Source organism: Xenopus laevis, chromosome 3L (genome assembly GCF_017654675.1).
Source record: "Xenopus laevis strain J_2021 chromosome 3L, Xenopus_laevis_v10.1, whole genome shotgun sequence".
Classification (NCBI taxonomy): domain Eukaryota; kingdom Metazoa; phylum Chordata; class Amphibia; order Anura; family Pipidae; genus Xenopus; species Xenopus laevis.
Genome location: NC_054375.1, coordinates 138,792,034 through 138,864,122, shown reverse-complemented (window position 1 = coordinate 138,864,122; position 72,089 = coordinate 138,792,034). Strand labels below are relative to the sequence as shown.

General features: G+C 38.2%; 3 protein-coding genes and 1 long non-coding RNA gene across 4 annotated transcripts; all 4 read left to right on the top strand.

The window, feature by feature from the left end:
* Nucleotides 1-1,658: 1,658 nt before the first annotated feature.
* On the top strand, nucleotides 1,659-12,543 carry LOC108711613 (tubulin monoglycylase TTLL3-like). Its single transcript, XM_041585605.1, has 13 exons — nucleotides 1,659-1,676; nucleotides 3,481-3,513; nucleotides 4,379-4,751; nucleotides 5,229-5,317; nucleotides 6,020-6,116; nucleotides 7,183-7,253; nucleotides 7,931-8,045; nucleotides 8,982-9,110; nucleotides 9,361-9,538; nucleotides 9,926-10,074; nucleotides 10,569-10,785; nucleotides 11,358-11,793; nucleotides 12,432-12,543. The coding sequence occupies exons 1-13, from the start codon at nucleotides 1,659-1,661 to the stop codon at nucleotides 12,519-12,521; spliced, it is 1,995 nt and encodes a 664-aa protein (XP_041441539.1). The 3' UTR covers nucleotides 12,522-12,543.
* A 10,431-nt stretch (nucleotides 12,544-22,974) lies between these two features.
* On the top strand, nucleotides 22,975-63,927 carry LOC121401262. The gene is made up of 11 exons (XM_041585604.1): nucleotides 22,975-23,285; nucleotides 23,381-23,479; nucleotides 25,937-26,071; nucleotides 30,334-30,386; nucleotides 37,606-37,731; nucleotides 38,650-38,682; nucleotides 39,480-39,852; nucleotides 40,340-40,428; nucleotides 41,131-41,227; nucleotides 41,705-41,754; nucleotides 63,859-63,927. The coding sequence occupies exons 5-11, from the start codon at nucleotides 37,669-37,671 to the stop codon at nucleotides 63,925-63,927; spliced, it is 774 nt and encodes a 257-aa protein (XP_041441538.1). The 5' UTR covers nucleotides 22,975-23,285; nucleotides 23,381-23,479; nucleotides 25,937-26,071; nucleotides 30,334-30,386; nucleotides 37,606-37,668.
* Nucleotides 58,784-61,208, top strand: LOC121401590. Its single transcript, XR_005966382.1, has 3 exons — nucleotides 58,784-58,870; nucleotides 60,141-60,173; nucleotides 61,094-61,208. It is a non-coding gene; the product is annotated as an uncharacterized LOC121401590 (long non-coding RNA).
* Nucleotides 63,928-64,635: 708 nt separating the features above from the next.
* LOC108711612 (tubulin monoglycylase TTLL3-like) lies at nucleotides 64,636-67,346 on the top strand. Its single transcript, XM_041585603.1, has 5 exons — nucleotides 64,636-64,770; nucleotides 65,706-65,834; nucleotides 66,084-66,261; nucleotides 66,645-66,793; nucleotides 67,288-67,346. The coding sequence occupies exons 1-5, from the start codon at nucleotides 64,734-64,736 to the stop codon at nucleotides 67,344-67,346; spliced, it is 552 nt and encodes a 183-aa protein (XP_041441537.1). The 5' UTR covers nucleotides 64,636-64,733.
* The last annotated feature ends 4,743 nt before the right edge of the window (nucleotides 67,347-72,089 follow it).

Sequence of the window (72,089 nt, the reverse complement as noted above, 5' to 3'; positions counted from 1 at the left end):
CAATGACTATTTCTCCTAGAAAGCTCCCTTCAACTATACAATCAATATGAACAAATCAGAAGTGCTTCCAGCGTTTCTTCCCCCCTCACTTGAAGTTAATTGGAGATAACTCAGATATCTGGAAGTCTACATTCCAACTGACCCTTTAGATATTTACACATATAACTGCAAAACAATGCTGGCTTCCATTGGAATTGTTAATGTCCCTGCACCTCTTGCACACAAACTGGACTATAAATGATTTGAACTCAATGGGCAAATTTGCACCTGGGCTGTAACTAGGGTTGGCACCTGGCTGGTATTTCAGTAGCCTAACTAAAAAGGGGCTTGAATTTCAAATTTAACAACAATGTACTTGTTAATACATTTCTATACATTTTACCCTTGCCTGCCTACCTAATCCCTGATCCACCCCAAATATATATTCTCATTTTACCGCATGTCTGCTGTGAATGTTTGCCCCATTACATCATCGATCTGCTGAATTCTATGTCATTACCCACCTCCAGCATCCCAGTGCCTCCTGACTGGTAAAAGGTGGAATCCCTAGCAGTAACCCATGGCAACCATTAAAGTTTTGTTTTCATGTTCTACCTGTAGTTGGCTAGAAAAATCTAATCACTAATTTGTTGATATATTTAATTCCCATGTGCTCCATTGAGCATGAGTAATTTACAGTATGTGTATATTAGAACAAAGATAATGCTATCTATAGATTTCATTGGGTTTAAAAATGTTACAAAGCGACGATTCCGTGAAATACAGTACAGGCGGTGTTATATGTATTTCTTAGTAATCTCTTAAATCAGGATCTTATTTCATGGAAAAGCTAGTAACATACAATGGAGAATCTTTGACACCTCATCAAAGACTATATTTCTGGACCTTAAGGTTCTATTGGGTTTATTCACAAAAGTGCATAATCTGTTTCATTCAAAACAACTGCAAAAAATAACAACAAAATAGATTTAAGACTTTGTGAGGTCATCACAATGGTTGCATTGGTTACCACCATTAGGTCATCACAATGGTTGCCATGGGTTACCATTGTGAGGTCATCATAATGGTTGCCATGGGTTACCATTGTGAGGTCATCACAATGGTTGCCATGGGTTACCATTGTGAGGTCATCACAATGGTTGCCATGGGTTACCATTGTGAGGTCATCACAATGTAATGACCTCACAATGGTTGCCATTGTGATGTCATCATATGACATTGTGATGTCATAATGGACCCTAAGCTTTCTGTACATGTAGCACAGGAAACAGGATCCAAGTTGTCATTTGATTTTCCAGCCAGCTGAGGTAAGCATCAGAGGCAGAGGGTGTGGTATATTAAAACTACTAAAACTTATATTAAGGATAGAAATATATAAATAAATAAGAGAGAGAGGTGTATATATATAGTGAATAAAGTACCCCTTGTATAGTGAATAAAGTACCCCTTGTAAAATATAAGGATATTATAAGTTAGCGAGGCATTCAGGCCATGGAACTCTGAAGTGAGTTCTAATAGCTTCATATTTTGCAACAGGGGATACTTTATTTATTACGAGTCATGACAGAAATAACATCACTAAGCTCTGATTACAACAATGAAATCAATTCAATGACCATATAAGGTCAAAGGCTGAGTGCTTCCATAGTGATGTCATAATGGACCCTAAGCTTTCTGTACATGTAGTACAGGAAACAGGATCCAAGTTGTCATTTGATTTTCCAGCCAACTGAGGCAGAGAGTGAGGTATATTAAAATTACTAACACTGATATTAAGGATAGAAATATATAAATAAATACATAAGAGAAACAGAGTTGTATATATAGTGAGTATATATAGTGAATAAAGTACCCCTTGTAAAATATAAGGATATTATAAGTTAGCGAGGAGTTCAGGCCATGGAACTCTGAAGTGAGTTCTAATATCTTCATATTTTGCAACAGGGGATACTTTATTTATCATAATATATACAGTAATAATACAGTTTGTGTGAGTCATGACAGAAATAACATCACTAAACGCTGATTACAACAATGACATCACTAAGCTCTGATTGCAACAATAACATCAATTCAATGACCATATAAGGTCGAAGGCCAAGTGCTTTTATACAGTTCATGGAACTCAGTGGTAACTTCTAATATCCTCATATTTTCCAACAAGAGGTAATTTATTTATTATAATACACAAGTTTTAGTGAGTTGTGTGACAAAAATGACATCACTACTCACCGTTTATAACTGATATTTATAAGGATATAATTTACAGGATATTTATGGCTCTTGTATATTATTATATATATATAGTATAACATATATATATTTTTTTCTTCCTTTATAGAAAATCAAATAACAAAATCAAATAACAAAATCAAATAACATCTACATTCTACAATGAACACTTTAACGAAAAGACTTTGGAAATGTATTTCTTATTGCTTTCCATTTCGTAAAAAGGTAAGATTTCAAATAATATATATAATATAGATATAATGTATTTAATATAATTAAATGCAATATGTTGTCAAGTTATAAGAATCAGCTCACCAATAAAAAGTCTCAAAAGTTGTAAAATCTGCAGTAACAATTTATCAGAATTTCACAAATATTTGCCTGGCCGTATCCAATAGAGTTTTTGCTTCATTGTTGTACTTGTAGCTGGCAGAACAAATATAGTCACTGACTGGCTGCTATTTTTTGTGGCCACAGGTGCAGATTTCCCTAGTGTTAGTAAATAAGTCATATTGTTTATTCACGAATAATTAAAAATAAAAGTCCATATAAAATTTGGATTCAGGTATTTGTCAGTTGGCACCCACTCCATATTGGGCCACATATTGTGGAGAATGTAGGTACATGAACATACTTTAATATGCTACAGTTGATATGTATGTTCAGTGTATACCAATGTGTAGCATTTCAGGTCTGAATCAGTGATACCTCTCCTTTGACTTGTGCTGCCAGATGTATACAGTACATGTTGGGTATATGGAAATCATGGGCTGTAAAGGGTCCTACAAATAGGTTTTTCTGGACTGGGGAGGTCTAGTCCTGCCTCTGACTGTTATTAATTCAATTTTTCTACACTCCATTTTTCTACACCTGGCTAGTGATGGGCGAATTTGCGACGTTTCGCTTCGCCGAAAAATTTGCGAAATTCGCGAAACGGTGAAAAATTCGCGAAACGACGCCGGCGTCTCGTTTTTGGCGCCGGCGTCCGTTTTTTGGAAAAAAAAATTGCTGACGCCGGCGAATATTTGCCCCAAATTTTCACGGGCGTTTCGCGAATTTATTCGCTGGCGGCGAATTGCGCAAATTCACCGCGAATTTGCGCCTGCCGAATAAATTCGCCCATCACTACACCTGGCCCATATTAATAGGGATAATTTGGCAAAGAGCTATGTTTAAATACCCAGTATTAGCATATTCTTTACTGTCAAATGAAGCGTTTAACTATAAACTGATAATATATATTTTCAGAAACCTAATGACAATGCTGTTGAAGAAATTGAGGTAGGCAGGAGATATTTGTAGATTAAAACAGAACATTCTTTTATTCTTCTGACTGCCTTTCCTTTCATAGTACAGATTTACTTTAGCAACTTTCCTACATACTGACCTAATATATAATGGACGTTTAAGGTGCATGTGGAGTTTTTAACGTATCTTCAGTGCAGACTGAATCCCTTTTCCTCCTTGTTACCTCTTCTTGTTTAAAAATAAAAAAGTGTGTGTATATATATATTAAACTTCTACACTGCTGCTTTATGAAAAGGCACATGTAGTATTGCTGCCAAAAATACCTTATTTACATATATATATACATATATATATACATATATATATACATATATATATATATATATATATATATATATATATATATATATATATATATATATATATATATATATTATCCGGAAAGTTCCAAATTATAGAGAGGCCATCTCCCTAAACTACATTTTATCCAAATAATTCCAAATTTTTAAAAAATGTTTCCTTTTCTTCTGCAATAATAAATTAGTTCCATGTACTTGATCCCAACTAAGAAGAAATACCAGCCTATTGGGTTCATTTAATGTTTACACAATTTTCTAGTAGAATAAAGGTATGAAGATCCAAATTACAGTAAGATCTGTTATCCAGAAAACTCAAGGTCCCGAGCATTGTGGATAACCAGTCCCATACCTGTATATACACAGTTATACAAGAGTGGACATTGGCTGCTCATGAATCTTTGGGTTTTCCTATAAAATTAGACACATTTCCACATTGCACCAGTGGGTTATGGGCCTAACGTGTGGAACTGTAGCATTTACTTTACACTTTTACCTTACTTTTGTGAATCTCTTATTCTTGCAATATTTTATCTTAACAGATCAAACAGGAATCACTAGAAAAACAACCTATTGAAGCTAATAGTGAAAGAGAAACGAGTTATGAAGTAAATAGTGAAAGAGAAACAACTATTGAAGCTAATAGTGAAAGAGAAACGAGTTATGAAGTTAATAGCGAAAGAGAAACAACTATTGAAGCTAATAGTGAAATAGAAACGAGTTATGAAGTTAATAGCGAAAGAGAAACAACTGTTGAAGCTAATAGTGAAATAGAAACGAGTAATGAAGTTAATAGCGAAAGAGAAACAACTGTTGAAGCTAAGAGGAAAAGAGAAACTACTACTAAAGCTCATAGGAAAAGAAAGGCGGCTAACAAATCTAAGAGTACAAGAAAAACTGCTAAGAAGCCTAATGGTAATTAGTTAAATGCTTAAATGCTATCTTCTGATTGGCTGAACACTTTCTACCTGTTACTAGAAATGAACTAGTTGGTACTTGTTACTACTCCATGTCCCATCTTTAACCTTATAGTCCAACACTTCTTTCATATTAGTGGCAGAACATGATTTAGATGAATAAATGTGTTCATCTTCTAATCTTCACCTTTATCAACTGTGAAAATTTGTTGTTATTTGTTAACACTTTCCTAAATAGATTTGCCCCTGTATATGTCCTAGTACATGATGTTCTACAAGATTATTTCAAAGAACTGTCTTGTGTTATCATGTGGCTTCATAAAATAGGTTTTATCTGAATTTCTCCAGTCCTGGGAATTTGTAGTAAATTGCCATCTTCATTTTGTACTCTTTGTGGTTTGTTAAAATATTATATCATTATTCATCACTCCTGATAATATAATATATGTATGTTATATCTCTTTTGCACATGCAGTTTCACCTGAACGGGATAAATTGTACTGTGACGAATGTGTATCCAGACAGAAGAGATGCTTCGAAGACCAGGTTAAAACATCAATTGCGGTAAGTAATTTACCAGCACCAGGAATTCTTTTAGCCTATGTTGTGAATATAAGTATATTAGGAGAAAAAAACCTAAAAATGACATTGCACAGAGAGTCCATCTCCTACAATGTAAATGATCTTAGTTTGGTGCCTGACTTCCCCAAGGCTATAATGACTTTACATAGAAAAGTTAAAGAACACTAGGAGTGAATAACAGATAAGCCACATTCTGCTCTTCATGTGTCCTGTTGTGAGAGCCATGATTGGCTGGAAGGAGGCACCTGGGTCTAAGATAGACACAATCCACTAAAGTAACATAGAAATTCTGAATATACCTGTAATGGCCATTTTTACAAATGACAATATTAAAAAATATTTTACATTGGTACCAGTGTATTGCTGTGAGTAGATATGCTGATAGCCAACTCATAAGGAAATAGGTAGATGGGAAGAGCATTGTTACATTTATCCCTGATATCTGCCCAATATGCAACAAGTACACAGTTAGTATTGGTTGTATAACAAACTATTATGTTCTTCCACTACAGCTATTTCCAAACCCCAAGACTTATGAATTTGTTTCTTTTATATACCTTAAGGTCCCTTAATATCACACAGAAGAAACATGATCCCATGCAAGCAATTTATTCTGTATAAGCCACCTTTAAGAAATTACTGTATTTGGAATCTCTAATGCGTTTCTCTTTAAATATCCCACAGAAAAAGAAAGTTTTCTGGACTGACTTTAAAAGATCCAATGACTTCGAGAGAGGCCTATTAAGTAGAGGATGGGTGAAGAAAATTGCCCCCACCTTCAGTAAGTCTGCTTAAAAAAAACATCTCTTCAAGGATTTTAGAGATATTGAATTGTTAATGATAAAAATGAACCTAGTGCTCCCCACATGCTAGCATATAAATGTCTGCCCTGGGGTTTCATGAGCACAAAGTTGATGAAGTAGAAGTAGAGGATAAAACCTCATGGAATAGGGCGACAATTGCATGAAAGTTGCATCCAACTTTATCTTCCAGTGACTTTCTGATCTGAAAATATTCCACGTAAACATATCCGTAGGCCAGAATTTATAAGGAATACTTTTTCTGTAGGCACCTGACACCAAAAAACATGGTTTTGTTACACAGTTGAGTACTCTAGTCTTAAGCCTTAATATTATAGAGATAATATTATATTCCCTAATGTGCCTGGGAAATATGGGCAGAATCTGCTACTAGTGGAACCTTTCTGAGCAATCTAATAAACTGCGATAATGATACTAATGCAATGTTTTTACTTGATAGATGCTGGTCCCAAGAAAACTGTATTTCGTGACCCAGCATATGGACATAAGGTAAATTCATATTTATGTTTGTACAATACAAAGATCTATGTAAGAAATGTGTGGGTAATCTTAATCTAACCACTCATGGATATGGCCAATTTAATTGAGCATTAAGATAAATATTGTTAATGTTTAATATTATATGCTTTCTTTTATCACACCATTGTCATTGTTCAACCCAGAACAGTGTACAATGACTTGCCCTTTCCTATAGCTAAACATATTTCTTTCTATGAACATAAATATAAATGCACTACATTTACTATTCAGTTAAAGTGCATGATGTGACTGGTGGAGAGGAGCCAAGCAAGTTAGCAAGCTACAGTACTTAGTGCAACTTAATTACAGAGTATGGTAGCAGCATAACTAGCAGTTACTAGGCCAGTTGTTATTTCTTCTGTGGTAAAAGAAGTAATATAATGCTCCAGAAGTTTACTAATCATTTGAGTGTACTTGCCTTCCATGAATAAACTTTGTATTTATTTTTCTTTTTTAGATTATAAGTCGTTATGACATACAACCCAACCTCATCCTGACACGCCAAAGAATTGAAACTCCATCTTCTGAAAGAGGATCAGATAACCAATCACTTTTGCAGAGTGCACGCCACAAGCAAGGTGAGCCAACTGCAGTGACTTACAATGACCCATAGCAACCAATTAGATCTTTCATTTCTATCTCGCAGTAGACTGATCAAAATGAATTGCTTATTAAATACTATTTGTGAATATATTCACATTCTCAGTGAAATTTGCCGTTTTATTATAATAGCACAACAAAAAATAAAAAGCAACTTGTTTTAGATGATTTGATCCATGTCTGAACTGGAGGCCCCAGTATTTAACCAGTGTAAAGACCCAAATAGCTCCACATTGGCCCATTAATAAATACTGGTGCATTGCATTTTGATATTTGCATGTTTACAGTCTGCCTGTGCAGGACTGCTTCTTTCATCTGAATCATATGGCTTCCAGTTAACATGATTGGAACCCATTATTTCCAAGTCAAAGACGGTTTCCAGTAAATGGAAGTGGAAATTATTTTACATAGGGTTTCCAAGAGAAAACAAGGCTATGATATGATGCCTCTTGTCACTGGTCATACTCACAATGTAACTTCTTCGGACACAGGTGACCTGGTGGGAATATAGAAGCCAGAAATGTGGCCAATCAGTGGCTCTCTAGATGTTGTTGCATTCTAATTCCTAGAATTTTTTGTATATTTATTTGCTATAATCTTTTTTGACTTTTTATATTTATAAAATGCATAACTAAATATGTTCTTTGTATTCTAGAGTGGTCTGTGCAAAGTATTAAGGCAATGGTGTTTGTCGTGTGATGCGAATCCACACACTTTCTTCCCTCGTTGCTACATGTTTAGTAAGATAAATGAAAAACAAGCATTCATTGGTAAGTGTGCATAAAATACTGTATCATGTCATTATGTCTTGGGTATAGTATCTTAAATCTGGGCTTTATATCCTTCAAAACCAAAGTATTATTTAACTTAGTGATCTACAACCAGTGGCTTATGAGCAACCAGTTGCTCACCAACTCTTTGGATGTTTCTCTCGTTGGCCTAGAAACAGGCACTTATTTTTAAATTCCAGGCTTGGAGGCAAATTTAAATTGCATATAAACTAGGTGTACTGCCATGTAGAGGATCCTGTATGTTGTCAGGCCACGTAGGGGCTACTAAATCACATCACTTATTTGGCACCTCCAGGGACTTTTATCATTTTTGCATTGCTCCAAAACTCTTGTTTTATGTGAATGTGGTTCATGGGTAAAAAATGGATGGGGCCCCTTGTTTAACACTAAGGTTATTTTATATATTGCATTTTTTTCATGGAATAGTTATTTTGGTTTAGCTTTTACACAAATGTATTTATATAACATTTGAAAAGGCAACAGAGCACACATTCCAATATAGAACACTGACCAGGCCATGACTAGTCCCTCCCCTCTCCTTGATGTCTCTCACTTATCACCTAGTCATTAGAATGTTTAAGAGGGATTCTGAAATCACTGGTTCTATATAGCTGTCCATATGAAATAATGTTCCACCCTAAATAAAATGTGCTCTAATGTAACAGCTATTAGAAGTTCCCATAAGTATATTATAGTGCATATTAACGACAACTCTCTGTATCTCTTATAAATTGTGTCTATATACATTAATATGTAAAGGAAAATAAATCCATAGTATCACCTGCTTAGAAATATAATTCAAAGTTCCATCTTTCTTTAGAAACTAAATATTTGCCCTGTTTGTTCTCACAGTTATTGTTAGTGTCATCTTTTGGTTAAATAGAGTATTCTAACAAAAAATATACCTTTATTTAGATGACTTTACCATGACTGCGGCTTGTGGTATCCTAAAATGGGTTTTGAGAACCAATGGGAAGTCTTTGCAAGATGAAGTTATTCCCAGCCGGAAACAAAAGGAAGAAAAAACGGCTATTTGCATGTCAGGTAAGGGAAAAGCAGCGGCACCTGGTATAGCTACAGCTACTCTGATAACAGAAAATGAGTTACTTGTAGTATTTAAACAAGACCCCTTCTTTGCAGTGACTATAATTGGACAGTAACACCTTGTTCATTTTTACACTGTAAGATTAGACTTGAAATGGAGTCACTGGCATCTCATGGTTTTCCAACCAACTATATTTGTTTATTGTTCTCACTTCTTATTAATCTCCTCCTGTTATGTTCTTTTCTGTAGATGCTAAAATAAACAATCATGGCCCTGCAAGAATTGTTCCAGAAGATATTATAGTAACAGCCCTTGTGGCTTGCCAGTTTCATCTGTACGACTTGACACATGAGGATGAAGACGACATAATATGTGCCGGGATAGTTGATAGAAAACATTTCATAAGTGACTACTATCAGGTTATGCAGTAAGTAATGTCAGATGAAACCATTCATAACAATTTAGATTTAGAAAGAAATTGTCCTGATTATAGGAAAACAATGACAGTGAACACTCTATGGGGTGATTTATGAATGTTCATAGAATGTTTGTTTCTTCGAATCATAGTTTTTGCGCAAATTCATGAATTTTTCTTATAGTTACTTAATCCATGATTTTTTAGTTATTTAGCAAGTGTAAAAACCATAAAATCTACGAATACAAGGGCCTAAAACAAATCACATAGAACAGATATTTATCGTAAATAATAAACTTATTGGTATACATTATAATATTCTCCATAAACATTGTATTGCAATAGTGTGATGTGTATTATGTATAACTGTCTCTCATCCCTGCCCTTGTATTGTTACAGTCTTGGTGCGCACATACAGAATTCAGACAAGTATGTTGATTACTGCCACCAATTGTTATGTAAGCTGAGAAGAGTGAACCCACAACTAGATATAGATGGAGAAAAAAACATCTGGATTTCAAAACCAAGAAATTTATCTAGAGGAAGAGGTAAGAGAATCTGTGAAATGGGTACTCAATTGTTGTTTAGGGGGAAACAAAAGTTCAGGTTACTGGTGGGTGCCCCCACAGGACATTAAATGACTCACATACAGTAACTAATGCAGAAAATCATGCAAGGGCTTATATAGTAATAGCTATTTCTATATGATCCATAGAAGGGTGAGGAACCTCACCGCCAGTGAGGTTTTGGGAGGATCCATGAGGGTTTTCATCTCATCTCATACATTTTGGCACATAATAAATTCCCATTCTTCATGGCCAATTCACAGTTATGATTATGGTTATTTCTGTGCAATAATGCAGAATATGTATAAATGAATTCCTAATTAGATGTGTGAGATGTAGGATCAATATGGTTTCAAAGGAGCAACCTTAGTTATTGGTCCAACGCATGCTGATTTTGTTGCTTCAGGTGTTACAGAATGGTTTACTACAATATTGATTTAAACAGAGATTGATTCATGTTTTACATGTTATTACAGGGATACGTTGCAGAAATGATCTGAAAGACATATGTTCCTTGGGAAGGGAATGGGTGGTTGAAAAGTACATAGAGAGGCCACTTCTTGTATATGGAACCAAATTTGATCTCCGTCAGCATTTCCTCATAACGGACTGGTACCCCTTAACTATCTGGTTCTATAAGCACAGTTTCCTCCGATTCTCATCTCAGCCCTTCACGCTGGAGAGTTTAGATACGTAAGTAGAGGGTGCAAAATCTTGCATTCTATTTATTTGTTATACAGTAATGACGTGATGTTGATATGACTTCACTGCTTTGTACTCTCAGAGGCTCATGTACAAACAGAAATAAGACTACTCTCTGCCTTATTTTAGCATGTTACAAACTGGAATAAATATCATAAGACCTTTTTAATTTAACAAGTAAGAATTACATTATAAAACACCTTGGACAATTGTGCCATTGTTGCTAGTAACTTAAAGGTAATTTATAGGTTTAATCCACGGTGTATACGATAATGTTTGGGATAAATCACTTTATGGCATGAAATGTATTTGCTTGTTTCCTTTACATCTGTGAAGTGGATGAATATGCTAAAGGCCCTGTTCTTCTAACCTCTGATTCTGTAACAGTTGCATTGGTTACAGGGCTCTGTAATTTTGCTCTAACTATGGTAGTCAGCTTGCTAAATCTAATGAATGGCTAAGGCAAGATTAGAATATTTAGTGACTCACTGGATACCGACACTGGATTACTAGTGATGGATCAGGCACATAAACCTGACAATTGTATTGTTTTATCCTTCCAGCGCCACCCATGTATGTAATTACGCCATACAGAAAAAATTAAAGAATGCACCAAATCGTCACCCCAACCTGCCTGAAGAAAACATGTGGCACAGTGACGAATTCAAAGAGTATCTTTGTACAATCGGAAAAGAGCAAGTCTGGGATTCAATCATTATACCAGGGATGAAGAAAGCCCTCATTCATACAATGAAGGCCACTCGGGAAAATGTGAAGTACAGGAAAAACAGTTTTGACCTTTTTGGTTCAGATTTTCTGTTTGGAGAAAACTTCCAGCCCTGGCTACTTGAGATACAATACAAACCTGGCATAACCAAAGACACGTCAGTAATGTGGAAAATTGTTCCACCAATGGTAGAGGACATGCTACGTGTGGTGATTGATTACAAGGATGACCCTAACTGTAATGTGGGAGGATTTGAACTTATATATAAACAGGTAGTGCAAGTCAAGGGACAGAAACTTTGATACTGATGAATGTCTAAAGAATAATATAACCTCAGGCATATAATCTGAGTACATAATGTTTTTGGGCTGTGTTTATTTATATAAGTATGCCATGGGTGGGTACTTGCTACTTCAGGCTCTCTTCCCCCATGGGAATGTCTTGCAGATTGGACAAAATTGGTGTCCAACCCCCTGATAAGTTTAACACGGGCCCCAAGGGGATGAGGGGGTTGCAATTGCACCCAGGCAAGTAGTTATGCCACCAGCACTCGCCTCAGCCTTGGAAATGGCTATTAGTTGCAACGCTCAACCCAAATCTAAGCAGTTCCTCTTAACTTAGAACAAGGTTACAGACATTTGTAAGCCAATACGTTTTAATAGTATCCAGAACAGTAAAATATTCAACTACCTTATAATTATAGGAAGGTATTACGTGAGAACATACAAATTAAGATTGTAGGCAATATAACACAGATTTAACACTAGGACACTGGGTATAACTTTGGTATTACATCTGAGTATAGGAGACATCATTTTGAATACATAATGAAAATGATTCATTTAAGCCTAATGGACTATATATATATATATATTTTAGTGCTAAAAGCTTTCTGTTTTTTCAGTTTTAGGCAAATTATACTGGAAATGTGTCACGGTCAGCACCCAACACCAGAACAGATGCCAGGCACCCTGGTCTCGGCTCGTACTTCACCAGTTAAGTGACCGCCTTTGGCCTCGGGAGGAGCCCTCAGCTTACTCAGATGCCACCTGGACTTAACGAGAGGTGCAAGGCGTAAGTTCTGGCTGGCAATGGGGCACGACTGTTACAAGGATGCTGGAAGATAGGAAGCCACCAGGAACAGGTAGGCCGGGCCAGCACAAGCAGTAGGAATCGTCAGGCAGGCAAGGGTCGAAACCAGGTTATCAATCGGAAAGGATTCAGCATGAGAGTAGTAGAGACTCAGGCAAAGGTCAGGATTGGAGAGATCAGCGTAGTAAGCAAGCAGGTATGGGTCAAACACGAAGGATCAATCAGGATTCACAACAATAAGCTCCCAGGAACAAGCTCATTGAACCTACAACGGGCAATGAGCTAATACTAAAAATCCCCTTTTATACATTTGAATTTCCGCGCCAATGCACGATGGCGCAATCACGTCAGCGCGCCTGCGCCTTTATGAATTGCCCTAGAGGACCGGAACCAGCATGGAGCAGGGAGCAACGCGGTATGGACCCCGCTGCCGGCTAGACCACCAGGCATTAGTGCCTTACGAAATGGGATTCTCAGTAAAGAAAAAACATTTAGAGATCTGAAGATAACAACCATCTCTGATCCATAACAGGTGGCTAGTGGGATGAGTCTTGGAGGAAGGAATAGTCCAACCAACCATTTCCTTTTGATGCCTATTTTTTTTCTTTGTTATAACCTTTTTTAAAATAAAAATTATTTCCTTAATCACTTTTTTGTCTTCCTTATGAATAATATAAATACTTTTTAACGTTGGTATCAGTTGACACCCATAGCTACACCCACAAAGACCACCTCTTAAAAAAAGAAAAAGAAATATATATATATATAGATAGTATATATATATATATGTACAATAGGTACAATAATTCCATCAAAAGTACATTTAGTTTGATGCAGAGAGTAATGTTCCAAAGAGTATGCCATTTATTTTGTGGTATTTGATTTATTGATCATGTAATTTACATAACTATTTTTTGGTTGAACGTGTCACCATTTTCCATCTTTCCCCGCTGTTAACTCCAGGCCGGGTGGTGGGTCAATGATATCATGGAGGGCAGGTTGGTGACATTGCGAGGATGGACCTGTGATGTCAGTGGACACTCCTCATGTTAAGATTAATGCTGGATGCAGTTTGCAAAGTGCAAATAAAATGGCAGTAAGGACAAAGATGTGGCACCTCCTTGCCCCTCACCCTTAGTTCTGTCATACTTTCCCATTCAATGGAAGGGAATATGGCGGTGGACAATGGTGGTGATTGTTTACCCCCCCGGACCAAAAATATTGTTGGAGTTGTGAGTGGACCCTTTGGAGACTTGATGCTGCTTTGTAAGATAAGTCTTTATTGCAACACGTGTGAAGGAGAAATGAGCAACCACTTTTGATTTAACCCTGCAGCCTACAAGGTTTTTATAGTCTCTCAGCTGTCACTCAGAAAAAGGGGGGCTCATACCTCAAGGAATTCTGTCTCCTACAAGATGGTCCCTATATGCTTTACCTATTACTTACACATACCTCCCAATAGTTTCAAAATTGATTTGAATAAGAGACTGGAATATGAATAGGAGAGGCCTGAACAGAAAGATGAGTAATAAAAAGTAGCAATAACAATACATTTGTTAGTATTTGTTTATAGATGAGTGTCAGTGACCCCCATTTGAAAGAGTCAGAAGAAGAAGGCAAATAATTAAAAATCTATACAAAATAAATAATGAAGACCAATTGAAAAGTTGCTTAGAATTAGCCATTCTAAGATGCAAGTCACACAATGTCCCCAATAAATGCTCAAAGTAATGAATAGCACACCCAATATCAAGAAAATAATGGAAAAATGTATTACAAAAAATAAAGAAAATACAAAACAATTATACAAAAATACTAAAGAAACAAAGAGCCCAACGCGTTTCGACCTTAAGGGTCTTCCTCAGGGGCACAAATAGACAAAAAAACAAAAAGGCAGAACAAGCCTTACTGTCCATAAGGGTTTTATACCCCAAGCTGTGTGTCTTCGTTCACAAATCGGCATCTAACGTCACTTCTGCTTCCCCAGATAGTAAAGAGGCCAAGCAATGAATTGTGGATCATCAAATGGAACGCATATGCATTCCAACATATCGTCCAAGTTAGATTATATGCAGTAACATTTAATAACATTTCCAGCAATGCGACTGTGTGCACAAAAGTATCTAGATCCACTCCTCATCAATGAAGACATTAATTCAAAGTCACGCAGCAACGCTGCTGCATCCTCACGAAGGTCTGAAATATAGAGAACACGTCACTTCCTGTCATTCATCCTATTTGCGCATAAGTTCCTCACATTTGGAACGCATATGCGTCTCAACTCTTTATTGAAAGAAACGCATTAGATAAGTGTCATCTCTATCTAAGGCTCCAGGGAGTACCTAGCCAATAAGACTTTAAGGACTTTTTAACAGTGAATTCACAGATAGCCTAGCCTGGCCTCCCCCTATGGATTAGCACCCCTCTTTTTACTTCAATGGGTGTGCGCCTTCTCTCTATATCTTATACAATTTCCCCAATAGACCTGCTTATCTTAAATAGTTACAATTGCTTCTTTGCTTATCTTAAATTGTAACTAATGTATAGAAGTGCACCTGCCACATATTCTGGACTCTCTCAAGTCAGTTTTAGAAACTTTGTATCTTTTTGTGGCTCGAGATCAAAGAGAAAGTCAGGACATTTCAGTAACAATCCGGGAATTCTGGTTGAGCTGTCAAAATTGGGACTGTCCTGCGAAAAACGGGACAGTTGGGAGGTGTGCTTACAGACAGCTCCCTGTAGCCCTGATACTGGCTGCCTAGCTGGATGATTACACAGAAAAACAAAACTATTTTCTACAAGGTCACGTCTGCATATACTGAAAGCATATTATGTGTAACTCTTAAAGCAACAGTTACATCTTATACAATAATGTAAAGAGTATGAATGAATATGCAGAGGGTGTCACAATATCAAAATATGATCACAGTTCATAGATAAGAATTGGCATTTGTTTGATTTAATGTCCAGGCTGCACTAGAGAATACCGCAATGCTTATAGTGCTAAACAGCTGGAGGGCCTCCCTATTATTAGGGTTGCTACCTGAGTGGAATTTTACCGGCCTGCAAAAATATAGGAAGGCCGGTATTTTTTTCCAGAAAAGGTGGCAGCCCTCCCTATTATACATATGTACAGATATTTATGTCATGTACAGTATTTGATTTTCCTACTAAACAGACTATCCTATTGCCTGCATTGTTTTGGCACTGGCTAAATATCTGCCAACACTGTTAGGCCTGGCTTGTCCTGGAGACAAAGCTACCTAAAGTTGCCCTATTTTTTCAATGACAAATGCTGGGGGAAATAATGGGAGTATCACAGATAAACCCCCAGATAGGGTCTGTGATCAGGGGAATGGAAGAGGGTCAACTAATGATGTCCCTGGACATAAAGGACGCGTATCTACATGTGCCGATATGGCCACCGCATCACCGCTTCCTACGTTTTGCCTTTGCCAACAACCATTACCAGTTTGTAGCCCTTCCATTCGGGTTATCAACAGCCCCCCGAGTGTTCACCAGCTGATGTCAGTCTCAGCAGCGGCTCTATGTCTACAAGGGATCTCAATCACTCCCTACCTGGACGACCTGCTCATAAAAGGCCAGAACAGCAACAAAAGCAAAGCAAGATCTCTCTCTAGCAATCTCCTTGCTCCAGCAATTCGGATGGACAGTGAACTGGTCAAAATCGAATTTACACCCCAGCCACCAAATGACCTTTTTGGGGCTGGAATTCAATACGAGCACTCAACTGGTCTGTCTCCCCCACGACAAACAGAAAAGACTCAGAGGTCAGATACAACGCCTACTTGTACCTCAAAAGATCACAATACAAACAGCAATGAGGGTGCTAGGGGTGATGGTCTCAGTCATAGAGGCAGTGCCATTTGCACAGATGCACCTTCGTGCATTACAGTCGAACATACTGGCCGCCTGGACCCCTCTCCCGAACATTCTCCCTCTCCCAACAGACCAGGAGGTCTCTTCTCTGGTGGTTGAAACCCTGCAACCTAAACACAGGACAGTCATGGGCGACACCAGACTGGACAGTCATAGCCACGGATGCCGGCTTACGGGGATGGGAAGCGACCTGGAACAATCTACCAGCACCAGGACTATGGTCCACAGAAGACTCAAAACTTCCAATAAACATACTGGAATTTAGAGCCGTAAGACTGGCACTCGAAGTATGGACTCACCCTCTTTGAACAAAACCAGTACGAGTACAGAGCGACAACGCCACAACAGTGGCATACATAAATCGCCAGGGAGGAACCCACAGCAAAGAGGCCCTAGCAGAGGCGCAGCAAATATTACACTGGGCGGGAAATCAACAAGGTGAGGTTGTCCGCAATCCATATCCTGGGGGTATCCAACACGAAGGCGGATTGTCTCACCCGAAATCAAATAGAACCTGGAGGTGGGAATTACACCCGGAAGTGTTTGTCAAGCTAGTACATCACTGGGGACTTCCACAAATAGACCTCATGGCCTCCAGAGACATCACAAGGTACCCAGGTACTTTGCCCGCTGTCGGGACCCGACAGCAGTGGGGGACAGATACAATGACTCAACTCTGTCGATTCAAGCTAGCGTACATCTTTCCATCCATTCCAATGTTACCGTCGGTTACTAAAGAAGATAAGACAGTCACAACTCACTGTAATCATAGAGGCACTATACTGGCCACGACAGACTTGGTTCTCAGACCTGCAGGACATGTCAGTCACCCATCCAATACGACTAATCCCCAGGTCAGATCTCCTCCCTCAAGGGCCTATAGCTCACCACAACCTGGGCCTTTTGATGTGGGTGGTTATTGAATCTTGACATCTGGAGAAAACAAGGACTGTCGGAAGAAGTCATTGCTACCATGCAAAAGCAAGAAAAGCAACTTCATCCAGGTCTTACCACAGAATATGGCACTCCTACCACAACTGGTAGAACTCAACATCCCTAGGATCCTGTCTTTTCTTCAGAGGGGTCTCCAAATAAATCTCTCAGCTCAGCTCTCTTAAAGTACAGATATCAGCCTTATCTGTACTTCTTCAGACAAGACAGGCACTAGATGAATCCATACAGACATTTCTGCCGGGAGTAAAACATCTAAAACCTCCGTTCCAATCCCAGTCCCAGGGTGGGACTTAACCTAGTACTTGAAGCGCTACTTGATTCACCGTTTGAACCAATGGGATCCATTTCTGAATCACTTCTGACTAAGAAAGTGCTTTTCCTGATGGCAATATCCTCAACTAGACGAGTATCAGAACTCAGCGCTCTGTCTTCTGAAGAACCGTACATCATTTTCCACAAGGACAAAGCCGTACTCAGAACACTACCCTCCTTCCTACCAAAGGTGGTATCTCAATTTCACATCAATCAAGAAATAGTAGTGCCAACCTTATGCCCTGATCCCAAGAACTACACAAATTAGATGTCGTCAGAGAACTTCGTTGGTATGTGGAACGCGCCAAAACCATTTGGCGTTCTACAACCTTGTTTAAACTACCAGCGGGCCCTAAAAAAGGGCCAGGCAGCTTCTAAAGCAACACTGGCAAGATGGATGCAAAGAGACAATACGGCAAGCCTACTTATTCAAAGGGAAGGTTCCACCCCTGAATATACGAGCTCATTGGACGAGAGCAGTCGGAGCTTCCTGGGCATGGCGCAACTCTACCTCAATTCAGCAGATCTGCAGAGCGGCCACCTGGTCTTCCGTTCATACATTCTCAAAATTCTACAATCTTGACACGTACTCCTCAATTTGGCAGTAGTGCAGTAAATGTGTCATCTCTTTTCAACTTAGTTTAATTCCTTAATTCCCACCCGTTTGTCTTGGGCTGCTTTGTTAAGTCCCCTAAGGTCCCCGTGTCCCCCAGAGACCACAGAGAAAACAGTATTTTTGATACTCACAGTTAAATCTGTTTCTCTGTAGTCGATAGGGGGACACAGGGTTTCACGCCCTTTGAGAATGGTTGACCACGTTGGTCTAAATGGGAATATTCTTCTTGTTTTCTCCATGTCTGCTTGGGTGACACAGGGACAGTGGGGTATAGCTGGTGCATCTAGGAGGCAGGACACAACTCGAAAAAAAAACTGGATCCTCCCCCACTGGCTATACCCCCAGTAGGCAGAGTTCCACTCAGTTTAAGTTGTGTCCTCAGGAGGATAGGACATATTTCTCTTCAGTGTGTTTTTTTTGTTTTTATATTATTGCTCAGCTAGACTGACACCCGGAGTTGTTCAGGCCCTCTACACTGTGTAGAGGTCCATACTGACAACCCCCCACGAGGGACCTGTAGCCGGGGTCAAGCCTGCCTTTTGGCATAGACCTTCAGGATAAGGGGGGGATATTGCTGGCCAGATGACAGAATACTGAGGGCCCTAATGGGGTAAGTTACAGATTCTTACTATCCCCCTGGGGCCTCCTCAGAAGCAGTGTGCGTGTTTGTGCAGTTTCCTGGCTAGACGCTCAAGGTAGCAGGGAGAGGAAGGGACGAACCTTTATTTAACAGGTGCACGTCTCTCAGGCCTGCAGTCTGAGCCGCACTGGAGCGTTGCCGTTCGTTCCCCTAGCTATCACGCTCCCTTTTTCAGGCGCCAGGACTCCCAATGACGTCACCGCCGCATTCTCTCGCGCATAATAGCGCGCAAACTCCTCTGCGGGCCGCCATTTTAACTCAGGCTCCTCGCCAACGCGGTCACGCCTGTTTTTTCTCCGCTATCCCTCTTAAGGGTGGCGGAGTTTTGCTTACTTGCGCATCCTGCCTACAGCTCCAGAAGACAGTGGGGTACTACTGGTACTTCTGGGACAAGCACTCCAGACACGCACACCAGACAGCTGATCCTCCTTCCCTGCTTAACCCCTTGCAGGTTAGTGTTCTGCTGCGCATAAGGGCCACTAGGGACCCTCCAAGGCTGCTCCCTACGGGCTACTAGACTGCTATCATGTCTGAGGGTCAAAGTGACACTCTTTTTTCCAGGGCAGCGGGGGGGAAAAGATTCTCACTACCTCTGTCAGATATCTAGCCTGTGCCAAATGCCGCAAACGTTTGCCTTCTGGGCACAAAGACCCCATTTGTTCCAGGTGCAAGCCTATTGAGCATGATTCTGATTCCGCAGGTCCTCTCATCCCCCTGGCAGACCAGGCCGCTCAAGGGGAACCCTCTCCTCAACCCAGGGACTCTCCCCCTCCCAAGGCCCCCCCTTCTCCTCCAGAATGGGCTACCCAACTGGCCACCGGTATTCCAAAGCTTGCACAATCTCTAGACAAACTTCTGTCGAGGCTTGAAAATCCTAAGGGAAGGGGCAACTAAACACAGAGCCCCATCTCCCTCTGACGAAGACAGTGATTCTCCTTCCAGGAATTCTTCCTTACACCCTTTAGTTTCGGGGGATGAGGACGACCAATCTGAAGGAGAGCTTTCTTTTAATTCAGATCAAGAGGAGGAGGAATCCCTCAGACCATCCTCAGACTCGGTGGATTCTCTGATTGCCTCTGTTTTAGAGACTCTTCACCTTGAAGAACCAGAAGTCTCAGCCGACTCTTCTAAGACTCTTTTCAAATGGCACAGTAAGACTTCCGCTGTTTTCCCTTCTCACTCTCAGTTCGACCATATTATTCAGCAAGAGTGGGACAAACCTGAGAGACGTTTTCAAACAAACCACCGCTTCCAAAAGCTCTATCCTTTCCCTAGCGAGGTTACTGAGAAGTGGTCGCTGCCACCTTCAGTGGATGCACCAGTCTCTCGACTGTCCAAAAATACTGCTCTCCCAGTCCCTGACGCCTCCTCATTCAAGGATTCCATGGACAATAAACTAGAAAGCCTTCTGCGGTCTCTTTTTTCAGCTTTGGGCACTTCCCTTCAACCTGTTTTAGCAACAGCCTGGGTGAGCAGAGCCATTCAATCCTGGTCTGATTCTCTTCTCAACGCTATCGAATCGGGGGCTCCCCAACACGAACTTTCTCAATGGGCCTCTCAGATAAAGGAAACAAATGATTATATTTCCGAAGCCTCCTTAGACGCTGCTCAAGTCATCAGTAGGTCTTCGGCACTCGCAATTGCAGCCCGTAGATCCTTATGGATGAAGTTATGGTCTGCTGACAAAAGAAATCCCTGACCTCCATACCCTTCAAGGGTAAGTTGCTTTTTGGGCCTGATTTGGACAAGATCATCAGCCAAGCTACTGGGGGCAAAAGTACTCTCGTACCTCAGCCCAAGGCCCGGTCTACCTTTCGCAGAAGAAGACATTTTCGTGGCTCCCAAACAAAGGGCTCGAGATCCTCCCCTCCGAGACAATCCTTCTTGGCACGGGGACGCCTGGCTAACAAACAAAGACCAGTCTGGCAAAACAGGAAGTTCACTCCTAAGTCCGGGGACAAGTCTACTTCAGCATGACGGTGTCATTACGCCTCCAACCACACGAATAGGAGGGAGGCTAAGTCTGTTCGCCGACGCTTGGCTCACTCTTGTTCAGGACGCCTGGATCCACGAAGTGGTGACTCGAGGTTATCACTTAGAGTTTTCAACAGAACCTCCTCATCCGGTTTTTCATGTTCCAGACTTCCAGTTCAGCCAGACAAGCGAACAGCATTTCAAAGTGTCATCTCCAAACTCCTTCTCTCAAAGGTGATCACTGCCCAAAAAGGACGGTTCAGTCCGGCCCATCCTAGACCTAAAGGAATTGAACAAATTCATTCGACCCCGATGCTTCAAAATGGAGTCTCTCAAGTTGGTCATTGCAGCAATGTCCCCGGGACAGTTTCTTATCTCAATAGACATAAAGGATGCGTATCTGCATTTTCCTTCACCATCAGAAATACTTGAGATTTGCCTACCAGAATCATCATTTCCAATTCACAAGTCTTCCCTTTGGACTAACGTCGGCCCCTCGGGTCTTCACCAAGATTATGGCCGCAACCACAGCGGTAATCCGCGGGTGCAGGGGTTTCCATCACCCCTTATCTGGACGATCTGCTGATCAAAGCTCCATCGATTCCAGAGGCTTATCGCTTCCTCAGTATATCTCTGGACATGCTACAGAAACTAGGTTGGGTACTCAACTTAGCCAAGTCTTCTCTGATACCCAATCAATCCATGGTTTTTCTCGGGATGCAATTCAACACTCTAACACAGAGAATATCCCTTCCTCTGGAGAAGGCCCATTGTCTTCAATCATTAGTAAGATCCCTAATACAAAAAGACAACATTCTATCAAGTTTTGCATGAAGGCTCTGGGAGTCATGGTTTCCACCATAGAAGCGGTACCATTCGCCCAGTTCCATCTCCGCGAGCTTCAATGGAACATTCTAACAGTGTGGAAAAGGCGATCCCTGCTACAGGAGATTCATGGTTGGCAGGGTAATTTGTAAAAGTGCAAACCGGAGAGCAGCTGAATAAAAAGCTAAATAACAAAAAACAAAAACAATAAAAAATGAAAACCATTTGCAGATTGTCTCAGAATATCACTCTTTACATCATACTAAAAGTTAACTCAAACGTGAAACAACCCGCTTTAATAATACAAGGAGAAGAACTGGCATAGTAATACAGGCTCAATATAAAAGAAAGATGATACATATAAACCTGATACAGGGAGAAATCTGGCATTTTAGTACAGTTACTACTGGTGGGTAACTAAGATCTTCCATTGTTCTGGCACTGGTTATTTTAGAGTTGCATTTGGCCTCTCACCTGCCACTTTCTATCATGTCCTGCCCCCTTCTTCCAAATGATACAGACATAGGGACTGACAACATAGACTGTTATGTGAAGCTCTGACTATTAGAGCAGCCGTCTCTTTGCTCTGCAGGCTGAAGGAGGAAGCCAGAACCTATAATCGGGCAGGAAACAAGAACCCGGTGAGCAGATCAGACTTTATATCCCTCTGTTTCTTCTGTCCATTCCAGCCTGCTCAATAAGTAAACCTTAAAAATAAGTGAATGTAAAATTGATGAGGGAGTGCTATTCTAAGCACTTTTGCAATGCACATTCATTTTTTTTTTTTCATTCCAAGATGTTAAAGGATACATGTACTGTTATTACGAATGGATTTTGTTACAACAGCGCCACCTGCTGGTCATTTTCTGACCAGTCTGACCACCAAGTAGTCAAGGAAGTTGTCAGGAGAAAGAAGGAGGCTGCTCTGATGTTCTTCTGGTTAGGAAATTAGAAACCTTTATCATATCTTTAATAACCAAAAGAACATCAGGCGCTGTTGTAACAAAATTCATTCATATTAACAGTACATGTATCCTTTAATATCTTGGAATGAAACATAAAATAAATAATGAATATACACTGCAAAAGTTCTTAGAATAGCACTCATAACACATTTCAAATTCACTTACTTTTAAGGTTTACTTATCCTTTAAAATCTGCCTCTAGTCTCTCCACCTTTGCATCTTGTTGTGCTTTGTTTGCCTACATGGTTGTCAAACCTGGAAGTACAACTAATGTCCTGCTGCTGACAATGGTTGGTTACAAGATCTGCTAGTAATTATATTTCATTAAATGGGTGCTCGTTTGTCTGCCCTTAATATTATTCCCAGGCTCTGCGTTGTTTGCGGAAGAGAAAGCTAGTGGAGCGTCGCATTACGGAGCTGCAGAACAAGCAGGACAACATACAGGGAATCTTGGAGAGGATATCGGCTGCCGAAACAGACCGCAAGGTGATGGCATTTAGCACTGACAGAGCAAGAAACCCACAAGAAGTGACTTGTATTAACAAACTGGGCTAATGATAGCGATATGTTTACGGCCTTAGGTTGTCTCTGCGTACCAGATGGGAGTCTCTGCTCTTAAACAGGCCCTAAAAGATGTCACTTTGGAGAAGGCAGAAAGTATTGTGGATCAGATTCAAGAGGTAATAATGGCTAAGGCTAAAAGGGGAATTGTCTGTGCCTTTTGTATGAAGACATCATTATACTGTAATACCTCCCAGCTAGGATTGCCACCTCACCTCTTTAAAACATATGGAATCCACAACCTGCATGGCTAATTAGCAATATATATATATATATATAAAACAAGGGAAAGTTGTGTTCACCACTAATTTTTAAAACCATTAGGCGGGGGTGCAATGAGGCTGTGACCACAAAATACAAATAGACAAATACAAGTCCTCTGCACTCAACCCATTATCAATATATTTAAGACAGAGACAGTTTGTGCATACTGCTACTGAAAAATGCCTTACCCTTTAAACAAAACAGGGATTGTTTGTTTATATATTGCAATATATTTAAGCTGGCCAACTACGTCAAAGTCATCCCATATCTGGCCAGTCCTACACTCAATTTTCATCTGATTCATTAAGAATTCTATTGCTTCATTATACATTTTACAAAAGGGACTAGTTTTACCTGCAACTTACTCCCAAACTTGGCTGCCCTTTTATTAGACACCAATGGGATCACCTGACTATAGCTGGGAAGGGTGGGAGCTATATTATTTTCTCCTGTTAATGTTGGCATCATGCTCCACTATGACCACATAGGCAATAACTCAACCAATCAAAACCATCCATTGTGTCCTCTACAGCGAACCCCTTGTCTTCTACATATCAAGTACATGTATATGGTCTCAAGCCATCAGTCAGGAAATGTATATTTCCAGTATCACAGATTAATGCCTTAATATTTATTGTTGTCTATATCTTTAGTTTTGTCCAGAGAACAAATACATCTCAATGACATCTAAAAGCAAAAAATTCCCTGTGGTTCCCCTTCTCATAGCTGTAACATTACAAAACTGAGCTTGTCAGTCATTATTACTCATTGATTGCTGGTAGTCAGTCCCACTTACTGCTTGCAGAGCACATTCACATGCATATGCTTTCACTGTGCCAGCCTCATGTTAACCGTTAAGGGATACTGTCATGGGAAAATATTTTTTCAAAACAAATCATTTCATAGTTCTGCTCACACTTCTGCACGGAAATTCATCTTTCAAAAGAGCAAATGGATTTTTTTATATTTTATTTTGAAATCTGTCATGAGCTAGTCATGTGTCTTGTGCTCTGATAAACTTTAGTCACTCTTTACTGCTGTGCTGCAAGTTGAAGTGATATCACCCCAAATCTGTGCGTGGTTCAGTAAGGCAGCCGGTAAGGTGAGTGTGGGCAGAGAATAGAGGCAGGGTGGGAAGGTGTCGGCAGCCCAATGAGGAAGCAGTGTATTAATTAGGCATGTGTATCATGTGACTGGGGAATGTGAGTGTGTAATGACTAATGTTATGCAGTAGCACAGAACATTCTATGGAAGAAGCCAAACATTTGCACATGCAGCACAGTCTGACCCAACACAAAGAGCAGATATAACATGTTACTATGGCAGCCAGCAGTTTTATATAGTCACCTACAAGTTGATAAATGAAAACAAATAACTGATTAGTTGTTGTCTGCAACTGTATTTATGCAAGGTGGCACCTAGGTTATTAGAAAATAATCATTTGTAAACAAATTATTGGCCTGGGCAGAACTTTAGTGTTTCCATCACTGCTCTGTTGTGCCGTCACTAACCCAAACGCTTTTGGTCACCTATTAACCCTTCCCTGGCTCAATCTGGGCACTATTTAATAACTAAAGTAAATATTTTCCACTCCCAAAATAACATTATAGTATAAAGAGTACTTGTTTCTACTGTGGCGCTTTAAAAATATATATGGCCATTACTTTATCATATTTTATAGTAAGTAATAAGTACAGTATGTTAGAGAGATGCTCCCTGTTGTACATCACAAAGATTACAGTAGCTCTGTCCTACGTAACACAAATATACAGTAAAGGATGTTTATGGCCCTTTAATGAATACCATATTGTTTTTTCTGGAAGACATACTGTATACAAATAGTGCTTTGTAATTAAGAGGAATTTTACAGGACATGGACTTAGAGAAAGGGGAGGGTCATGTGTTGAATAATCCCATGTAGCGGATGAATAGGAAACTCTAAGCGATGGTGATGCTTTTCCTTTCCTCATATAATTTCTCAGAATGTTTGGAGAGCTGCCAGCAATGTGAGATTACACGCCGGCTCTGCTAAATGTGACAGGCACTGGGAATTTACCTGGAAATCCTATGTCCCTGCCCCGCAGCTTCATGGACTGATTCAGAGCAATTGCCTCAGGCTTCCAGATCTACGGGGGGTCACTTTGGGTCTAAAATATAAATAAATGTACATATACAAGCTGCTGATCTGTAACTAGTACTTCTGTCCAGAGGCTTGTAGTTCAACAACATTTGTGAGGCTGGACTGCAGAGTTGATCATTACTGGTATAAATAGCAAAGATCACTGAATTCCTTTACTGTTTCTTAATTGCAGAAGTAGAAATCATGCAGAACATTGCCAAAGTGGAACTGTTAGTTCATGAGTATTAGAAGAGGCATAAGAAAAGGAAGTAAAGGGGAAATGGAGATCCTGTGATAAAGGGCAACGGCTGCAGTCATCCTACCCAAGGTAGTTCTTTCAATATATATGGTCAAAAGAGAGAAAATGTCCATAAACTTTAAAGGGGTTGTTCACTTTTGAGTTAACTTTTAGTATGATGTAGAGAGTGATATTCTGAGACAATTTGCAATTGGTTTTCATTTTTCATTATTTGTGGTTTTTGAGTTATTTAGCTTTTTATTCAGCAGCTCTCCAGTTTGCAATTTCAGCAATCTGGTTGTTAGGGTCCAAATTATCCTAGCAACCAGAGATTGATTTCAATAAGAGACTGGAATATGAATAGGAGAGGCCTGAATAGAAAGGTGAGTAATAAAAAGTAGCAACAACAACAAATGTGTAGCCTTACAGAACATTTGTTGTCTAGATGGGTCACTGACCCCCATTTGAAATCTGGAAAAAGAAGAAGAAGGCAAATAATTAAAAAAAACTATAAAAAAAAGAAGACTAATAGAACAGTTGCTTAGACTTGGCCATAACATACTTTAAAGATCATCCTCCTAGTGAGCAGGGTTTTTCCTATTGGCTACGCAGAGACACCTAAAGCCAATTAGGGGTCAGATTTCATTTGGCAGGAGCGAACATGCTGGGTAAATTGGCGTGTTTGTTCTTGCGCTGGATTGGCAGGCTTAGAAGCATTATTAGGGGATGAGTTGGACTATTCCAGTTTTAAAAGGTTATAGACCTGGATTCTGGATTTAAGTCAGTCCCACCATGTGACAATGAAAGAAAAGTCACGAAAACAGCTGAAATTTAAGTCCTGAAGCGGGGAAAAGACCCAAAGTCACTAAAGGAGTCGAAGTTGAAGTCCTGAAGCCACGAGTTCAATTCTATGGAACACCAATGTATTATTTTAATAATCTGTAGGCCCCTGCCACCACTGTTTTTTAAAAAAATATTCTCTGGGGCCATAATTTTTTTTACTTATAAGGGGGGCACTGGCGCCAATGTTTTTTTTAACTCATAGGGGGCCCTGGTCCCCAATTATTTTTTTTAACTTGTGGGGGGCCCTGACCACCTTTTTAAAAAAACAAAAACTTTTATGGGGGGCCCTGGCACCACAGTTTTTTTAAACTTATAAGGGGGCCCTGTCCATCAATATCTTTTTATAACTTGTGTTTGTGGGGGGAGGGGTTACCTTTTTTAGCGCTGATGTCTGTGTGGTCTTTTAACTGTCCTGTGGAGTGGGCGGGATCTGGTATGGGGCTTGTGGGTGGGGCCAGCTGAATATTTTGTTGTAATGGGCCCCGTGATTTCTAATGGCGGCCCTGGCTCCATGTCCTCTCCCAAATAGCGTTCCACCATGCTGGAGTGGAATCCTTTACAATGCATTGACTGTGTTAGTTGCTGGAGACTCTATCCCATGGCAACAAATCAAATATGGAATCCATTTCACACAAAGTAATACCAAAAATGTTTTGGCTGCTCTGAAGTTGGAGACCTAAGGTTTATGTCAATAAGACTATAACAAACAAGGGAAAGTTGTGCTCACCACCGGGTGCAATGAGGCTCTGAGCACACAATTCATACAGACAAATAAAAGAGATCCTCTGCACTCATCACATTATCAATATATTAAGGACATTGAGACATTGTGTGCCTTAAGCTACTAAAAATGCCTTCCCCTTTAAACAAAATAGGGATTGTTTGTCCATATATCATAATATATTTAAGCTGGCCAAGTCATCCCTGGTCTGGCCAGTCCTACACACAACTTTCAGGTGAGCACAACTTTCCATTGTTTATTATAGTTTATACAGGAGCAGTGGCCAGCCCCATGTTGTGGCCCCCACCCCTTCCACCTATAGTCAGGTGATAATAGTCGTTGGCCAATTAAAAGTGAACTAAACCCTAGTGGCTAAATATTTTATATAATAACCTTATTGCACCAGCCTAAAGTTTCAGCTTTTGTCAATGTGTAGCAATGGGGGCAGCCATTCAAAGGAGAAAAGGCTCAGGTTACACAGCAGATAAGCTCTGTAGAACATAATGGTGTTATCTGTTATCCACTATTTAACCTGTGCCATATAGTCTTTTTTCTATTTCTACCATTGCTACACAGCAGCTTGTTTATATAAACTATAGTAGTGTTTCTGAAGCAACGCACCAGTTTTACCAGTGCAGGGCTACACTGTATTATATTTTAATTACTTTACAACACTTTCATTTTTTTGGTATTACTGTTCCTATAAGGCTTTCTCCTCAAAGGCAGGTTTATCTAGCTCACCGAAGATTCTGCGTTCCTCTGTTTTCTTACACAAAGGTGGACTTCATCTTAGAAAGACTTGTGGATGTGGTGAGCACCAGTATTTGTTGTCAAGTGTGAGCAAGAAAGAACTAGATCACTTTAACAAACCTGCCTGTCTATCTGTCCCAGGGAATAACGGACAGGTGGTGAGTCAACACCAGGGTTGTCAGGTCTAATTTCCAAAACCAGCCAAAATCAGCTACAAAACCAGCCCAAACTAGCCAAGAGTCACTTCAAAAGTAGCCCAAAAATAGCACAATATGTGCAATGGGAAAATCTAAAAGAAAAAATACATATATGTAAAAATACACCTTTTTCAAGTTCTCACTGATTTGCAAATTTTCCCATGAAGTAAAATAGGACAGATTCGCCCGTCACTAGGGCCGTAACTACAGAGGGGGACCCAGGAGGTATAGGGACCCCATGAGGCCCTAATTCATATACAATTTCAATAAATGTTGGTAAAACAGGCCAACCTATAGACATTTTGTTGGCCAGCAGATTTTTGCCCTAAAATTGGCTGAAATTGAGAAAAGTCACCAGAAAATGTGAGAATGCTTAAGAGGGATGGAAGACTGGGGTACAGAGCCCAAAATCTGGTAACTCCAGACTTCTACACAACTCCGTCCCTTTGCATGCTGGGTATTGTAGTCTTACATTAAACTTGGCTGTCAGCAAATTGTTAAACAAAAACGACATTAACCAACATGCATTGGGAGATGCAGGCCTGGCACATTAGGGGCGGGAAACAAAAAACTTTGGCTGTTTTCCAAAGTACAAACTAGCCAAAGGCCCAAATCTGTACCTTGGCTAGTTTGTACTTTTAAAACCCGCCTGGGCTTTAAATTAGTAGCCCAATTTGGCTGGAAACCCGCCAACCTGACAACCCTGTCCTGTGTAGCACTTCCTTCCTGTCAGCTCACAGAGGTGGGGACTCCTCCCCCTTTGCACAGAAACTACACAGAGGAGAGACAAATATACACATCTCCCCTGCATTTATATAGTGCTGTAGCCTTTTTATACTAAGATTTGTTTGTTACTCTAAGGGGGTTATTTACTAAACTCCGAATGCAAAAATCACGAACAATTCATCATTTTTTTTGTTATAAAATCACAAGTGTTTTTGAATTTAGTAAACACAAAAAGTATGAATCTGAAAATCCGACATCTCAGACCTGCCGAGGGTTGCATAAAAATCAATGGAAGAAGTCCCAATGATTTTTTCATGTGCGCTGAGTTTCGTGCAATACCAGCAAGTTCACTGAATTTTCGAGTGGAAATTCCTAAAAGAATGCAAAATTCGTAGAAATCAGATGAAGAAAAACCTAAAAAAAAAAACAAATTTTTACCCACAAAGCTAATTTTCTGGAAAATGGTATAATAAATAAGTGTAAAAAACCCAAGCGGATTTGATTGGACTTTGTAGCAGAAAATATTGAGATAACTTTGGACTTTGATAAATAACCCCTAAGACTTGTTTATTTTCCTGTTTAGGCTCAGGTAAATTCTACACCAGTAGAGAAGTGACCAAACCATATTGCACAGCCCGTTATTTTTCTGAACTTCCTGACAGTTGGATTCCAATAAAGCAAATGAAATTCTGCATGGTTGATCATCTTTATGGCTCTAATTGTTATTTTGCAAAAGTTTCTTTTTTTAATTGTGAGAAACCAATATCCAATAGATGTCTGTAGGATAAGACATAACATTTCCCAGGAAATAATAAATAATTGGGAGTCTGCAAAACTGATGCATTTCCATATCATTAAATCACACAAATTGTTCCTCACACCAGTTACTAATACAGTAACTGATTTTCAGTTTCCCCTAATTTTACATTGTTGTTTTGTGGTCCCACCACATTTTCATGGATTTTACACCACTTTTTCTGGTCCCCTGAAAAATGTAAAATGGGGGTTCTGCTGTAATTCTCTTAGAACACGTTATGGTGCTCTGCTTATTCTCAGCATATATGACTACACTGCCAGAGTGTAACACCTCGTACTTACACACTTATATTTCACAGGTACAAAGCAGAACTAGCAAACAAATTATGCTGGACAGTGGGCGCTGGATCAGGTAGGGCAGATTTTTAATTATTACATTCCAAATACATATATATATACACACACACACACACACACACGTGTATGTGACCCATTATCAGGAGAACTGTTATCCAGAAAGCACATCTCCCATAGACTCCTTTTTATCCAAATAATCCAATTTTTTTTTAAAAAAAATGATTTCCTCTTTCTCTGTATTAATAGAACAGTGCCTTGTATTTGATCCTAACTAAGATATAATTAATCCTTATCAGAGGCAAAACCAGCCTATTGGGTTTATTTAATGTTTACATGATTTTCTAGTAGACTTAAGGTATAAACATACAAATTACAGAAATGTATCTGTTTTACTACATTGATGTGTATTATTTGTTTCTTAGTGGGGTCCACCGTAGGTAGGTGTATCCCTGGATCCCACTAGGTGGTGGCACTGCTATTGAGCAAAATTCCATAGGGTTACACTAGCAAATTTATAGTTAGAGAGAAGGGGTGGATTATACTCTTTGGCGTCTGGTGTTTGACCCAGCTGGATATTTCCAGGGAGCCTGGGTGCAACAAGGCCCAGTAAAGCCATTCTGTCCTAGAGGGACCAGTACCTCTAGAGAGTAAAGTCCAGGGGCAGGGACCCTGTGAATGAGGCCAGCTACAAATCTGAGATCCTGAGGGTGTATCTATCCAGGTGTTATGCTATGTGCAAAACCAGTGGATCATTTGTCTTGGACAAATAATCTGTTATATTTTTGTTGCAAGAACCTCCTGTTGCTCTACATCTCAGGCTCCAGCCTGGTGTGTTAGAGTCCAATGTACACATGCTCTATTCCCATAGCTGGCAGACATTAACCCTTTGGATCTAAAATAGCCCCAAAAAAATTACATTTTGGTGCCCAAAGGCATGGGTTAATGATTTTTCTGAAGGCTGAGCTGCTGTGTGTACTGTTTCTTTAAATCCTCATGGCAGGCTGCTGGACCGAATAGGAGAAGACAGTCCTGCATTTTTTCCTCTAAATTATTTGGCTGTGGGTTCGATCTGCGAGGTTCATTCTGGAGTACCCTCGTTGGCCAGCGCCTGTGTCAATCAGCCCAGTTGTGCGAGACTTCCGCGTCTCCATTCTTTGGGTACGAGAAGCACTTTGAAACACTTGGGGGAAGACGGGTCCAGATGTTCATCACTGCCGCCGTTTTGTAGAGAAGTTGCCGGAGACGGATGTGACTGCACTGTCCCTGATCCGGGGGTGCTTACTACCTCTAGCAGCTGCTAGGAAGCAATTTATTGTGCTTACACACACTACTGGACCGCAGTTGTGGCTGGATACACCTGTGTGGACTGTCGTGCATCTCGCATATTCTATCCTGCAGTTGCAGGTGAGAGCTGATTCCTGTTCATCACCCTCCACATGTATTTCCATAATGGCGTATGGTTTAGATGGATGGGAGGATTTGGATGTCCCGGCAAGGAACCCTAAGATATGGGACCCCTTCCTGAGATCCTTTCAGCTTTTCTATGGGCTCCAGAGTTTGAGATGCCTAGAGTACAGCTTTATCTGTTGAAGGACTTTGAAAATAGTGGGTTCTAATGAAAAAAAATCTACTCCACGGAGTAGCATCTGTACCTTGTGCCTACTACCTTCCAAGTGGCTGTCATGCTGTGGGACACTTGTAAAGGGGGCTGGGGCGATCTGTGGGCTGCTGCCGCCTTAGGCAGCAACCCGATGCCGCCCCCCTCTCCCGTTCCGTGCTTAAAAGTTTAACGTCGGAGCGGGCCAAAAGGGGCGGCATCACTAGTGCAACGAGCGCGTACTGCACTTTCTGCACTAGCAGCGCTAAATTTCCGGTTTAAAAAACGGAAATTTGGCTCTTAAACTTACAGGAGGCGGCTTTTTGCCGCCCTTTGTAACTGGCCAGTCACTGCTGCCCGAGGCAAGGTGCTCAGGCGGCAGCAGCCCACGGATTGCCACTGCTCATGGCAGGAACGGCCCTGGAAGGGGGTGATGTGATATCTGGGATAAAGTATAAACATTTTGCACCACTTGCCAAAAACGTTGCCTCAGTTTCCCTTCTTATTTTTTTTTTACTTTACTACACAATTTAAAATCATTTGAGAAAAGCAATGCAACAGTCTTGGTTTCAATCTTAATTATTCCAAAGATTAATTTCACTCCATGTTTACACCAAAAATAAAGAAATTGACACATTTTCAGTTACGTAGGCTATTGCTTGTCTTATTACTTTTCTAAGAAAAATGTTCTCAAATTAAATAATCTTCATTACTAAACAGACATGGAAATACTTAATATTAAACTGTATTGCTTAATTGTGTAGCAAATGTATGGTTTGTCATTTGAAACAGATTTAAGGCAACACTGTCCCAGGGACAACTGTTGTTGAGAATAATATGCTGAATCAAGAAACTGATCCTCAGTAATAGGAATCCCAATGCTATACTTTAGAACTGTTGTATACAGGACTGTGTGATCACAATGATTATTGTAGTATAGAACGATGGAAATATTAGGAGCAAAGTGCTTGTTATAATTGTCTTTGGGAAGTGTAGGGTTTTAAGCATATGACAGCAATTATTACATAAAAATGTTGGTGTTTGCACATTAACAGTGAAATCACTAGTGAGTGCTATAATTACACATGGGCTGCTTTTAGAATCCTTCTTTTTTCTCTGGAGGCTGAGTACAAGTAAATGTGTGGCATACTGAACATATAAACATTGATGATCAGGGCCCCATACAAGATGGTGGCAACCAGTGTTTGTAGACCTGTTCTTCTCTGATGGCTGCCCAGCCCTTACTGAAGCTGACACTACTTTTACTATCCATTTCCATAAGGTTTTACTACTGCAATAACATTTTCAAGGTGCTATTATAATGCCAGTGAAAAAACATTTAGCTACTAGCTTTAGCATATTTTTTTTATTGGTTTTTTTGCTCATGCGATCAACTGGCTACCAACTGAAGATCTACTGTAGATTGAGATCTCCATGTCCTGAAGGGGATCATGGGGAAGCAACATGTGCCATAGGATGATAAAGATTATAAAGAGATAATTGAAAAAACTGCAAATCTCAATATGAGAATGATTTTTGACCCGCTAGAATACCTCTCTAAAATGGCTAATCTGAACCTAGTTTCCTTCTTATCCAATGGCTTCCCTGTTTTTTTTATGGTAAATCTTTGTGTTAAAAATGAATGTGTATGAGTGTGCCTATGTAGCTCAGCTTCTTATTGCTGCAAACATTGCAAATAAATACTTATAGGCTAATTTGGGCGTGGTTTAATTGCTAGCAAATTTTGGGAATTTATTCACCGGCTTCAAATCATTGAAATTCGCCGTGAATTTGCGCTTACCAAATGAATTCACCCATAATAGGTAATAAACTAACTCAACATGCACTTCATTTTCTGCAATAATCAATGGCAAGTTGAAAGACAGTAAGCCATACAGGAACATTTTTTTAGGGTCCCAAAACTTCATACAGATGTACATTTTTGCAAATATATCGAAATGCACTTGTAGCCCATAGCTGTTACAGGGCCATCTGCAGCATAAATAATAAAACAAATCCCTTTTATTAAAAAAAAAAATGAAATTGCAGAAATTAGTTAGGTCAACCAAACGAGCGCCCTACCATCATGAAGCTAATGGATCCCATCTGTTAATAATAAAAGTATGTTTGAATTTCCCAAAAAAATAATTCAATTATCTCAGTAGAACAAGATTTTTTTAACCATGTGCCAAACAAGCAGCTAAATATCTGAACAAACTCTGTCCCAATGTTGACACACAGAGGTGTAAAAATGGAGAGAATGGACCCAATGACTAGTGATGGGCGAATAAATTTGACTGCCATGAATTAGTGGAGAATTTCTGTGTTTCGCTCCGATTTTCAAAATTTTATGTGAAAATGTCTGATCTTCCCGATTTTTTTGTGAAAACCTTCAGATTTCACGATTTTTTAGTGAAACCCTTCGAATATCACGATTATTGAGTGAAAACGACCGAATTTCACGATTTTTTTTTGTGAACTTTCCGATTTCGCAATTTTTTTTAACCATGTGCCAAACAAGCAGGTAAATACCTGAGCAAACTCTGTCCCAATGTTGATTCACAGAGGTGTAACAATGGAGACAATGGACCCAATGACTAGCCATGGGTGAATAAATTTGGCTGCCATGAATTAGTGGCGAATTTCTGTGTTTCGTTCCGATTTTCACAGTATTTTTGTGAAAATGTCTGATTTTCCCGATATTTTTGTGAAAACCTTAAAATGTCACGATTTTTTTGTGAAACCCTTCAAATATCACAATTTCACAATTATTTTAATAACTTTCCGATTTCGCAAATTTTTCGCCATTTTGCGAAACGGGAAAAGTTCGCCCATCACTACCAATGACTGTTGGGGTGGCAGAAGTATAGGGGACTTTTAAATAACTTCAACTGAAAGGGACTGCAGTGGTGCACTAAAGGCTTCGTATTAAGTATTGCTCATCTATTACAAAACGATCCCCCTATTTCTCAAAAATTTACGAATGCCATGAACTTTATTAAAAGATCTGAATATAAAAAGTATGAATGGAGAAAAGTGCAGAAAAAAATATGAATACTTCTAAAGCTCTAACAATTTTTAGTTTTTCAGGTGATTAATAGCAAAAAATATTGGAAAACCTGTAAAAGTGTGAATGGCTCAAAAAAGAAAGTCCAATAGGATCAGCACAGCTCCCATTCACTTCTATGGGACCTGGACTGCTTTTACTTGGAGAAGTTTTGTATCAGAGTTTTTTGTGGTTTTTACACTTCATAAATCTCAGTAGAGTATTAGAGAAATTTTAAAAACTCAAATATTTAGAGAAACAAAATATGATTAGTAAATAAAAAAAAATCTGAATGTTAGTAAATAGGTCTCTTGGTGTTTTCGGCACACTTACTGATAGACCTGTATAATGGATGTCCTGAAAAGATTCCACTTGATACGAGTGGACTGAATATTCAGGAGAAGAGAAGACGTAATTACTTTATTGTGGAGAAATAAGGAGGATATTATATTATTACAGGAATAGAAGGGCAGAGGAGTTCATCTTTATGTACAGCCAGAATTAAAGCCATGCACTAAAATAAATGAAAAAGAATGGAATTGGGGAGGGCGTGGAATCCTTCTTGGTAGAGAATTCACCTGGACTAAAGTTACAGAAAATGATTATTGGTGTATGCTGCAAACTGCCCACTATATGTGAGGAGAATGAAGTCCATCTGATATTAAAAACGTAACAAGCTTCATCATTGGGTTAAGTTGTTATCATGGTTGAACCAGTATCCAGACAAGGAGTATTCGCTGATAATTTGATCTTTGTAATGCCCAACTTACTGGAGTCATTACCCTCCTTGCTACAGAAACACAAGGGAATCATTTATATGGCAATTTTCTCCTGTTGGCCTCAAAGCACTTTTCACAGCAAACAATGCAGCCATTATAGGTGCACAAAGTAAGCCGGGACACCAGGAGATTGAGTTACTGGTCTAAGGAGTTGTGAACAGGGAATCAAACCAGTGTCTCTAATATGAGATCCCACCTCAAGGCTGATCATTTAAACCTCTAGGCCAATGACTATTTCTCCTAGAAAGCTCCCTTCAACCTATACAATCAATATGAACAAATCAGAAGTGCTTCCAGCGTTTCTTCCCCCCTCACTTGAAGTTAATTGGGGCGATAACTCAGATATCTGGAAGTCTACATTCCATCTGACCCTTTAGATATTTACACATATAACTGCAAAACAAATGCTGGCTTCCATTGAAATTGTTAATGTTCCTGCACCTCTTGCACACAAACTGGACTATAAATGATTTGAACTCAATGGGCAAATTTGCACCTGGGCTGTACTAGGGTTGGCACCTGGCTGGTATTTCAGTAGCCTAACTAAAAGGGGCTTGAATTTCAAATTTAACAACAATGTACTTGTTAATACATTTCTATACATTTTACACTTGCCTGCCTACCTAATCCCTGATCCACCCCAAATATATATTCTCATTTTACCGCATGTCTGCTGTGATGTTTGTCCCATTACATCATCGATCTGCTGAATTCTATGTCATTACCCACCTCCAGCATCCCAGTGCTCCTGACTGGTAAAGGTGGAATCCCTAGCAGTAACCCATGGCAACCATTAAAGTTTTGTTTTCATGTTCTACCTGTAGTTGGCTAGAAAAATCTAATCACTAATTTGTTGATATATTTAATTCCCATGTGCTCCATTGAGCATGAGTAATTTACAGTATGTGTATATTAAAACAAAGATAATGCTATCTATAGATTTCATTGGGTTTAAAAATGTTACAAAGCGACGATTCCGTGAAATACATTACAGGCGGTGTTCTATGTATTTCTTAGTAACCTCTTAAATCAGATCTTATTTCATGGAAAGCTAGTAAACATACAATGGAGAATCTTTGACACCTCATCAAAGACTATATTTCTGGACCTTAAGGTTCTATTGGGTTTATTCACAAAAGTGCATAATCTGTTTCATTCAAAACAACTGCAAAAAAATAACAACAAAATAGACTTAAGACTTTGTGAGGTCATCACAATGGTTGCATTGGTTACCACCATTAGGTCATCACAATGGTTGCCATGGATTACCATTGTGAGGTCTTCACAATGGTTGCCATGGGTTACCATTGTGAGGTCATCACAATGGTTGCCATGGGCAACCATTGTTATGACCTCACAATGGTTGCCATTGTGATGTCATCATATGACATTGTGATGTCATAATGGACCCTAAGCTTTCTGTACATGTAGCACAGGAAACAGGATCCAAGTTGTCATTTGATTTTCCAGCCAGCTGAGGTAAGCATCAGAGACAGAGGGTGTGGTATATTAAAACTACTAAAACTTATATTAAGGATAGAAATATATAAATAAATAAGAGAGAGAGGTGTATATATAGTGAATAAAGTACCTCTTGTAAAATATAAGGATATTAGAAGTTAGCGAGGAGTTCCAGGCCGTGGAACTCAGAAGTTAGTTCTAATATCTTCATATTTTGCAACAGGGGATATTTATTTATTATGAGTCATGACAGAAATAACATCACTAAGCTCTGATTACAACAATGACATCACTAAGCACTGTTTATAAGGATATCATTTACAGGATATTTATGGCTCTTGTGTATTATTATATATGTATATATTATAACATTTTTTTTTCTTCCTTACAGAAAATCAAATAAAATCAAATAACAAAATCAAATAACAAAATCAAATTACATCTACATTCTACAATGAACACTTTAACGAAAAGACTTTGGAAATGTATTTCTTATTGCTTTCCATTTCGTAAAAAGGTAAGATTTCAAATAATATAATTAAATGCAATATGTTGTTAAGTTATAAGAATCAGCTCACCAATAAAAAGTCTCAAAAGTTGTAAAATCTGCAGTGACAATTTATCAGAATTTCACAAATATTTTATTTACCTTTTATAGAAATGCTAATCTCAGTTATCTGCATAATATTAGCTAAATTATCATTTTAAGAATATTAAAATGATTCCTGTAAAAAAAAAAAAAAGATTAAATGTGCATCTTAAACCCTCCAATCATCACAAGCAAAGCAATTCTTAATGGCAAAATTAATTTGATACGTGTGATAAACCCACTATTGTTTATTTACCAACACAAGGAATTGTTGTGCCTGGGCCGTATCCAATAGACTTTTTGCTTCATTGTTGTACTTGTAGCTGGCAGAACAAATATAGTCACTGACTGGCTGCTATTTTTTGTGGCCACAGGTGCAGATTTCCCTAGTGTTAGTAAATAAGTCATATTGTTTATTCACGAATAATTAAAAATAAAAGTCCATATAAAATTTGGATTCAGGTATTTGTCAGTTGGCACCCACTCCATATTGGGCCACATATTGTGAAGAATGTAGGTACATGAACATACTTTAATATGCTACAGTTGATATGTATGTTCAGTGTATACCAATGTGTAGCATTTCAGGTCTGTTACGATTTAGTGATACCTCTCCTTTGACTTGTGCTGCCAGATGTATACAGTACATGTTGGGTATATGGAAATCATGGGCTGTAAAGGGTCCTACAAATAGTTTTCTGGCCTGGGGAGGTCTAGTTCTGCCCCATATTAATAGGGATAATTTGGCAAAGAGCTATGTTTAAATACCCAGTATTAGAATATTCTTTACTGTCAAATGAAGCACTTAACTATAAACTGATAATATATATTTTCTTTTTTTATCAGAAACCTAATGACAATGCTGTTGAAGAAATTGAGGTAGGCAGGAGATATTGTAGATTAAAACAGAACATTCTTTTATTCTTCAGACTGCCTTTCCTTTCATAGTACAGATTTACTTTAGCAAACTTTCCTACATACTGACCTAATATATAATGGACGTTTAAGGTGTATGTGGAGTTTTTAAAGTATCTTCAGTGCAGACCAAATCCCTTTTCCTCCTTTTTACCTCTTCTTTTTAAAAATAAAAAAAGTGTGTGTATATATATATATATATATATATATATATATATATATATTATATATAATATTAAACTTCTACACTGCTGCTTTATGAAAAGGCATATGTAGTATTGCTGCCAAAAATACCTTATTTACATTATAGATACATTATAGAGAGGCCATCTCCCTAAAGTACATTTTATCCAAATAATTCCAAATTTTTAAAAAAATGTTCCTTTTTTTCTGCAATAATAAATTAGTTCCATGTACTTGATCCCAACTAAGAAGAAATACCAGCCTATTGGGTTCATTTAATGTTTACACAATTTTCTAGTAGACTAAAGGTATGAAGATCCAAATTACAGTAAGATCTGTTATCCAGAAAACTCAAGGTCCCGAGCATTGTGGATAACCAGTCCCATACCTGTATATACACAGTTATACAAGAGAGGACATTGGTTGCTCATGAATCTTTGGGTTTTCCTATCAAATTAGATACATTTCCACATTGCACCAGTGGGTTATGGGCCTAACGTGTGGAACTGTAGCATTTACTTTACACTTTTACCTTACTTTTGTGAATCTCTTATTCTTGCAATATTTTATCTTAACAGATCAAACAGGAATCACTAGAAAAACAACCTATTGAAGCTAATAGTGAAAGAGAAACGAGTTATGAAGTAAACAGTGAAAGAGAAACAACTATTGAAGCTAATAGTGAAATAGAAACCAGTAATGAAGTTAATAGCGAAAGAGAAACAACTATTGAAGCTAATAGTGAAAGAGAAACGAGTTATGAAGTTAATAGCGAAAGAGAAACAACTATTGAAGCTAATAGTGAAATAGAAACGAGTAATGAAGTTAATAGCGAAAGAGAAACAACTGTTGAAGCTAAGAGGAAAAGAGATACTACTACTAAAGCTCATAGGAAAAGAAAGGCGGCTAACAAATCTAATAGTACAAGAAAAACTGCTAAGAAGCCTAATGGTAATTAGTTAAATGCTTAAATGCTATCTTCTGATTGGCTGAACAGTTTCTACCTGTTACTAGAAATGAACTAGTTGGTACTTGTTACCACTCCATGTCCCATCTTTAACCTTATAGTCCAACACTTCTTTTATATTAGTGGCAGAACATGATTTAGATGAATAAATGTGTTCAACTTCTAATCTTCACCTTTATCAACTGTGAAAATTTGTTGTTATTTGTTAACACTTTCCTAAATAGATTTGCCCCTGTATATGTCCTAGTACATGATGTTCTACAAGATTATTTCAAAGAACTGTCTTGTGTTATCATGTGGCTTCATAAAATATGTTTATGGTTTTATTCTGAATTTCTCCAGTCCTGGGAATTTTGTAGTAAATTGCCATCTTCATTTTGTACTCTTTGTGGTTTGTTAAAATATTATATCATTATTCATCACTCCTGATAATATAATATATGTATGTTATATTCTCTTTTGCACATGCAGTTTCACCTGAACGGGATAAATTGTACTGTGACGAATGTGTATCCAGACAGAAGAGATGCTTCGAAGACCAGGTTAAAACATCAATTGCGGTAAGTAATGTACCAGCACCAGGAATTCTTTTAGCCTATGTGTGAATATAAGTATATTAGGAGAAAAAAAACTAAAAATGACATTGCACAGAGAGTCCATCTCCTACAATGTAAATGATCTTAGTTTGGTGCCTGACTTCCCCAAGGCTATAATAACTTTACATAGAAAAGTTTAAAGAACCACTAGGAGTGAATAACAGATAAGCCACATTCTGCTCTTCATGTGTCCTGTTGTGAGAGCCATGATTGGCTGGAAGGAGGCACCTGGGTCTAACATAGACACAATCCACTAAAGTAACATAGAAATTCTGAATATACCTGTAATGGCCATTTTACAAATGACAATATTAAAAAACATTTTACATTGGTACCAGTGTATTGCTGTGAGTAGATATGCTGATAGCCAACTCATAAGGAAATAGGTAGATGTGAAGAGCATTGTTACATTTATCCCTGATATCTGCCCAATATGCAACAAGTACACAGTTAGTATTGGTTGTATAACAAACTATTATGTTCTTCCACTACAAGCTATTTCCAAACCCCAAGACTTATGAATTTGTTTCTTTATATACCTTAAGGTCCCTTAATATCACACAGAAGAAACATGATCCCATGCAAGCAATTTATTCTGTATAAGCCACCTTTAAGAAATTACTGTATTTGGAATCTCTAATGCGTTTCTCTTTAAATATCCCACAGAAAAAGAAAGTTTTCTGGACTGACTTTAAAAGATCCAATGACTTCGAGAGAGGCCTATTAAGTAGAGGATGGGTGAAGAAAATCGCCCCCACCTTCAGTAAGTCTGCTTAAAAAAAAACAAATCTCTTCAAGGATTTTAGAGATATTGAATTGCTAATGATAAAAATGAACCTAGTGCTCCCCACATGCTAGCATATAAATGTCTGCCCTGGGGTTTCATGAGCACAAGTTGATGAAGTAGAGTTGGATAAAACCTCATGGAATAGGCGACAATTGCATGAAAGTTGCTTCCAACTTTATCTTCCAGTGACTTTCTGATCTGAAAATATTCCACGTAAACACATCCGTAGGCCAGAATTTATAAGGAATACTTTTTCTGTAGGCACCTGACACCAAAAACATGGTTTTGTTATACAGTTGAGTACTCTAGTCTTAAGCCTTAATATTATAGAGATAATATTATATTCCCTAATGTGCCTGGGAAATATGGGCAGAATCTGCTACTAGTGGAACCTTTCTGAGCAATCTAATAAACGGCGATAATGATACTAATGCAATGTTTTTCTCTTGATAGATGCTGGTCCCAAGAAAACTGTATTTCGTGACCCAACATATGGACATAAGGTAAATTCATATTTACGTTTGTACAATACAAAGATCTATGTAAGAAATGTGTGGGTAATCTTAATCTAACCACTCATGGATATGGCCAATTTAATTGAGGCATTAAGATAAATATTGTTAATGTTTACTATTATATGCTTTCTTTATCACACCATTGTCATTGTTCAACCAGAAAAGTGTACACATGACTTGCCCTTTCCTATAGCTAAACATATTTTCTTTCTATGAACATAAATATAAATGCCACTACATTTACTATTCAGTTAAAGTGCATGATGTGACTGGTGGAGAGGAGCCAAAGCAAGTTAGCAAGCTACAGTACTTAGTGCAACTTAATTACAGAGTATGGTAGCAGCATAACTAGCAGTTACTAGGCCAGTTGTTATTTCTTCTGTGGTAAAAGAAGTAATATAATGCTCCAGAAGTTTATTAATCATTTGAGCTGTACTTGCCTTCCATGAATAAACTTTGTATTTATTTTTCTTTTTTAGATTATAAGTCGTTAATGACATACAACCCAACCTCATCCTGACACGCAATAGAATTGAACTCCATCTTCTGAAAGAGGATCAGATAACCAATCACTTTTATGGTGTGGTCGCCACAAGCAAGGTGAGCCAACTGCAGTGACTTACAAATGACCCATAGCAACCAATTAGATCTTTCATTTCTTGCAGTAGACTGATCAAAATGAATTGCTTATTAAATACTAATTTGTGAATGTATTCACATTCTCAGTGAATTTGCCGTTTTATTATAATAGCCCAACAAAAAATAAAAAGCAACTTGTTTTAGATGATTTGATCCATGTCTGAACTGGAGCCCCAGTATTTAACCAGTGTAAAGGCCCAAATAGCTCCACATTGGCCCATTAATAAATACTGGTGCATTGCATTTTGATATTTGCATGTTTACAGTCTGCCTGGTGAGGACTGCTTCTTTCATCTGAATCATATGGCTTCCAGTTAACATGAGTGGAACCCTATTTATTTCCAAGTCAAAGACGGTTTCCAGTAAATGGAAGTGGAAATTATTTTACATAGGGTTTCCAAGAGAAAACAAGGCTTATGATATGATGCCTCTTGTCACTGGTCATACTCACAATGTAAACTTCTTCGGACACAGGTGACCTGGTGGGAATATAGAAGCCAGAAATGTGGCCAATCAGTGGCTCTCTAGATGTTGTTGCATTCCAATTCCTAGAATTTTCGTATATTTATTTGCCTATAATCTTTTTGACTTTTTATATTTATAAAATGCATCACTAAATATGTTCTTTGTATTCTAGAGTGGTCTGTGCAAAGTATTAAGGCAATGGTGTTTGTCGTGTGATGCGAATCCACACACTTTCTTCCCTCGTTGCTACATGTTTAGTAAGATAAATGAAAAACAAGCATTCATTGGTAAGTGTGCATAAAATACTGTATCGTGTCATTAAGTCTTTGGGTATAGTATCTTAAATCTGGGCTTTATATCCTTCAAAACCAAAGTATTATTTAACTTAGTGATCTACAACCAGTGGCTTATGAGCAACCAGTTGCTCACCAACTCTTTGGATGTTTCTCTCGTTGGCCTTAGAAACAGGCACTTATATTTAAATTCCAGGCTTGGAGGCAAATTTAAATTGCATATAAACTAGGTGTACTGCCATGTAGAGGATCCTGTATGTTGTCAGGCCACGTAGGGGCCACCAAATCACATCACTTATTTGGCACCTCCAGGGACTTTTATCATTTTTGCATTGCTCCAAAAACTCTTGTTTTATGTGAATGTGGCTCATGGGTAAAAAATAGATGGGCCCCTTGTTTAACACTAAGGTTATTTATATATTGCATTTTTTTCATGGAATAGTTATTTGTTTAGCTTTTACACAAATGTATTTATATAACATTTGAAAAGGCAAACAGAGCACACATTCCAATATAGAACACTGGCCAGGCCATGACTAGTCCCTCCCCTCTCCTTGATGTCTCTCCCTTATTACCTAGTCATTAGAACTGTTTGAGGGATTCTGAAATCACTGGTTCTATATAGCTGTCCATATGAAATAATGTTCCACCCTAAATAAAATGTGCTCTAATGTAACAGCTATTAGAAGTTCCCATAAGTATATTATAGTGCATGTTAACGACAACTCCTCTCTGTATCTACTATAAATTGTGTCTATATACATTATATGTAAAGAAAATAAATCCATAGTATCACCTCTTAGCAATATAATTCAAATTCATCTTTCTTTTAGAAACTAAATATTTGCCCTGTTTTGTTCTCACAGTTTTGTTAGTGTCCATCTTTTGGTTAAATAGAGGTATTCTACAAAATGTACTCTTTATTTAAATGACTTTACCATGACTGGGATCATGTGGTATCACTGGGAATTCATTTGAGAAACCACTGAGTCTTTTGCAAGAGATATCATTACCCAGCCGGAAAGAAAGGAAGCAAACCGCGCACCTATTTGCATGTCAGGTAGGGCAGCAGCGGACCAACCTGGTAATGCTCAGCTACTACTGATAACATAAAATGAGTTACTTGTAAGTATTATTAAACAGACCTTCTTTGGCAAGTGACTATAATGACAGTAAAATTGTTCACACTTTTACACTGTAAGATTAGACTATGAAATGGAGTACTATGGGGCACTCATGGTTTTCCAACCAACTATATTTGTTTTTATTGTTCTTCACTTCTTATTAATCTCCTCCTGTTATGTTTTTTCTGTAGATCTAAATATAACAATCATGGCCGCAGAATTGTTCCAGAAGATAATTTAGTAACAGCCCTTGTGGCTTGCCAGTCTTCATCTGTCAACTTGACCAGAGGATGAAGACAACTTAATATGTGCCGGATAGTTGAAGAAAACATTTCATAAGTGCTACTATCGGTTATGTCAGCTAAGGTAATTGTCAGATGAACCATTCATCATAAAAATTAGATTTAGAAAGAAATTGTCCTGATTAAAGGAAACATGACAGTGACACTCTATGGGGTGGATTTATGAAGTTCATTGAATGTTTGTTCTTCGAATAGTTTTTGCGCAAATTCATGAATTTTTCTTATAGTTACTTTAATCAATGATTTATTAGTTATTTAGCAAGTGTTAAAACATACAATTTTACTCAATACAAGGGCCTAAACAAATAACATAGAAAGATAACTTATTGGTATAAATTCATTATAATATCTCCATAAACAATTGTAATTGCATAGTTGATGTGTATTATGTATAACTGTCTCTCATTCCCGCCTTGTATTGTTAACAGTCCATGGTGCGCACATACAGAATTCAGACCAAGATGATTGATACTGCCACGAAAACGGCGTAGACACGAATCTCACAGTTGTGTACAGGTCTACACAGCTGAGATTAGAGTGAGAGCGAGGCCGAACCCACACAATCGGCCCCACATGATATAGATGGGAGAAAAAACATCTGGATTTCAAACCCGAAATTATCTAGAGGAAGAGTGAGAATTGTGAAGGTACTCAGTGATGTTTAGGGGAAACAAAGTCAGGTTCTGGTGGGGTGCCCCACAGGAATTAAATGACTCACATACAGTAACTAATGCAGAAAATCATAGCAAGGGCTTATATAGTATAGCTATTTCTATATGATTACATTACAAGGGCGAGACGTCACCGCAGTGAGTTTTGGGAGATCCATGAGGTTTCATCTCACTCATACATTTTGGCACATAATTTCCCATTCTTCATAGCCAATTCACGTTATGATTATGGTTATTCTGTGCAATATGCAGAATATGTATAAATGAATTCCTAATTAGATGATGTGAAATGTAGGACCAATGGTTTTCAAAAGGACGCAAACTTAGTTATTGGCCAACGCATGCTGATTTGTTGCCTCAGGGTGTTACAGAATGGTTTACTAACAAATCTGGAATAAAAACAGAGATTGATTCATGTTTTACCCATGTTATTACGGGATCGTTGCAGAAATGATCTGAAAGACAATTGTTCCTTGGGAAGAGAAATGGGTGGTTGAAAGTACATAGAGGAGGCCACTTCTATATATATGGATCCAAATTTTGATTCCGTCAGCATTTCCTCATAACGACTGGCAACCCCTTAACTACTGGTTCTATAAGCACAGTTTTCTCCGTTCTCATCTCAGCCTTCACGCTGGAGGAGTTTAGATACGTAAGTAGAGGGTGAAAATCTTGCATTCTATTTATTTATTTATACAGTAATCGACGTGATGTTGATATGACTTCACTGCTTTGTACTCTCAGAGCCTCATGTAGAAACAGAATAAGACTACTCTCGTGCCTTATTTAGCATGTTACAACTGGAATAAATATCATAGAGATTTTTAATTTAACAAGTAAAGAATTACATTATAAAACACCATTGGACAATTGTGCCATTGTGCTATAACTTAAAGGTAATTAAGTTTAATACCACCGGTGTATATCGATAAATGTTTGGGATAAATTACTTTATGGATGAAATGTATTTGCTTGTTTCCTTTACATCTGTGAGTGGTATATGCTAAAGGCTCTGGTTCTTCTAATCTTGTTCTGTAGGCAGTTGCATTGGTTACGGCTCTATAATGTTTGCTGTAACTAATGGTAGTCAGCTGCTAAATCTAATGAATGGCTAGGCATCAGATTGATATTTAGTGACTCAGCTGGAGTACCGACACTGATTCTAGTGATGGATCATAGGCACATAACCTGACAAATTGTATTTGTTTATCCTTCCAGCGCCACCATGTATGTATTTACGCCAATACAGAAAAATTTTAAGAATGCACCAATCGTCACCCCAGCACCTGCCTGAAGAAAACATGTGGCACAGTGACCGAATTCCAAAGAGTAATCTTTTGTACAATCGGAAAAGAGCAGTCTGGATTCAATCATTATCCAGGATGAAGAAAGCCCTCATTCAAACAATGAAGGCCATCGGGAAATGTGAAGCTACAAGGAAAAACCAGTTTTGAGCTTTTTGGTTCAAGATTTTCTGTTTGAGAAACTTCCAGCCTGGCTACTTGAGATACAATACAACCTGGCATAACCAAGACATCAGTAAATGTTGGAAAATTGTTTCCACCAATGGTAAGAGGACATTCTACGTTGGTGATTGATTAACAGGAATAACCTAACTGTAATGTCGGAGATTTGAACTTATATAAAACAGTAAGTGCAAGTCAAGGGCAGACTTTGATACTGATTGAATGGTGTAACAGAATAATATATACCTCAAGGCAATCAAACTGAGTACCTAATCGTATTGGGCTGTGTTTATTATATACTAAGTAATGGCATGGTGGGTACTTGCTATTCAGGCTCTCTTCCCCATGGCGAATGTCTTGTAGATTTTGGAAAATAGGTGTCCAACCCCTGATAAGTTTAACACTGGCCAAGGGGATGAGGGGTTTGCAATTGCACCCAGGAAGTAGTTATGCATCCAGCAATCGCCTTCAGCCTTTGGAATGGCTATTAAGTTGAAGCTCCATCCCAAATCTTAAGCAGTTCCCTAACCCCCTTAGAACAGGTTACAGACATTTGTAAGCCAATACGGTTGTGTACCCAAACAGTAAAATATTCAACTAACCTTTAATTATAGGAAGTATCTGAGAAATACATTAGATTGTAGGCAATATAACACAGATTTAAACACAGGACACTGGGTTAACTTTGGTATTACATCTGAGTATAGGAGAATCATTTTGAATACATAATGAAATGAATTCATTTAAGCCTAACTGGACTATACTTATATATATTTTAGTGCTAAAGCTTTTGTTTTTTCAGTTTTTAGGCAAATTAATACTGGAAATGTGTCACGGTCAGCACCCACACCAGAACAGATGCCAGGCACCTGGTCTTCAGCCCGTACTTCAACAGTTAAGAGTGACGCCTTTGCCTCGGGAAGCTAAGCCTCAGCATTACTCAATGCACCCTGGACTTAACGAGAAGGTGCAAGGCGTAATTCTGGCAGGCAATGGGAGCACGAACTGTATTCAGGATGCTGGAAGCTAGGAAGCCACCAGGAACACGGTAGGCGGGCAGCCACAAGCAGTAGGAATCGTCAGGCCAGGCAAGGGTCTAAACAGGCTTATCATCGGAAGGATTTCAGCGGAAGAGTAGTAAGAGCTCAGGCAAAGGTCAGGATTGCGAAGATCAGCGTAGTAAGCAAGCAGGTAGGGTCAAACACGAAGGATCAATTACAAGGATTCACACAATAAGCTCCAGGAACAAGCTTATTGAACCTACAACGGGCAATGAGCTAATACTAAAAATTCCCTTTTATACCATTGAATTTCCCGCGCCAATGCCGATGGGCAATCACGTCAGCGCGCACTGCGCTTTTATGGAATTTGCCCTAGGGAACTGGACCAGCCATGACAGGGAGCCACGCGGCGTGGACCCGCTGCACTAGACCACCAGGATTAGTGCTTACGAAATGGGATTCTCATAAAGAAAAACATTTTAGAGATCTGAAGATAACAACCATCTTCTGATCCATAAACAGGTGGCAGTGGGATGAGTCTGGAGAAGGAATAGTCCACCAACCATTTCTTTTGAGCCATTCTTTTTATTCTTTGTTATACTTTTTAAATAAAAATTATTTCCTTAATACTTTTTGTCTTCCTTATGAATCATATACAATATCTTTTACACGTTGGTATCAGTTGACACCCATAGCTACACCCACAAAGACCACCTATTAAAAAAAAAAAGAAAATATATCATACTATATATTATGTACATAGTACAATAATTCCATCAAAAGCACATTTAAGTTTGATGCAGAGCAGTAATGTTCAAGAGTATAGCCAATTATTTTGTGGTATTTGATTTATTGATCATGTAATTTTATGTAACTATTTTTTGGTTGAACAGTGTCAACCATTTCCAACTTTCCCCGCTGTTAACTCCAGGCCGGTGGTGGTCAATGAATATCATGGGAGGGCAAGGTTTGTGAACATTGCGAGGATGGACCTGTGATGTCAGTGGACACTCCTCATGTAGGATTTAATGCTGGATGCAGTTTGCAAAGTGTAAATAAAATAGGCAGTAAGGACAAAGATGTGGCACTCCCTTGCCCTCACCTTAGCTCTGTATCTTTCCCATTCAAATGGAAGGGATATGGCGGTGGACAATGGTGGTGATTGTTTTAACCCCCCGGACCCAAAAATATTGTTGGAGTTGTGAGCGCACCTTTGAGACTTGATGCTCGCTTTGTAGCCATAAGTCTTTTTATTGAACACGTGTGAAGGAGAAATGAGCAACCATTTTGATTTAACTCCACAGATTATTGAGTGAAAACGACGAATTTCACAATTAGTTCGTAACTTTCCGATTTCGCAAATTTTTCGCCTGTTTTGCAGATTTTGCGAAACGGGAAAGTCGCCCATCACTACCAATGACTGTTGGGGTGGCAGACGAGTATATTGGACTTTAAATAACTTCAATACGGCATGAAAGAGACTGCCAGTTGGTGCACTAAAGGCTTCTATTAAGTATTGCTCATCTATTACAAAACTATCCCCCTATTTCTCAAGATTTACGAATGCCATGAACTTTATTATAAAGATCTTGAATATTAAAAAGTTATGAATGGAGAAAAGTGCAGAAAATTATGAATACTTCTAAGCTCTAACAAGTTTGAGTTTTTCACAACAGGTGACATTAATAGCAAAAAATATTAGAAAACCTGTAAAAGTTGTGAATGGCTCTAAAAAAAAAGGTCCATAGGATCAGCACAGCTCCCATTCACTTCTATGGGACCTGGACTGCTTTTACTTGGAGAATGATTTGCGTTTTCAGAGTTTTTTGTGTTTTACACTCATTAAATCTCCAGGTAGAGTATTAGAGAAGTTTTTAAAAACTCACAATATTTAGAGAAACAAAATATGATTAGTAAATAAAAAAAATCTGAATGTTAGTAAATAGGCCTCTTGGTGTTTTCGGCACACTTACTGATAGAACTGTATAATGGATGACCTGAAAAGATTCCACTTGATACGAGTGGACTGTATATTCAGGAGAAGAGAAGACGTAATTACTTTATTGTGGAGAAATAAGGAGGATATTATATTATTACAGGAATAGAAGGGCAGAGGAGTTCATCTTTATGTACAGCCAGAATTAAAGCCATGCACTAAAATAAATGAAAAAGAATGGAATTGGGGAGGGCGTGGAATCCTTCTTGGTAGAGAATTCACCTGGACTAAAGTTACAGAAAAATGATTATTGGTGTATGCTGCAAACTGCCCACTATATGTGAGGAGAATGAAGTCCATCTGATATTAAAAATGGAACAAGCTTCATCATTGGGTTAAGTTGTTATCATGGTTGACCAGTATCCAGACAAGAGTATTCGCTGATAATTTGATCTTTGTAATGCCCAACTTACTGGAGTCATTACCCTCCTTGCTACAGAAAACACAAGGGAATCATTTATATGGCAATTTTCTCCTGTTGGCCTCAAAGCACTTTTCTCAGCAAACAATGCAGCCATTATAGGTGCACAAAGTAAGCCGGACACCAGGAGATTGAGTTACTGGTCTAAGGAGTTGTAACAGGGAATCAAACCAGTGTCTCTAATATGAGATCCCACCTCAAGGCTGATCATTTAACCTCTAGGCCAATGACTATTTCTCCTAGAAAGCTCCCTTCAACTATACAATCAATATGAACAAATCAGAAGTGCTTCCAGCGTTTCTTCCCAGCTCACTTGAAGTTAATTGGGCGATAACTCAGATATCTGGAAGTCTACATTCCAACTGACCCTTTAGATATTTACACATATAACTGCAAAACAATGCTGGCTTCCATTGGAATTGTTAATGTTCCTGCACCTCTTGCACACAAACTGGTCTATAAATGATTTGAACTCAATGGGCAAATTTGCACCTGGGCTGTAACTAGGGTTGGCACCTGGCTGGTTTTTCAGTAGCCTAACTAAAAAGGGCTTGAATTTCAAATTTAACAACAATGTACTTGTTAATACATTTCTATAAATTTACCCTTGCCTGCCTACCTAATCCCTGATCCACCCCAAATATATATTCTCATTTTTACCGCATGTCTGCTGTGATGTTTGCCCCATTACATCATCGATCTGCTGAATTCTATGTCATTACCCACCTCCAGCATCCCAGTGCCTCCTGACTGGTAAAAGGAATCCCTAGCAGTAACCCATGGCAACCATTAAAGTTTTGTTTTCATGTTCTACCTGTAGTTGGCTAGAAAAATCTAATCACTAATTTGTTGATATATTTAATTCCCATGTGCTCCATTGAGCATGAGTAATTTACAGTATGTGTATATTAGAACAAAGATAATGCTATCTATAGATTTCATTGGGTTTAAAAATGTTACAAAGCGACGATTCCATGAAATACAGTACAGGCGGTGTTATATGTATTTCTTAGAGATCTCTTAACCCTTTGCCTGCCAAGCACGTACGGCGTACGTGCTGGCAGGCAAATGCTCAGGCTGCCAAGAACGTACATTGTACGTTCTTTGGCAGCTGAGCTCTCTCTCTGCTTCGGCGGCTTTTGCCGCCTCCGCAGAGAGTGGGGAGAGAAGACAGCCCCTAGGCAACGAGGCTGGGGGGCTGTCAAGTCGGATCTGCGACTCGATTGTCGCAGATCTGACTTCAAAGTAGCAGACGCATCGCATGGAGCGTCTGCTACTACACTCACCTTCTTCCTGCCTGCAGAGCCGCCCACGCACTTCCTGCTGCGCAGCAACTCTGCAGACACGCTGCCAGGACTCCTCCAAAGAAGACAGCGATTCTCCTGCTCCAAAAACGGTAAGTGCACGTTTTTTTTACACACTTACTTACCTGCACCTACACATACTTACAGTACATTTATGCATTTTAGTAAAAGATTGGAATTTTTTAAAAATATTTTTTTTTAATTTTAGCACACTTGGTCCCTTTTGTACAGTTATTTACACTTATTTACACTTATTTACATGTATTTGCACACTCAGATAACTTTTATTAGTGCACAAATATGTATACACAAACAGGTGGTTTTTTTTTTTTTACGAATTCATTATACTGTTATCTTTTGTTTTTTTTGCCTAAAAACGTGTTATTTTGGCAGCGTGACTATTGGATAATCGATTTCGGCCACTAATTACGCTGTCAGAACAATTATTTTGTTATTTCATTGATTTACGCTATTTTTGTGGTTTTATTGCAATTTTATCCCTGCATTATTGTTCCTTATGTATCTTTAGTATCGTTTTGCTGTTTGGTGCTTTGGTATAGAAAGATAGATTTTACTTAGTTTGCATCCGCCAAATTATGTGCTTTCCAAAAATATATGGGTTTCTGGGGGTCTTTTTACAGTTTGGGGTCTTACGGCACATAACGTCACAGTTAGCGTTCTCTTTTCTGCAGCTTAGTTGGCTAGCGTGAAAATTCATAGGCACGTTTTTCATTTGGGTCCATACACAACACATACTTGGTAAATCTATACATATTGGGCATCAAACTATTAGTTAACCCTCTGACGTCCATATTTAGAGAGATTTTTCTTTTCGCGTAAAACATTGTGTGTGATAAATGCGGCAAACTGCAACATTTTTAGGCGATTTCAGAAATGTTGTAAAAACCTATATGTTTAGAAAAGCTTTGCAGTTTGGTAGTTTCGTGTAGAAAGACGTCGTTATCTTTGTTGGAATCGGCAGAATGTGTACTTTCCAAAAATGTATGGTTTTGGGGGGTCATTGCTGTTAGGAGGGTCTTGAGGCAAATAATATGAAGTCAAGGGTCTATGTTCACAGAAGGCGAATCGGCAGCGGAGAAAACTCATATTCACTATTTTTATTTGGGGTCCGCACATGCCAGCTGCCTTGGTATATCTATGCATATTGGGCATCAAACTGTTCAGTAGACCCTTGGCATCAATATTTATGGTGTTTTACAATTGTATGTAAGAAATTGGGTGAGATAAATGCGGCCAATTGCAATATTTTTGGCGATTTTCAGAAATGTAAAAACAGTTGCTTTTATCGCCAAATTTAGGAAAGGCTTGCGACTTGGTACTTTGGAGTACAAAGACATGCATACCCAATTTGGATTCGCAGGAATGTGTACTTTCCAAAAATATATGGTTTTATGGGGTGAACGCACTTTTTTCTACCTTTGCCCCCCCCCAAAACAATGTAAATGTGTTGATTTTGCAGTACCTGAAATGACAGACCATTTGGGGGTCTTTGTTTTGGGCCCTATATGCCACGTGCTTGGGTACACCTATACATATTGGGCATCAAACTGTTCAGAGGACCCCAGGCTTTCATATTTGGGGTGATTTCTCTTGATACCTAAAAGTATGTGGGAACTACGATGCTAGAGGGTGAAAATTTTGAGGTGATTTTTGGAAATGTCACCAAAATCACCAAATTTAGAAATGGTTTGCGGCTTGGTACTTTGGAGTACAAAGACATCCATACCCGATTTGGATTTGCAGGAATGTGTACTTTCCGAAAATATATGGTTTTATGGGGTGAACTTACTTTTTTCTACCTTTGCCCCCCCAAAAACAATGTAAATGTGTTGATTTTGCAGTACCTGAAATGACAGACCATTTGGGGGTCTTTCTTTTGGGGCCCCTGTATGCCACGTGCTTGGGTACACCTATACATATTGGGCATCAAACTGTTCAGAGGACCCTAGGCTTTCATATTTGGGGTGATTTCTCTTGATACCTAAAAGTATGTGGGTAATACGATGCTGCAGGGTAGATATTTTGAAGTCATTTTTGGAAATGTCCCCAAAATCCCCAAATTTAGGAATGGTTTGCGGCTTGGTACTTTGGCGTAGAAAGACATGCATACCCAATTTAGATCCGTGGGAATGTGTACTTTCTGAAAATATATGGTTTTCTGGGGTGAACTTACTTTTTTCTACATTTGCCCCCCTCAAAACAATGTAAATGTGGTTGATTTTGCAGTACCTGAAATGACAGACCATATGGGGGTCTTCGTTTTGGGGCCCCTATACGCCACGTGCTTGGGTACACCTATACATATTGGGCATCAAACTGTTCAGAGGACCCCAGGCTTTCATATTTGGGGTGATTTGTCTTGATACCTAAAAGTATGTGGGTAATACAATGCTGCAGGGTCGAAATTTTGAAGTCATTTTTGGAAATGTCCCCAAAATCACCAAATTTAGGAATGGTTTGCGGCTTGGTACTTTGGAGTACAAAGACATGCATACCCAATTTAGATCCGTGGGAATGTGTACTTTCCGAAAATATATGGTTTTCTGGGGTGAACTTACTTTTTTCTACATTTGCCCCCTCAAAACAATGTAAATGTGTTGATTTTGCAGTACCTGAAATGACAGACCATATGGGGGTCTTCGTTTTGGGGCCCCTATACGCCACGTGCTTGGGTACACCTATACATATTGGGCATCAAACTGTTCAGAGGACCCCAGGCTTTCATATTTGGGGTGATTTGTCTTGATACCTAAAAGTATGTGGGTAATACGATGCTGCAGGGTCGAAATTTTGAAGTCATTTTTGGAAATGTCCCCAAAATCACCAAATTTAGGAATGGTTTGCGGCTTGGTACTTTGTAGTAGAAAGACATGCATACCCAATTTAGATTCGTGGGAATGTTTACTTTCCGAAAATATATGGTTTTCTGGGGTGAACTTACTTTTTTCTACCTTTGCCCCCCCAAAACGATGTAAATGTGTTGATTTTGCAGTACCTGAAATGACAGAACATACAAGGGGGGGTCTTCATTTTAGGGCCCCTATATGCCACGTGCTTGGGTACACCTATACATATTGGGCATCAAACTGTTCAGAGGACCCTAGGCTTTCATATTTGGGGTGATTTCTCTTGATACCTAAAAGTATGTGGGTAATACGATGCTGCAGAGTAGATATTTTGAGGTGATTTTTGGAAATGTCACCTAAATCACCAAATTTAGGAATGATTTGCGGCTTGGTACTTTGGCGTAGAAAGACATGCATACCCAATTTGGATTCGTTGGAATGTGTACTTTCCGAAAATATATGGTTTTCTGGGGTGAACTTACTGTTTTCTACTTTTGCCCCCCCAAAACTATGTAAATGTGTTGATTTTGCAGTACCTGAAATGACAGACTATATGGGGGTCTTCCTTTTGGGGCCCCTGTATGCCACGTGCTTGGGTACACCTATACATATCGGGCATCAAACTGTTCAGAGAACCCTAGGCTTTCATATTTGGGGTGATTTGTCTTGATACCTAAAAGTATGTGTGTAATACGATGCTGCAGGGTAGATATTTTGAGGTGATTTTTGGAAATGTCAACCTAAATCACCAAATTTAGGAATGGTTTGCGGCTTGGTACTTTGGCGTAGAAAGACAACGCATACCCAATTTGGATTCGTTGGAATGTGTACTTCCGAAAATATATGGTTTTCTGGGGTGAACTTACTGTTTTCTACTTTTGCCCCCCCCCCAAAAACGATGTAAATGTGTTGATTTTGCAGTACCTGGAAATGACAGACTATATGGGGGTCTTCCTTTTGGGGCCCCTGTATTGCCACGTGCTTGGGTACACCTATACATATCTGGGCATCAAACTGTTCAGAGGACCCTAGGCCTTTCATATTTGGGGTGATTGTCTTGATACCTAAAAGTATGTGGGTAATACGATGCTGCAGGTAGATATTTTGAGGTGATTTTTGGAAATGTCACCTAATAGCACCAAATTTAGGAATGGTTTGCGGCTTGGTACTTTGGCGTAGAAAGACATGCATACTCAATTGAATTTCGTGGGAATGTGTACTTTCCCCAAAATATATGGTTTTTCTGGGGTGAACTTACTTGTATTTCTACTTTTGCCCCCCCAAAACAATGTAAATGTGTTGATTTTGCAGTACCGTGAAATGTCAGACTATATGGGGGTCTTCTTTTAGGGCCCCTATATGCCACATGAGCTTGGGTACACCTATACATATTGGGCATCAAACTGTTCAGTGGACCCTAGCTTTCTATTGGTGATTTGTCTTGATACCTAAAAGTATGTGGGTAATACGATGCTGCAGAGTAGATATTTTGAGGTGATTTTTGGAAATGTCACCTAAATCACCAAATTTAGGAATGATTTGCGGCTTGGTACTTTGGCGTAGAAAGACATGCATACCCAATTTGATTCGTGGAATGTGTACTTTCGCGAAAATATATGGTTTTCCTGGGGTGAATTTACTGTTTTCTACTTTTGCCCCCCCCCAAAACAATGTAAATGTGTTGATTTTGGCAGTACCTGAAATGTCAAGACTATATGGGGGTCTTCTTTTTAGGGCCCCTGTATGGCCACGTGCTTGGGTACACCTATACATATTGGGCATCAAACTGTTCAGAGGACCCTAGGCTTTCATATTTGGGGTGATTTCCTCTTGATACTAAAAGTAATGTGGGTAATACGATGCTGCAGGGTAGAAATTTTTAGGTGATTCTTGGAAATGTCCCAAAGATCACCAAATTTAGGAATGGTGTTGCCGCTTGGTACTTTGGTGTAGAAAGACTTGCATACCAAATTTGGATTCAGGGAATGTGTACTTTCCGAAAATATATGGTTTTCTGGGTGAACGTACTTTTTTCTACCCTTTTGCCGCCCCCCCCAAAACGATGTAAATGTGTTGATTTTGCAGTATCTGAAATGACAGAAACAAACGGGGGGTCTTCCTTTTGGGCCTCCTATGCCACGTGCTTGGGTACATACATCTATTCATATTGGGCATCAAACTGTTCAGTGGACCCAGGATTTTATATTTGGGGTGTTTTACATTGATACCTAATGATGTGTGGGAGATATGTTGCTGTAGAGTGGAAGCTTGAGGTCATTTTTCAAAAAATTCACGCAATTTGCTATAAAACATTATAACTTAAGGAAACAATTGCAACTTGGTGGTTTGGAGTAGAAAGACTATTTTCTACCCATTTTTGATTCACCAGAATCTGTTCTTTCTAGTAATGGGTAGTTTTCTAGGGTAAACCTACTGTTAGCGGAATGTTTGGCCTTGAAATCAAAAGTATGCCATTTGGGGAGTGTTGCTTTGGAAATTTGGTTGTGTACTTGCTTGTAGATTTGAGCTATACAATGAGAAATCTCCATAAAACTATATATATTTGGGTATTGTCGCGTTCAGGAGACATAGACCCTTCTAAATCGGCTGTGTTCTCGTAACATAAAATGAATGATGTTTCTGATATGATGTGATTGTTTCTTCGTGCAACATGATTTTTTCATTTTATTTGACACTTAGAATCCAATATTTTTTAGAGAAGTAGAATTACACCAAAATTTTGCATATTGTGAAAGTTCAGATTGTCCTGAAAAAAACAATATATTGTTTTCCTGGGTTAACTAAAAGACCACCCCAGGAAAGGCCCTTAAAGTGAAAGAGTGCAAAATATCTAAAAACTGCTTGCAGTAGATGTTCGCATCTTAGGACAAAACGGATGAGCAGGGAAAGGGTTAAATCAGGATCTTATTTCATGGAAAAGCTAGTAACATACAATGGAGAATCTTTTGACACCTCATCAAAGACTATATTCTGGACCCTTACGGTTCTATTGGGTTTATTCACAAAAGTGCATATCTGTTTCATTCAAAACAAACTGCAAAAATAACAACAAAATAGACTTAAGACTTTGTGAGGTCATCACAATGGTTGCATTGGTTACCACCATTAGCGTCATCACATGTGGTTGCCATGGTTACCATTGTGAGGTCATCATAATGGTTGCCATGGGTTACCATTGTGAGGTCATCACAATGGTTGCCATGGGTTACCATTGTGAGGTCATCACAATGGTTGCCATGGGCAACCATTGTTATGACCTCACAATGGTTGCCATTGTGATGTCATCATATGACATTGTGATGTCATAATGGACCCTACGCTTTCTGTACATGTAGCACAGGAAACAGGATCCAAGTTGCCATTTGATTTTCCAGCCAGCTGAGGTAAGCATCAGAGGCAGAGGGTGTGGTATATTAAAACTACTAAAACTGATATAAGGATAGAAATATATAAATGAATAAGAGAGAGAGGTGTGTATATATAGTGAATAAAGTACCCCTTGTAAAATATAAGGAAATTAGAAGTTAGCGAGGAGTTCCAGGCCATGGAACTCTGAAGTTAGTTCTAATATCTTCATATTTTGCAACAGGGGATATTTATTTATTATGAGTCCATGACAGAAATAACATCACTAAGCTCTGATTACAACAATGACATCACTAAGCTCTGATTACAACAATGAAATCAATTCAATGACCATATAAGGTCAAAGGCTGAGTTGCTTCCATAGTGATGTCATAATGGACCCTAAGCTTTCTGTACATGTAGTACAGGAAACAGGATCCAAGTTGTCATTTGATTTTCCAGCCAACTGAGGTAAGTATCAGAGGCAGAGAGTGAGGTATATTAAAACTACTAACACTGATATTAAGGATAGAAATATATAAATAAAATACATAAGAGAAACAGAGTTGTATATATAGTGAGTATATAGTGAATAAAGTACCCCTTGTAAATATAAGGATATTATAAGTTAGCGAGGAGTTCAGGCCATGGAACTCTGAAGTGAGTTCTAATATCTTCATATTTTATTTATCATAATATATACAGTAATAATACAGTTTGTGTGAGTCATGACAGAAATAACAATCACTAAACTCTGATAACAACAATGACATCACTAAGCTCTGATTGCAACAATAACATCATTCAATGACCATATAGGTCGAAGGCCAAGTGCTTTTATACAGTTCATGGAACTCAGTGGTAACTTCTAATATCCTCATATTTTCCAACAAGAGGTACTTTATTTATTATAATACACAAGTTTTAGTGAGTTGTGTGACAAAAATGACATCACTACTCACCGTTTATAACTGATATTTATAAGGATATATTTACAGGATATTTATGGCTCTTGTATATTATTATATATATATATATAGTATAAACATATATATTTTTTTTCTTCCTTTATAGAAAATCAAATAACAAAATCAAATAACAAATCAAATAACATCTACATTCTACAATGAACACTTTAACGAAAAGACTTTGGAAATGTATTTCTTATTGCTTTCCACTTCGTAAAAAGGTTAAGGTTTCAAATAATATATATAATATAGATATAATGTATTTAATATAATTAAATGCAATATGTTGTCAAGTTATAAGAATCAGCTCACCAATAAAAAGTCTCAAAAATTGTAAATCTGCAGTGACAATTTATCAGAATTTCACAAATATTTTATTTACCTTTTATAGAAATGCTAATCTCAGTTATCTGCATAATATTAGCTAAATTATCATTTTAAGAATATTAAAATGATTCCTGTAAAAAAAAAAAAAAAAAAAAAGATTAAATGTGCATCTTAAACCCTCCAATCATCACAATCAAAGCAATTCTTAATGGCAAAATTAATTTGATACGTGTGATAAACCCACTATTGTTTATTTACCAACACAAAGAATTGTTGTGCCTGGGCCGTATCCAATAGAGTTTTGCTTCATTGTTGTACTTGTAGCTGGCAGAACAATATAGTCACTGACTGGCTGCTATTTTTTGTGTCATATTGTCAATATAAGTCAGATTGTTTATTCACAAATAATTAAAATAAAAAGTCCATATAAAATTTGGATTCAGGTATTTGTCAGTTGGCAACCCATGTCCATATTGGGGCCACATATTGTGGAGAATGTAGGTCCATGAACATACTTTAATATGCTACAGTTGATATGTATTTCAGTGTATACCAATGTGTAGCATTTCAGGTCTGTTTAAGAAGAATCAGTGATACCTCTCCTTTGACTTGTGCTGCCAGATGTATACAGTACATGTTGGGTATATGGAAATCATGGGCTGTAGGGGGTCCTAGGTTTTTCTGGCCTGGGGAGGTCTAGTCCTGCCTCTGACTGTTATTAATTCAATTTTTCTAAACTCCATTTTTCTACACCTGGCTAGTGATTGCGCCGTTTCGCTTTGCCGCAAATTTGCGCATTTCGCGCGAAATTCGCGTAACGGCGAAAAATTTGCGAAACGAAGCCGGCGTCTAGTTTCTAACGCCGGCGCCCGTTTTTGACCCCGGCGTCCGTTTATTAGAAAAAAAAATTGTTGACGCCGGCGATTTATACCGCAAATTTTCAACGGGGGCGTTTCGCCAAAATATATTCGCTGGCGGAGAATCGCGCAAATTCACCGCAAATTTGCTCCTGGCGAATAAATTCGCCCATCACTACACCTGGCCCATATTAATAGGGATATTTGGCAAAGAGCTATGTTTAAATACCCAGTATTAGCATATTCTTTACTGTCAAATGAAGCGTTTAACCATAAACTGATAATATATATTTTCTTTCTTTATCAGAAACCTAATGACAATGCTGTTGAAGAAATTGAGGTAGGCAGGAGATATTTGTAGATTAAAACAGAACATTCTTTTATTCTTTCAGACTGCCTTTCCTTTCATAGTACAGATTTACTTTAGCAACTTTCCTACATACTGACCTAATATATAATGGACGTTTAAGGTGCATGTGGATTTTTAAAGTATCTTCAGAATGCAGACCAAATCCCTTTTCCTCCTTTTTTACCTCTTCTTTTTTAAAAAAAAAAGTGGGTGTATATATAATATATTAATATATATATATATATATATATATATATATATTAAACTTCTACACTGCTGCTTTATGAAAAAGGCATATGTAGTATTGCTGCCAAAAATACCTTACTTACAGTATATATATATTATATATATATATATATATATATATATATAATATATATATATATATATATATATATATATAGGTACAGGATCTGTTATCTTGGAAAACCGTTATCGGAAAGCTTCAAAATTATAGAGAGGCCATCTCCCTAAACTACATTTTATCCAAATAATTCCAAATTTTAAAAAAATGTTCCTTTTTTTCTGCAATAATAAATTAGTTCCATGTACTTGATCCCCAACTAAGAAGAAATACCAGCCTATTGGGTTCATTTAATGTTTACCGACAATTTTCTAGTAGACTAAAGGTATGAAGATCCAAATTACAGTAAGATCTGTTATCCCAGAAAACTCAAGGTCCCGAGCATTGTGGATAACCAGTCCCATACCTGTTATATACACAGTTATACAAGAGAGGACATTGGTTGCTCATGATCTTTTGTTTCCTATCAAATTTAGGGTAACATCTTCCACATTCGCACCCTAGTGGGAGATTTATGGGCCTAAGACGTGTGGAACTGTAGCATTTACTTTTACACTTTTACCTACTTTTTGTGAATCTCTTATTCTTGCAATATTTTTCTTAACAGATCAAACAGGAATCACTAGAAAAACAACCTATTGAAGCTAATAGTGAAAGAGAAACGAGTTATGAAGTAAATAGTGAAAGAGAAACAACTATTGAAGCTAATAGTGAAAGAGAAACGAGTTTATGAAGTAAATAGTGAAAGAGAACAAACTATTGAAGCTAATAGTGAATAGAAACGAGTAATGAAGTTAATAGCGAAAGAGAAACAACTATTGAAGGTAATAGTGAAATAGAAACGAGTAATGAAGTTAATAGCGAAAGGAAACAACTGTTGAAGCTAAGAGGCAAAGAGAAACTACTAATAAAGCTCATAGGAAAAGAAAGGGCGGCTAACAAATCTAATAGTACAAGAAAAACTGCTAAGTAAGCCTAATGGTAATTAGTTAAATGCTTAAATGCTATCTTCTGATTGGCTGAACAGTTTTCTACCTGTTACTAGAAATGAAACTAGTTCGTACTTGTTACTACTCCATGTCCCATCTTTAACCTTATAGTCCAACACTTCTTTCATATTAGTGGCAGAACATGATTTAGATGAATAAATGTGTTCAACTTCTAATCTTCCACCTTTATCAACTGTGAAAATTTGTTGTTATTTGTTAACACTTTCCTAAATAGATTTGCCCCTGTATATGTCCTGGTACATGATGTTCTACAAGATTATTTCAAAGAACTGTCTTGTGTTATCATGTGGCCTTCATAAATATGTTTATGGTTTTATTCTGAATTTCTCCAGTCCTGGAATTTTGTAGTAAATTGCCATCTTCATTTTGTACTCTTTGTGGTTTGTTAAAATATTATCTCATTATTCATCACTCATGATATATAATATATGTATGTGTTAATCTCTTTTGCACATGCAGTTTCACCTGAACGGGATAAAATGTACTGTGACGAATGTGTATCCAGACAGAAGAGATGCTTCGAAGATCAGGTTAAAACATCAATTGAGGTAAGTAATGTACCAGCACCAGGAATTCTTTTAGCCTATGTTGTGAATATAAGTATATTAGGAGAAAAAACCTAAAAATGACATTGGCACAGAGAGTCCATCTCCTACAATGTAAATGATCTTAGTTTGGTGCCTGACTTCCCCAAGGCTATAATGACTTTACATAGAAAAGTTAAAGAACACTAGAAGTGAATAACAGATAAGCCACATTCTGCTCTTCATGTGTCCTGTTGTGAGAGCCATGATTGGCTGGAAGGAGGCAACTGGGTCTAACATAGACACAATCCACTAAAGTAACATAGAAATTCTGAATATACCTATAATGGCCATTTTTACAATTGACAATATTAAAAAATATTTTACATTGGTACCAGTGTATTGCTGTGAGTAGATATGCTGATAGCCAACTCATAAGGAAATAGGTAGATGTGAAGAGCATTGTTACATTTATCCCTGATATCTGCCCAATATGCAACAAGTACACAGTTAGTATTGGTTGTATAACAAACTATTATGTTCTTCCACTACAGCTATTTCCAAACCCCAAGACTTATGAATTTGTTTCTTTTATATACCTTAAGGTCCCTTAATATCACACAGAAGAAACATGATCCCATGCAAGCAATTTATTCTGTATAAGCCACCTTTAAGAAATTACTGTATTTGGAATCTCTAATGCGTTTCTCTTTAAATATCCCACAGAAAAAGAAAGTTTTCTGGACTGACTTTAAAAGATCCAATGACTTCGAGAGAGGCCTATTAAGTAGAGGATGGGTGAAGAAAATTGCCCCCACCTTCAGTAAGTCTGCTTAAAAAAAACAAATCTCTTCAAGGATTTTAGAGATATTGAATTGTTAATGATAAAAATGAACCTAGTGCTCCCCACATGCTAGCATATAAATGTCTGCCCTGGGGTTTCATGAGCACAAAGTTGATGAAGTAGAGTTGGATAAAACCTCATGGAATAGGCGACAATTGCATGAAAGTTGCATCCAACTTTATCTTCCAGTGACTTTCTGATCTGAAAATATTCCACATAAACACATCCGTAGGCCAGAATTTATAAGGAATACTTTTTCTGCAGGCACCTGACACCAAAAAACATGGTTTTGTTACACAGTTGAGTACTCTAGTCTTAAGCCTTAATATTATAGAGATAATATTATATTCCCTAATGTGCCTGGGAATATGGGCAGAATCTGCTACTAGTGGAACCTTTCTGAGCAATCTAATAAACTGCTATAATGATACTAATGCAATGTTTTTCTCTTGATAGATGCTGGTCCCAAGAAAACTGTATTTCGTGACCCAACATATGGACATAAGGTAAATTCATATTTATGTTTGTACAATACAAAGATCTATGTAAAGAAATGTGTGGGTAATCTTAATCTAACCACTCATGGATATGGCCAATTTAATTGAGCATTAAGATAAATATTGTTAATGTTTACTATTATATGCTTTCTTTTATCACACCATTGTCATTGTTCAACCCAGAACAGTGTACAATGACTTGCCCTTTCCTATAGCTAAACATATTTCTTTCTATGAACATAAATATAAATGCACTACATTTACTATTCAGTTAAAGTGCATGATGTGACTGGTGGAGAGGAGCCAAGCAAGTTAGCAAGCTACAGTACTTAGTGCAACTTAATTACAGAGTATGGTAGCAGCATAACTAGCAGTTACTAGGCCAGTTGTTATTTCTTCTGTGGTAAAAGAAGTAATATAATGCTCCAGAAGTTTACTAATCATTTGAGTGTACTTGCCTTCCATGAATACACTTTGTATTTATTTTTCTTTTTTAGATTATAAGTCGTTATGACATACAACCCAACCTCATCCTGACACGCAAAGAATTGAACTCCATCTTCTGAAAGAGGATCAGATAACCAATCACTTTTGCAGTCTGTACGCCACAAGCAAGGTGAGCCAACTGCAGTGACTTACAATGACCAATAGCAACCAATTAGATCTTTCATTTCTATCTTGTAGACTGATCAAAATGAATTGCTTATTAAATACTATTTGTAAATGTATTCGATTCACATTCTCAGTGAAATTTGCCGTTTTATTATAATAGCCCAACAAAAAATAAAAGCAACTTGTTTTAGATGATTTGATCCATGTCTGAACTGGAGGCCCCAGTATTTAACCAGTGTAAAGGCCCAAATAGCTCCACATTGGCCCATTAATAAATACTGGTGCATTGCATTTTGATATTTGCATGTTTACAGTCTGCCTGTGCAGGACTGCTTCTTTCATCTGAATCATATGGCTTCTAGTTAACATGATTGGAACCCATTATTTCCAAGTCAAAGACGGTTTCCAGTAAATGGAAGTGGAAATTATTTTACATAGGGTTTCCAAGAGAAAACAAGGCTATGATATGATGCCTCTTGTCACTGGTCATACTCACAATGTAACTTCTTCGGACACAGGTGACCTGGTGGGAATATAGAAGCCAGAAATGTGGCCAATCAGTGGCTCTCTAGATGTTGTTGCATTCCAATTCCTAGAATTTTTCGTATATTTATTTGCTATAATCTTTTTTGACTTTTTATATTTATAAAATGCATAACTAAATATGTTCTTTGTATTCTAGAGTGGTCTGTGCAAAGTATTAAGGCAATGGTGTTTGTCGTGTGATGCGAATCCACACACTTTCTTCCCTCGTTGCTACATGTTTAGTAAGATAAATGAAAAACAAGCATTCATTGGTAAGTGTGCATAAAATACTGTATCATGTCATTATGTCTTGGGTATAGTATCTTAAATCTGGGCTTTATATCCTTCAAAACCAAAGTATTATTTAACTTAGTGATCTACAACCAGTGGCTTATGAGCAACCAGTTGCTCACCAACTCTTTGGATGTTTCTCTCGTTGGCCTAGAAACAGGCACTTATTTTTAAATTCCAGGCTTGGAGGCAAATTTAAATTGCATATAAACTAGGTGTACTGCCATGTAGAGGATCCTGTATGTTGTCAGGCCACGTAGGGGCTACTAAATCACATCACTTATTTGGCACCTCCAGGGACTTTTATCATTTTTGCATTGCTCCAAAACTCTTGTTTTATGTGAATGTGGCTCATGGGTAAAAAATGGATGGGGCCCTTGTTTAACACTAAGGTTATTTTATATATTGCATTTTTTTCATGGAATAGTTATTATGGTTTAGCTTTTACACAAATGTATTTATATAACATTTGAAAAGGCAACAGAGCACACATTCCAATATAGAACACTGGCCAGGCCATGACTAGTCCCTCCCCTCTCCTTGATGTCTCTCACTTATCACCTAGTCATTAGAATGTTTAAGAGGGATTCTGAAATCACTGGTTCTATATAGCTGTCCATATGAAATAATGTTCCACCCTAAATAAAATGTGCTCTAATGTAACAGCTATTAGAAGTTCCCATAAGTATATTATAGTGCATGTTAACGACAACTCTCTGTATCTACTATAAATTGTGCCTATATACATTAATATGTAAAGGAAAATAAATCCATAGTATCACCTGCTTAGAAATATAATTCAAAGTTCCATCTTTCTTTAGAAACTAAATATTTGCCCTGTTTGTTCTCACAGTTATTGTTAGTGTCATCTTTTGGTTAAATAGAGTATTCTAACAAAAAATGTACCTTTATTTAGATGACTTTACCATGACTGCGGCTTGTGGTATCCTAAAATGGGTTTTGAGAACCAATGGGAAGTCTTTGCAAGATGAAGTTATTCCCAGCCGGAAAGAAAAGGAAGAAAAAACGGCTATTTGCATGTCAGGTAAGGGAAAAGCAGCGGCACCTGGTATAGCTACAGCTACTCTGATAACAGAAAATGAGTTACTTGTAGTATTTAAACAAGACCCCTTCTTTGCAGTGACTATAATTGGACAGTAACACCTTGTTCATTTTTACACTGTAAGATTAGACTTGAAATGGAGTCACTGGCATCTCATGGTTTTCCAACCAACTATATTTGTTTATTGTTCTCACTTCTTATTAATCTCCTCCTGTTATGTTTTTTCTGTAGATGCTAAAATAAACAATCATGGCCCTGCAAGAATTGTTCCAGAAGATATTATAGTAACAGCCCTTGTGGCTTGCCAGTTTCATCTGTACGACTTGACACATGAGGATGAAGACGACATAATATGTGCCGGGATAGTTGATAGAAAACATTTCATAAGTGACTACTATCAGGTTATGCAGTAAGTAATGTCAGATGAAACCATTCATAAAAATTTAGATTTAGAAAGAAATTGTCCTGATTATAGGAAAACAATGACAGTGAACACTCTATGGGGTGATTTATGAATGTTCATAGAATGTTTGTTTCTTCGAATCATAGTTTTTGCGCAAATTCATGAATTTTTCTTATAGTTACTTAATCCATGATTTTTTAGTTATTTAGCAAGTGTAAAAACCATAAAATCTACGAATACAAGGGCCTAAAACAAATCACATAGAACAGATATTTATCGTTATAAACTTATTGGTATACATTATAATATTCTCCATAAACATTGTATTGCAATAGTGTGATGTGTATTATGTATAACTGTCTCTCATCCCTGCCCTTGTATTGTTACAGTCATGGTGCGCACATACAGAATTCAGACAAGTATGTTGATTACTGCCACCAATTGTTATGTAAGCTGAGAAGAGTGAACCCACAACTAGATATAGATGGAGAAAAAAACATCTGGATTTCAAAACCAAGAAATTTATCTAGAGGAAGAGGTAAGAGAATCTGTGAAATGGGTACTCAATTGTTGTTTAGGGGGAAACAAAAGTTCAGGTTACTGGTGGGTGCCCCCACAGGACATTAAATGACTCACATACAGTAACTAATGCAGAAAATCATGCAAGGGCTTATATAGTAATAGCTATTTCTATATGATCCATACAAGGGTGAGGAACCTCACCGCCAGTGAGGTTTTGGGAGGAATCCATGAGGTTTTCATCTCATCTCATACATTTTGGCACATTAATAAATTCCCATTCTTCATGGCCAATTCACAGTTATGATTATGGTTATTTCTGTGCAATAATGCAGAATATGTATAAATGAATTCCTAATTAGATGTGTGAGATGTAGGACCAATATGGTTTCAAAGGAGCAACCTTAGTTATTGGTCCAACGCATGCTGATTTTGTTGCTTCAGGTGTTACAGAATGGTTTACTACAATATTGATTTAAACAGAGATTGATTCATGTTTACATGTTATTACAGGGATACGTTGCAGAAATGATCTGAAGACATATGTTCCTTGGAAGGAAATGGGTGGTTGAAAAGTACATAGAGAGGCCACTTCTTATATATGGAACCAAATTTGATCTCCGTCAGCATTTCCTCATAACGGAACTGGCACCCCTTAACTATCTGGTTCTATAAGCACAGTTTCCTCCGTTCTCATCTCAGCCCTTCACGCTGGAGAGATTAGATACGTAAGTAGAGGGTGCAAATCTTGCATTCTATTTATTTGTTATACAGTAATGACGTGATGTTGATATGACTTCACTGCTTTGTACTCTCAGAGGCTCATGTAGAAACAGAAATAAGACTACTCTCTGCCTTATTTTAGCATGTTACAAACTGGAATAAATATCATAAGACCTTTTTAATTTAACAAGTAAGAATTACATTATAAAACACCTTGGACAATTGTGCCATTGTTGCTAGTAACTTAAAGGTAATTTATAGGTTTAATCCACGGTGTATACGATAATGTTTGGGATAAATCACTTTATGGCATGAAATGTATTTGCTTGTTTCCTTTACATCTGTGAAGTGGATGAATATGCTAAAAGGCTCTGTTCTTCTAACCTCTGATTCTGTAGCAGTTGCATTGGTTACAGGGCTCTATAATTTTGCTCTAACTATGGTAGTCAGCTTGCTAAATCTAATGAATGGCTAAGGCAAGATTAGAATATTTAGTGACTCAGTGGATACCGACACTGGATTACTAGTGATGGATCAGGCACATAAACCTGACAATTGTATTGTTTTATCCTTCCAGCGCCACCCATGTATGTAATTACGCCATACAGAAAAATTTAAGAATGCACCAAATCGTCACCACCCAACCTGCCTGAAGAAAACATGTGGCACAGTGACGAATTCAAAGAGTATCTTTGTACAATCGGAAAAGAGCAAAGTCTGGGATTCAATCATTATACCAGGGATGGAAGAAAGCCCTCATTCAAACAATGAAGGCCACTCGGAAAATGTGAAGTACAAGAAAACAGTTTTGAGCTTTTTGGTTCAGATTTTCTTGTTTGGAGAAAACTTCCAGCCCTGGCTACTTGAGATACAATACAAACCTGGCATAACCAAAGACACGTCAGTAATGTGGAAAATTGTTCCACCAATGGTAGAGGACATTCTACGTGTCGGTGATTTGATTACAAGGATAACCCTAACTGTAATGTCGGAGGATTTGACTTATATATAAACAGGTAAGTGCAAAGTCAAGGGACAGAAACTTTGATACTGATGAATGTGTAAAGAATAATATAACCTCAGGCATATAATCTGAGTACATAATGTATTTGGGCTGTGTTTATTTATATAAGTATGCCATGGGTGCGGTACTTGCTACTTCAAGGCTCTCTTCCCCCATGGGAATGTCTTGTAGATTGGAACAAAATAGGTGTCCAACCCCCTGATAAGTTTAACACTGGCCCCAAGGGGATGAGGGGTTGCAATTGCACCCAGGCAATAGTTATGCCACCAGCACTCGCCTCAGCCTTGGAAATGGCTATTAGTTGTAACGCTCAACCCAAATCTAAGCAGTTCCTCTTAACTTAGAACAAGGTTACAGAACATTTGTAAGCCAATACGATTGTAATAGTATCCAGAACAGTAAAATATTCAACTACCTTATAATTATAGGAAGGTATTACGTGAGAACATAACAAATTAAGATTGTAGGCAATATAACACAGATTTAACACTAGGACACTGGCGTATAACTTTTGGTATTACATCTGAGTATAGGAGACATCATTTTGAAATACATAATGAAAAATGATCATTTAAGCCTAATGGACCTATATATTATATATTTTAGTAGCTAAAGCTTTCTGTTTTTCAGTTTAGGCAAATTTACTGGAAATGTGCACGGTCAGCACCCAACACCCAGAACAGATGCCAGGCCACCCTGGGTCTCAGCCCGGTACTTCACCAGTTAAGTGACGCGCCCTTTGGCCTTCGGGAGTAGCCCCTCAGCCTTACTCAGATGCCACCGTGGACTTAACGAGGGTTGCAAGCGCGTAAGTTCTTGGCAGGCAATGGGGCACGACTGTTTTACAAGGTGCTGGGAAGATAGGAAGCCACCAGGAAACAGGTAGGCCGGGCCGCACAAAGCAGTATGATCGTCAGGCAGGCAAGGGTCTAAACCCAGGTTATCCAATCGGAGGATTCAGCATGAGAGTAGTAGATAACTCAGGCAAAGGTCAGGTGGATGAGATCAGCGTAGTAAGCAAGCAGGTATGGGTCAAACACGAAGGATCAATCAGGATTCACAACAATAAGCTCCCAGGAACAAGCTTATTGAACCTACAAACGGGCAATGAGCTAATACTAAAAATCCCCTTTTATACATTTTGAATTCCGCGCCAATGCACGATGGCGCAATCACGTCAGCGCGCCTGCGCCTTTATGAATTGCCCTAGGGAACTGGAACCAGCATGGACAGGGAGCAACGCGGCGTGGACCCCGCTGCCACTAGACCACCAGGATTAGTGCCTTACGAAATGGGATTCTCAGTAAAGAAAAAACATTTAGAGATCTGAAGATAACAACCATCTCTGATCCATAACAGGTGGCTAGTGGGATGAGTCTTGGAGGAAGGAATAGTCCAACCAACCATTTCCTTTTGATGCCTATTTTTTTCTTTGTTATACCTTTTTTAAAATAAAAATTATTTCCTTAATCACTTTTTTGTCTTCCTTATGAATAATATAAATACTTTTTAACGTTGGTATCAGTTGACACCCATAGCTACACCCACAAAGACCACCTATTAAAAAAAAATAGAAATATATATATATATATATGTACAATAGGTACAATAATTCCATCAAAAGCACATTTAGTTTTGATGCAGAGAGTAATGTTCCAAAGAGTATGCCATTTATTTTGTGGTATTTGATTTATTGATCATGTAATTTATGTAACTATTTTTTGGTTGAACGTGTCACCATTTTCCATCTTTCCCCGCTGTTAACTCCAGGCCGGGTGGTGGGTCAATGATATCATGGGAGGGCAGGTTTGTGACATTGCGAGGATGGACCTGTGATGTCAGTGGACACTCCTCATGTTAGGATTAATGCTGGATGCAGTTTGCAAAGTGTAAATAAAATGGCAGTAAGGACAAAGATGTGGCACCTCCTTGCCCCTCACCCTTAGCTCTGTCATACTTTCCCATTCAATGGAAGGGAATATGGCGGTGGACAATGGTGGTGATTGTTTACCCCCGGACCAAAAATATTGTTGGAGTTGTGAGCGGACCCTTTGGAGACTTGATGCTGCTTTGTAAGATAAGTCTTTATTGCAACACGTGTGAAGGAGAAATGAGCAACCACTTTTGATTTAACCCTGCAGCCTACAAGGTTTTTATAGTCTCTCAGCTGTCACTCAGAAAAAGGGGGGCTCATACCTCAAGGAATTCTGTCTCCTACAAGATGGTCCCTATATGCTTTACCTATTACTTACACATATCTCCCAACAGTTTCAAAATTGATTTGAATAAGAGTCTGGAATATGTATAGGAGAGGCCTCAATAGAAAGATGAGTAATAAAAAGTAGCAATAACAATACATTTGTAGTATTTGTTTGTAGATGAGGGTCAGTGACCCCCATTTGAAAGAGTCAGAAGAAGAAGGCATAATAAATAATAAAGACCAATTGAAAAGTTGCTTAGAATTAGCCATTCTAAGCTGCAAGTCACACAATTTCCCCAATAAATGCTCAAAGTAATGAATAGCACACCCAATATCAAGAAAATAATGGAAAAATGTATTACAAAAAATAATGAAAATACAAAACAATTATACAAAAATACTAAAGAAACAAAGAGCCCAACGCGTTTCGACCTTAAGGGTCTTTCTCAGGGGCACAAATAGACAAAAAAACAAAAAGGCAGAACGAGCCTTACTGTCCATAAGGGTTTTATACCCCAAGCTGTGTGTCTTCGTTCACAAATCGGCATCTAACGTCACTTCTGCTTCCCCAGATAGTAAAGAGGCCAAGCAATGAATTGTGGATCATCAAATGGAACGCATATGCGTTCCAACATATCGTCCAAGTTAGATTATATGCAGTAACATTTAATAACATTTCCAGCAATGCGACTGTGTGCACAAAAGTATCTAGATCCACTCCTCATCAATGAAGACATTAATTCAAAGTCACGCAGCAACGCTGCTGCATCCTCACGAAGGTCTGAAATAGAGAACACGTCACTTCCTGTCATTCATCCTATTTGCGCATAAGTTCCTCACATTTGGAACGCATATGCGTCTCAACTCATTATCTAAAGAAACGGATTAGATAAGTGTCATCTCTATCTAAGGCTCCAGGGAGTACCTAGCCAATAAGACTTTAAGGACTTTTTAACAGTGAATTCACAGACAGCCTAGCCTGGCCTCCCCCTATGGATTAGCACCCCTCTTTTTACTTCAATGGGTGTGCGCCTTCTCTCTATATCTTATACAATTTCCCCAATAGACCTGCTTATCTTAAATAGTTACAATTGCTTCTTTGCTTATCTTAAATTGTAACTAATGTATAGAAGTGCACCTGCCACATATTCTGGACTCTCTCAAGTCAGTTTTAGAAACTTTGTATCTTTTTGTGGCTCGAGATCAAAGAGAAAGTCAGGACATTTCAGTAACAATCCGGGAATGCTGGTTGAGCTGTCAAAATTGGGACTGTCCTGCGAAAAACGGGACAGTTGGGAGGTATGCTTACAGACAGCTCCCTGTAGCCCTGATACTGGCTGCCTAGCTGGATGATTACACAGAAAAAAA

Excerpts from the sequence above, each read along its gene's own strand:
- LOC108711612 (XM_041585603.1), top strand. The coding sequence starts at position 64,734 with ATGTTTAGTAAGATAAATGAAAAACAAGCATTCATTG. Across the intron at positions 66,262-66,644 it reads GACTACTATCAGGTTATGCA|TCATGGTGCGCACATACAGA; the intron begins GTAAGTAATGTC and ends GTATTGTTACAG. Across the intron at positions 66,794-67,287 it reads AAATTTATCTAGAGGAAGAG|GGATACGTTGCAGAAATGAT; the intron begins GTAAGAGAATCT and ends ATGTTATTACAG.
- LOC121401262 (XM_041585604.1), top strand. The coding sequence starts at position 37,669 with ATGAACACTTTAACGAAAAGACTTTGGAAATGTATTTCTTATTGCTTT. Across the intron at positions 39,853-40,339 it reads AACTGCTAAGAAGCCTAATG|TTTCACCTGAACGGGATAAA; the intron begins GTAATTAGTTAA and ends TTGCACATGCAG. Across the intron at positions 41,228-41,704 it reads GAAAATCGCCCCCACCTTCA|ATGCTGGTCCCAAGAAAACT; the intron begins GTAAGTCTGCTT and ends TTCTCTTGATAG.
- LOC108711613 (XM_041585605.1), top strand. Across the intron at positions 4,752-5,228 it reads AACTGCTAAGAAGCCTAATG|TTTCACCTGAACGGGATAAA; the intron begins GTAATTAGTTAA and ends TTGCACATGCAG. Across the intron at positions 10,075-10,568 it reads AAATTTATCTAGAGGAAGAG|GGATACGTTGCAGAAATGAT; the intron begins GTAAGAGAATCT and ends ATGTTATTACAG.